Here is a 72,089-nt window from a genome sequence, read left to right on the forward strand (position 1 = left end):
GTTTCCATACAAAAAATTTTTTTAAAATTTAAATTTATTTTTAATTGGAGGATAATAGCTTTACAATGTTGTGTTGGTTTCTGCTATACAGAAACATGCATCAGCTATAAGGATACATATATCCCTTCCCTTGTGAGCCTCCCTCCCTCATCCCCGTATTCCACCCCTTTACGTCCTCACAGAGCGCTGAGCAGGCTCCCTGAATTATACGGCGGCTTCTCACTAGCTGTCTGTTTTACACATGGTACTGTGCATATCTCAATGCTGCTCTCTCACTTCATCCCACCTTCTCCTCCCCTTGCTGTGTCCACAGTCTGTTCCCCATGTCAGCTTCTCCACCGCTGCCGTGCAAATAAGTTCATCAGTAGCATTTTTCTAGATTCCACATATATGTGTTACTATACGATATTTGTTTTTCTCTTGCCAACTTAGCCACTCTGTGTAACAGGCTCTAGGATCATCTACCTCACTACAGCTGACTCAAATTCATTCCTTTTTATGGCTGAGTAATATTCCATTGTACGCATATGCCACAACTTCTTTATCCATTCATCTGTCAATGGACATCTTGGTTGACTCCATGTCCTGATGATGGTAAATAGTGCTGCAATGAACACTGGGGTGAAAAAACGAACACTGGGGTACATGTGTCATTTTGAATTATGGTTTTCTCAGGGTATATGCCCAGTAGTGGGATTACTGGGTCATGTGGTAATGTTGTTCCCAGTTTTTTAGGGAATCTCTTTACTGTCTTCCATAGTAGCTGTGTCAACTTACATTCCCACCAACAGTGCTAGAGGGTTAAGAGGGTTCCTTTTTCTCCACATTCTCTTCAGCATTTGTTGTTTGTAGACTTTTTTATGATGACCATTCTGACCAGTGTGAGGTGATATCTCATTGTAGTTTTGATTTGCATTTCTCTATAATGAGAGATATTGAGTATCTTTTCATGTGCTTTTTGGCCATCTGTATGTCTTCTTTGGAGCAATGTCTTTTTAGGTCTTCCACCAATGTTTTTGATTGGGTTGTTTTTCTGATATTGAGCTGCATGAGCTGCTTGTATATTTTGGAGATTAATCCTTTGTCAGCTGCTTCACTTGCAAATATTTTCTCCCATTATGGGGACTGTCTTTTTGTTTTGTTTATGGTTTCCAAGGCTGTGTAAAAGCTTTTAAGTTAATTAAGTCCCACTTGTTTATTTTTTAGTTTTCATTACTCTAGGAGGTGGATCAAAAAAATATTGCTGCAATTTATAGAGTGTTCTGCCTGTTTTCCTCTAAGACCTTTATAGTATCCAGCCTTACATTTAGGACTTTAATCCATTTTGAGTCTATTTTTGTGTATGATGTTAGATGTTGCATGTGTGCTAGGTCGCTTCAGTCGTGTCTGACTCTTTTCAGTGCCATGGACTGTAGCCCACCAGGCTCCTCTGTCTGTGGAATTCTCCAGACAAGAAAACTGGAGTGGGTTGCCATTTCCTTCACCAGGGATCTTCTCAATCCAGGGATTGAACCTGCGTCTCTTTTGTCTCCTGTATTGGCAGGCAGGTTCTTTCTACTAGCACCACCTGAGAAGCTAGAGAATATGATCTAATTTCTTTATTTTACATGTAGCTGTTCAGTTTTTCCAGCATACTTATTGAAGAGGCCATCTTTTCTCCAATTGTATATTCTTGCCTCCTTTGTCATAGATTAATTGACTATAGGTGCATGCATTTATTTCTAGACTTTCTATTCTGTTCCATTGATCTATGTTTCCATTTTTGCACCAGTACCAAACTGTTTTGATTACTGTGACTTTGTAGGATAGTCTGAAGCCAGGGAACCAGATTCCTCCAGCTCTATTTTATCCTTTCTTAGGATTGCTTTGGCTCTTTGGGATCTTTCATGTTTCCATGCAAATTAAAAAAAAAAATTTTTTTTTCTAGTTCTGTGAAAAATGCTCTTGGTAATTTGATAGGAATTGCACTGAATCTGTAGACTGTCTTGGGTAGTATAGTTGTTTTCACAATATTGATTCTTCCAATCTAAGAACATGGTGTATCCATCTGTTTGTGTTATCTCCTATTTCTTTCATCAACATCTTTTTTTCAGAGTATAGGTCTTTTGCTTCCATAGGTAGATTTATTCCTAGATATTTTATTGTTTTTGATGCAGTGGCAAATGGGATTGTTTCCTTAATTTCTCTTTCTAATCTTTCATTGATAGTGTATAGAAATGCAAAAGATTTCTGTGTATTAATGTTGTATCCTGCAAGGATTTTCTATGTATAGTATCATGGTTATCAGCAAACAGTTACAGTTTTACTTCTTCTTTTCCAATTTGGATTCCTTTTATATCTTTTTCTTTCATGATTACTGTGGCTAGTGAACATTCCAAAACTATGGTTAAGAATGAAAAAGTTACTATAATGATTTAGTAAGTTTTGTCAGTGATGGGCATCTTCCATTTGGATATATTCATGATATACTTTTACCAGCTATTAATACTATTATTTTTTAGCAAGAGCAACAGTATGTATGTGCATTTAATACATATAAAAATACTACATTTCTTGCTTTTAAAACATATAAAAGTTATTTACTTCATCTTTCTCTATTTTCATATTTATTTTATATTGTATATAATTTATTAGTGGAGAAGATATATACATATATGTATATAATTTATGGATAAATAAATATACATAGATTACAGTGCATGCCCCTGAAGTTTTTAATAATGGGAATGTATCGTCACAATATTTGGAGACCAGTGCTTTTCGAGTGTGAGTTTGGAATTTAGCAGACAGGTTTAAATAGGGCTCTGCCACTCACTGGTTGCATTCCCTTGATCTAAAAGGTCTTACTTTCTCACTGTATGTTGAGATAAGGCCCACAAAGCATTTAATAGAGTGTACCATGTAGTAAATATTCAATAAATATCATGAATGTTCAATAAACGTCAGTAGACATTATCATTGTGCCTAAGTATTTCCAAGTTCTCCAGTCTTCCAGGATCACCCTTTTCTTTAATATCACAATAAATAATTCCGCTCCTCCCATCTTGCTTAGTTATGAGAAGACAAGCAAATGCCCCTGAATTTCGGTAGGAGGTGCTTAAATTCTATTGGTGGTTACACTTCTCTGGTGGCTGCCTGATGTCTCTATCCTGGCTCAGTGGTCTGTCACCTGTCGTCTTTCATCCTATTCCTTCTCTACATGACTTTCAAGAGTGGGCATAATCTCCTTTCCAGCATTCCTTGAGACTCAAGGCTATTGTAAGATTTTCCTTAAGATTTGTGGATAACAAAGGGTAAATACAGTTTGCTATTGTTGTTGTTCAGTTGCTGAGTTGTGTCCGACTCTTTGTGACTCCATGGACTGCAGCATGCCAGGCTTCCCTGTCCATCACTATCTCTGAGTTTGCTCAGATTCATTGTCCATTAATTCAGTGATGCTGTCTAACTATCTCATCCTCTGCCACCCTCTTCTCCATTTGCCTTCAATTCTTCCCAGCATCAGAGTCTTTTTCAATGAGTCGGCTCTTTGAATCAGGTTGTGAAAGTATTCGAACTTCAGCATCAGTCCTTCTAATAAATAGTCAGGGTTGATTTACTTTAGGATTAACTGGTTTGATCTCCTTGCAGTCCAAAGTTCTTTCAAGAGTCTTGTCCAGCACCACAGTTCAAAGAAATGCAGTTTACCCTGTATTTACCTTGTCTTAATAAGGGAATCAACCTAAAATTTTGATATCACACAATGTCCTTCTGAAGATCATGGACTGCTGTCCACTGTTGGGAATCTCTTATTGATTCTGTGTGGATTTGGGCCTGGTCTGTCTCCCTGTCGTCAGCACTAAGAACTTTTGAAAACCTTCTGCCTTCTTAGCTCTTCCTTCAATCTCTGCCCCAGTTTCTCAGACCACTGCAGGCTACCGTGTCATGCCAATGCCTTAAGCATAGCAGTACCCTGAGCTTTAAACTCCTCCAGGGTGCTATTCACACAGATGTGTGAGTAATATTTCCTGGAGTTACAACAGTACGGTAGCCCTGAGCCTTTTCATCATGAGTGGAGGTGGTGAAAAAGCTTCACTTTCAAAATCAAGACTCTTTTAACATATCTTCATAAAATTAAAAAAAAAAAAATTACCATAGATCTCTCTTTTTTACTAAACAATTAAATCAGCGTTTGAATCTACTGTTTTTCTTTTCTGACTTCAAAGTGATCAGATTGAGTTCTGAGGTAGGGCTCAAGGTCAGAATTTTTTTGTACTTCCCTTGTGAGTCTTTATAATGGAGCTGGACACTATATAATTTATTACCCCTACTTTCTTTCTAAATCAAGCACTAGATGTCTATTTTTCCCCCCTCTTTCAACCACCACCACTACAAATAGCAAGAAAGCTATCATCACCATCACCACCATCATGACCTACATGACCACCTTGGCCATGAGCATCACTCTCTCCACTACCACATCACTGTCACTTTCTCCATCACCAACATCATGGTCAGCATCAACATGAAGGACTGCCATCCCCTCCCCAATGATCATAGTCACTACCACCATAGCCATCACTACCGATTTGACTTTTCTGAGACCCTGTGGCAATTCTATCAAAAGCCATCAAAGCTCTTTAGAGGTCTTTATTTTATCTATAGGTATGTCTTTGAGCTTCCAGCATTTGTTTTGCTTTTGTTTGTTTATTTCTCTTTTGCTCACTTTTGCTCATGAGATACCCTCTTCCATTTCTGGAGAGTAGACCAGAATAAAACCAATGTCCCAGTCCTAATCTCTTACAGATCAGACACTGAGGCCTCTTCAGACTTGGGGCTGGTCCTGAGCCTTGTCAAACATGTATGGTCATAGTGGTAGAATATAGTTTCTGTCCTTTCCATCTTGTTGTCTCCCATTGTCTCCAGAGAACTTCCCTGGGCTATTTCTTGGCTCTAGGGAACCCCACCACCACCCAGACAACTCTAATTTTTGAAAAAAGGGGGACGAGTTATTATGTGATCTCTTGCCTTTAGGGATGTCTTCAGGTGCTTGGCCATCCTATGACCAAAAATCCCAAGTCAGAAAAGTTTTCCATCCACTTGGTACCGTAGTAAGGGACTGACCACCTGCCATAGTGGGTCTGGTTTGTTTCTCATCTATTCATGATCTAATGGGAGGTTTCTCATAGAACATCAACGACTGGATTTCCTTTCAACTGGGGTGTCTATCAGTGCAATGATGGGCACCTTCTAGTAGTGGCCTCATGATCCACTGCCCCCAAAGTGGAAAACAGGCCTTTATAAGTAATGTTGGTCATGAGGGCATAGCCTTCTTAAAGATTTTCAGTCTTCTTTGTGCATTGAACATGGTCTAATATAGGATAGAGAGGGAAAAAATATTAATAAGTAATAATAATGCATTCTCTGTAATTAGCACAGCTACAGTAGGAGTTAGAAACAAAAATTTGATACAGTACCTGGACATCTCAAGTAAGAAATCAAATAAACTAACTTTGGTTCAATTACATTGAGTGAGAAGTGCTAGACAGCATAGGTGACCTGAGGCTAGGATAAGGTTTTATTATATCATAGCTATTCTCATTCACTTACACATCGTCTGTGGCTGTCTTTGTTCTACAATGGCAGGGTTCAATAGCTGTGAGATTCTGTGTGATCCACCAAGTCTAAAATATTTATTATCAGGCTCTTTATACAAAAAAAAGTTTGGCAACCCTTGCTCTGAATAATGGAGAAGGCAATGGCGACCCACTCCACTACTCTTGCCTGGAAAATCCCAGGGACGGGGGAGCCTGGTGAGCTGCAGTCCATGGGGTGGCTAACAGTCAGCCATGACTGAGCAACTTCACTTTCACTTTTCACTTTCATGCATTGGAGAAGGAACTGGCAACCCACTCCAGTGTTCTTGCCTAGAGAATCCCAGGGACGGGGGGAGCCTGGTGGGCTGCCATCTATGGGATCGCACAGAGTCAGACACGACTGAAGCAACGCAGCAGCAACAGCTCTAAATAATATTTTTTCTTAGAAATAGTTTTTCTTTGTGTCATAGAGTGAAGGCTCAACTCTACTTAAGGCATTAGATGTAGAGAGTAGTTGAAGCAGGGCTTCTATATATCCTGCTAGATCCACGGTGTTTGGTCCTATTAATAGACAAGAGTGGCCTTCTGCCATTCAACCTTTAGTCCAGTTTACTGTATTGGAGATTAGTCAAGACCTTGGCTGATAATGATCTCTTTGCTTTGCTTCCTTTGGGCAAATACCTTCTCAGAGACCTTGTGGGAAGGTGAATTGATAGATCCAAAGCAGAACGGGTCACGCTCATGATGGGGTATTCCTGAGTTTCTCAGTCAGATACTACCTGTTAGTACCTTAATTGGGTTTGGAAGATCCCCTGGAGGAGGGTATGGCAACCTAGTCCAGTATTCTTGCCTGGAGAATTCTATGGACAGAAAAACCTGGCAGGCTACAGTCAACAGGGTCGCGAAGAGTTGGACACAACTAAAGTGACTTAGCACACATTCATGATACGTTTGTGTGCATGAATGGAGAAAGCTAACTGAGTTAGCTGCTGGTAATAAGACAATTTAAGTTTGTCATCTCCAAGCAGTTTTATCTCCCTAACCCTAACCCTAACCCTGCCACAAATTCAAGGCCTATGTTGTCTCAGCACATCCTGAGGTTCAGTTCAGTTAAGTCACTCAGTCGTGTCCAACTCTGCAACCCCATGGATTGCAGCACGCCAGGCTTCCCTGTCCATCACCAGATCCCAGAGCTTGCTCAAACTCATGTCCATCGAGTCGGTGATGCCATCCAACCATCTCATCCTCTGTCATCCCCTTCTCCTCCCACCTTCAATCTCTCCCAGCATCAGGGTCTTTTCAAATGAGTCAGTTCTTCGCATGAGGTGGCCAAAGTATTGGAGTTTCAGCTTCAGTATCAGTCCTTCTAATGATTATTCAGGACTGATTTCCTTTAGGATGGACTGGTTGGATATCCTCGCAGTCCAAGGGACTCTCAAGAGTCTCCTCCAACACCACAGTTCAAAAGCATCAATTCTTCTGTGCTCAGCTTTCTTTATAGTCCAACTCTCACATACATACATGACTACTGGAAAAAACATAGCTTTGACTAGACAGACCTTTGTTGATGAAGGAACATCTCTGCTTTTAAATATGCTGTCTAGGTTGGTCATAGATTTTCTTCCAAGGAGCAAGTGTCTTTTAATTTCATGGCTGCAGTCACCATCTGCAGTGATTTTGGAGCCCCCCAAAATAGTCTGTCACTGTCTCCATTTTTTCCCCATCTATTTGCCATGAAGTGATGGGACCGGATGCCATAATCTTAGTGTTTTGAATGTTGAGTTTTAAGCCAACTTTTTCACTCTCATCTTTCACTTTCATCAAGGGGCTCTTTATTTCTTCTTTGCTTTCTGCCATAAGTGTGGTATCATCTACATATCTGAGGCTATTGATATTTCTCCCAGCAATCTTGATTCCAGCTTGTGCTTCATTCAGCCCAGCACTTCGCATGATGTGCTCTGCATATAAGTTCAATAAGCAGGGTGACAATATACAGCCTTGATGTACTCCTTTTCCTATTTGGAACCAGTCTGTTGTTCATGTCTGGTTCTAACTGTTGCTTCTTGACCTGCATACAGATTTCTCGGGAGGCAGGTCAGGTAGTCTGGTATTCCCATCTCTTGAAGCATTTTCCACAGTTTATTGTGATCCACACAGTCAAAGGCTTTGGCATATTCAATAAAGCAGTAGATGTTTTTCTGGAACTCTTTTGCTTTTTCAATGACCCAATGGATGTTGGCAATTTGAACTCTGGTTCCTCTGCCTTTTCTAAATCCAGCTTGAACATCTGAAAGTTCACGTATTGTTGAAGCCTGGCTTGGAGAGTTTTGAGCATTACTTTACTAGCATGTGAGATGAGTGCAATTGTGCGGTGGTTTGAACATTCTTTGGCATTGCCTTTCTTTGGGATTGAATGAAAACTGAACTTTTCCAGTCCTGTGGCCACTGCTGAATTTTCCCGATTTGCTGGCATATTGACTGCAGCGCTTTCACAGCATACTCTTTTAGGGTTTGAAATAGCTCAACTGGAATTCCATCACCTCCACCAGCTTTGTTTGTAGTAATGTTTCCTAAGGCCCACTTGACTTCACACTCTAGGATATCTGGCTCTAGGTGAGTGACTACACCATTGTGGTTGTCTGGGTCATTAAGACCTTTCTGTACAGTTCTTCTGTGTATTCTTGTCACCTCTTCTTAATATCTTCTGTTTCTGTTAGGTCCATACTGTTTCTGTCCTTTATTGTGCCCATCTGTGCATGAAATGTTCCCTTGGTATCTCTAATTTTCTTGAAGAGATCTCTAATCTTTCCCATTCAATTGTTTTCCTCTATTTCTTTGCACTGATCACCAAGGAAGGCTTTCTTATTTCTCCTTGCTATTCTTTGGAACTCTGCATTCAAATGGGTATATTTTCCTATTTTCCTTTGCCTTTTGCTTCTCTTCTTTTCTTTTCTCAGCTATTTGTAAAGCTTCCTCAGACAATCATTTTGCCTTTTTGCATTTCTTTTTCTTGGGGATAGTTTTGATCACCACATCCTATACAATGTTACGAACCTCCATTCATAGTTCTTCAGGCACTCTATCAGATCTAATCCCTTGAATCTGTTTGTCACTTCCACTGTATAATCATAAAGGATTTGATTTAGGTCATACCTGAAAGGCCTAGTGGTTTTCCCTACTTTCTTATATTTAAGTCTGAATTTTTCAATAAGGAGTTCACAGTCTGAGCCACAGTCAGCTCCAGGTCTTGTTTAGGCTGACTGTATAGAGCTTCTTCATCTTCGGCTGCAAAGGTATAATCAGTGTGATTTCAGTATTGACCATCTGGCGATATCCATGTGTAGAGTGTCTTTTGTGTTGTTGGAAGAGGGTGTTTGCCATGACCAGTGCATTCTTTTGGCAAAACTGTTACCCTTTGCCCTGCTTCATTTTGTACTCCAAGGCCAAATTTGCCTGTTACTCCAGGTATCTCTTGACTTCCTACTTTTGCATTCCAATCCCCTATAATGAAAAGGACATCTTTTTCTGGTGTTAGTTCTAGAAGGTCTTGTAGGTCTGAAAGTTTCTGAAGAACCTTTCAGCTTCTTCAGCATTAGTGGTTGGGGCATAGACTTGGTTTACTACGATATTGAATGGTTTGCCTTGGAAATGAACCGAGATCATTCTATCATTTTTGAGATTGCATCTAAGTACTGCATTTCAGACTCTTTTGTTGAGTATGAGGGCTATTCCATTTCTTCTAAGGGATTCTTGCCCACAGTAGAGAGTGGTAGATACAATGGTCATCTGAATTAAATTTACCCATTCTCATCCATTTCAGGTCACTGAATCTTAAAATGTCAATGTTCACTCTTGCCATCTCCTGTTTGACCACTTCCAATTTACCTTGATTCATGGATCTAACATTCCAGGTTCCTATGTAGTATTGTTGTTTACAGCACTGGAGTTTACTTTCATCACCAGATACATCCACAACTGGGCATCATTTCTTTTGTACTCAGCCTCTTCATTCCTTCTGGGGCTGTTTCTCTGTGCTGCTCCAGGAGCATATTGGACACCTACCGACCTGGGGTGCTCACCTTTCAGTGGACCACCAGCCACTGGACCACCAGGGAAGTCCCCTGCCTCACTCACTCAAGAATCCTTGACTACATTGGGCTTCTAGAATAATCCAGAATCATCTCCCCATCCCAAGGCCTTAAATCATGTCTGCAACGCCTTGTTTGCCATATACCCTATGAACAGGTTCCTGGAATTAGGACTTGGATGTTTTTGGGGCCATTGTCCAGCCTACCATGATACTACTTCTGTGTTACTCCCACCGGCTAAAATGTGATAGTATACCACAAGCCAGGCACTGTGCTGATTTACATTCTGTATCTCAGTCAACAAGCAAACACTAAGATTGGGTAACTTTCTTAGACAGGCTTGTGACTAAGCCACTGCTCTCTATGACAGTAATTCATTGCAAAATTGAGTAACAATGATTCACAAAATCTGCATTCCCACTCCGATCTAGCACTGACTTATATATGCCTACAAGTTAATTATAAATGAGACTACCAACTTTTTTTTTTTAGAAAATGTATTCATATGGGTAGAAATTTACATTTAGAAGAAATTCAGCTGCATTACAAGTCGTTGGAACTAAAGCTAGTAGTTACTGCATTCAGTTGGCTTAGGTCAGTGAGAGTAATTCTCATTAGATTTATGGTTGCTACTCTGAAGTAGAATAGTTTATTTCACTCAGCTTAGAAATTATGATTTAAACCCGTAACCAAGATACTTTGAAATGCAAACCTTCAGGTAGGACCTTTGTCAGAAAGGTATGGGTTAATGCCCCAAATCCATCACTGCTGCTCAAAAAAAATTTATAAACTGGTGGTTGCATAAGGAATTGAATTCCAAGCTAATAAGCTTGGAAGAGTCCCACAGTCTCATATAGTTGGATAGCATCTCTTGAGTGTACTCTTGCCACTCAGACCTGTTAAATACTGTCCTTAATGTGCTGTGAAATACAGAAGTGCAGCTGATGTATGTAGACAGAAGGCCCAACCAATGACAATTTGGCACCTAAAACTTCTTTTATAAAGGTTAGAGGCTTCTGAGCACTGTGTCGAGCCTCTGAGCTGACTTGATTCAGGCTAAATTTTAGGGTTGGATGTAATTAAGGAGATAAACATAGCTATAAAACTTGAATATAGAAATAGTCCAGCCCAGTTTCCAGCCTATTGGCTGGAAACTTTAGCAGCATGTAGGAATTATTGTAAGGAGTCCATAAATACACATGGGCCCTAAATGTTGTTTAGAAACTAAGTATATCCTACACATAAAATGTAGATATGGTTGTCACGTTAATATGAATTTGCTTTAAAAGATCACTGGATTCATAAGAGCTTTTGGTCATTTTCATCTTATTAATTAGGTACTTGAGCACAATTAGGACTTCCCTGGTGGCTGACAGCAAAGCATCTGCCTACAACGGCCACAATCCCTGGGTCAGGAAGATCCCCTGGAGAAGGAAATGGCAATGCACTCCAGTATTCTTGCCTGGAAAATCCCATGGCTATAGAAGCCTGGTAGGCTATAGTCCATGGGGTCACAAAGAGTCAGACACAATTGAGCGACTTCACTTTAAGTACAATTAAGCCCATAAAATTCTAACATCATCAAAGTGGGTGGCTATCTCTGCTCTGGTTTGGAGAATTTAGCAGTGTTCTAACACACAAATCTTCCACATTTATATAAGATTAAAGCCTTAAAAGAGCTGCCATCTGAAAGTTCTAGTCAGGCATTAGTCACCCAAAACATATGCTGAACAGTGGATAAAGCAATAAAAGAAAACCAGCTAATAATGCTGATGAAACTCTTCAATAGCACCTTTTTTCTGCCTATGATGATGATAGCTTCTAAGCAAGCTAAGGAAAAGTAGTCTTATTAATTTATTTTGCCTGCAATAAGAGTAGGGATAGTGAAGTCGCTCAGTTGTGTCCGACTCTGCGACCCCGTGGACTGTAGCCCACCAGGCTCCTCCATCCATGGGATTCTCCAGGCAAGAGTACTGGAGTGGGTTGCCATTTCTTTCTCAATAAGAGTACCTAAGTCAATAAACTAAATGAGCCTTTTTAAAACCTGACACTATCATTGCTAAGGAAAACGCTTCTGGCTTTTTCAGTACTGAAGTATAGTTGATTTACAATGTTGTGTAATTTCTGCTGTACAACAAAGTGACACATACACATCTATACATTCTTTTTTAAATATTCTTTTCCATTATGGTTTATCCCAGGAGATTGGAAAGTGTCCTGTACTATACAGTAGGACCTTGTTGATATATATACATCCTGTATATACTAGCGTGCATCTACTAACCCCAAACTCTCGGTCCATCGCTCTTCCTTCTCCCCTCCTCCTTGGCATGTCTATTTTCTGTGTCTGTGAGTCGTATGGCACAAATGAGTTTTTCATTTGTGCCATATTTTAGATTCCACATTAAACGATATCATATGGTATTTTTGACTTAATATGATAAATGCTGGTGCATCGATGTTGCTGCAAATGACAGTATTTCATTCTCTCTTATGGCTGAGTAGTATTCCCGTGTGTGTGTATACACACACCCCACATCACCTTGATCCATCCGTCTGTCACTGGACATGTAAGTTGTCTCTGTGTTTTGGCTATTGTGAACAGTGCTGCTATGAACGTAGGGGTGCCATGTTTCTTTTTGAATTGCTTTTGTCTGGATATGTGCCCAGGAGTGGGATTGCTGGATCACATGCTAACTCTATTTTTAGTTTTCTGAGGAACCTCCATACTGCTTCTGGTTTTTAATTTGTAAATAAACATTTTTGGTTTGTATAGCATTTTATAAAAACTGGATTGTAAAGTCTCAAAGAACATTCTTATCATTTGTAGTCCTGGAAAGAAAACCTACTACACATGAGATGAGAATGAGATGAGAAAACTGACTACACAAACCACTTACCTTCCTTAATTAATGGAAACCCCTCTGATTTAAAACGACCATATGGGACTGTTTGGGCATCATTTTTAAAAGTCATTTTCAGACCTAGTATAATAAAAATTTTTCCCCAAAGATCAATATTTCAGGCCCTAATGATTATGTTTGTATCCAGACCATTTACTAAAGGAGGTTTATTGCAAAAAGGTGGAGTTGGGCTTTAGAATTTATAAATACAAAGGGCCCAATATTTATTAACCTTGCACATGTAAACTTTCTCGTCCACAGAAATGTATGACACTGGAATATCTTGGTTTGCAGACTCCCCCTAAAAATCTTAACCATAGTTCCAGCTTTCTAAAATGGTATAAATTACAGTGGTGCCAGGAAGGAGACAGATTTGCTGAATCCCTTTCAGTGTTTTAAATCCATGGAATCATTACAAAATTTGGTCTGACTCCACAGGTCTTTGCTTAGTTAAAACATACAATACTATACATGAATTTAAAAATCACACTGGAGAGAAAGTACATCAAAGAGGCTTATCTTTACCAGTCAGGTCACTTTAGGTTAGCTGAAAGCAGCTAAGGTGCTTGAGGGGCTTCCCTGGGGGCTCAGTGGTAAAGACTCCGCCTGCCAATGCAGGAGACCCACTCAGGTTTGATCCCTGGGTAGGGAAGATCCCCTGGAGAAGGAAATGACAACCTGCTCCAGTATTCTTGTCTGGAGAATTCCATGGACAGAGGAGACTTTTGGGCTACAGTTAATGAAGTCGCAGAAGAGTCGGACACAACTGAGCGACCAAACACCAGCAGCAAGGTGCTTGAGAGCAGATGAAATTTTTACACTTCCTTTTTATATTTCCTTTAACACCTGCTGAAGGGGACAACCTGGTAATATATATGTTTTTTACTATTGCTGTTTGCTGATATAAAACTTATCTCTTTCCCTCAAGCGTTTACCTGAAAAATATTTACTATTCTCTTGTGATTTAAGTCAATTGCCAGATAATGCACTTTTTTTGCTGATTCTCAGAGCACAAGTGTTTAGGCAGCATTTCTGGTTAGGTCTGTTCACTCAGTCATTCAATCACACATTCATTCACGCAACCGACCAGCATTTACAGATCATAATGCAGCTGTCTTAAAGAGAACCAAAACAACAAAGTTTTTAAAGAATTACCAGAACTTTTATTTTTGCTTTAGTTTTATTAAAAAAATAAATATGTCATAAAGCTTTTTTTTTTTTCCTTTAGGGAGAAAAAAAAGGAACAAGTTTCATAAAACCAAATAAGCAACAGTAAGATGTCTTAACTTGAAAAAGATTGGGAATTACTGGTTTACAAGTTACAACTGAATGAAAGGGCAACTATACCAGCCTCAGCTGGCTATTTCATGCCAATGGCAGCAAACAAAAAGATCAACGAGGGCAAAATAAATAACTGTGTGGAAGCCCTGGTAAGTGCTTAAACAGGCCAAGTCACTGAGACATCAGGATAGATAGATCTTGCTTAGAACAACACAGAAGTTCCTGAAGAGTTGTGTATAAATGAAATAACTGCAAACATACGAGGAGAGCTTGGAGTCTGAAAGAATTCCATAGTGAATTCTTTCGTGAACAACCACTTCCACTTTTGTAAATCCAGGTCTGTTTGCTTTGCTTAAGGCAAAGTACACTGAGCGGCTACCTCTCGGCTCAGGTAGCGGCCCGGTCTCCTAACACTGCTCCCGCCTGGCCACTGGCACAATTTCCAAGTCTGTGTTTCTGTGAAGTAGTGTAAGATACAGAGTTGACCGGGGAACCCAGCTACATCTGGCGAAGCAGGCAGAGGGGTGGGGGTCCACGTTTAACAATATTTCCATGTCAACAAATACTTTTTTGAGATCTACTTTGTGCAAAGTACAGTAATAAACTCTAACCAATTCAGTTACAGATGTATTCTTTCTCTAAAACCTTCAGTCAGGGTCTACGTCTAGAACCCTAAAAGTAATACTTTTAATTCTCAAGACTGGCTTTAACCAAATCAGGTGCCCAACTCCTTCAAACTGGGGTGGATGATAATGAGAGACTGAGTTTTCTAAGGCTGAAGTTTAACATAAGAACCACATTTTATATAACTAGTTAATGAAAAATTTTGCTGGTGACAAATTTTTCAAATGGTTCCTTTTTCCTCTTACTTTCTCTAAACAGAACTGAGTTCTCAGGCAAACTCTGCAGAACAGTTAAAGTCATTGATGCTCTGTGGTTGGGTGACATATTTCAGTCCTACTGATAGAAACAGAAATTTCTTTCCACCCACCAGAATGCCATCAACTCATCCTACACCACAGCAGCAGTGCTTTGGACAGAGTAAATATGGTGCTACTAGTTCCAGTCAGTTTTAATCTTTGTAAATGAACTGGATCCTCACATTTGCTCACAGCCTCCATTTGGCCAAACTTCTACCAGGCTTAAGCCACATTTAGCTAGGCTGTCTGTTTCTTTATAAAAGCGCTTCTAATAACATTGCGGCCTATGATGTACAGGTGTGAGTGAAAAGAGTGTGCAATCCTAGTCTTTCCCACACTGAGCACGCGAACAACAATTAGTAAGTAATTAAAGAATAAGTGGTCATTTTAAAACTTGTGTTTTTCTTAAAAAATTTTTTTTCACTTTCTAGCACTTAAAAAAATGGTCTTAAAACTGCCCTATTTCCAATGCTGTTCCCTACTCTGCCCACCCATCCAAAACCTGCTACAAATGCTGGATTGAGTTTGTACAAATAATTTAGCAGTACCAAGATTTTTCAAATGGAAACAGTGTTACTGACTTCTTCATATTGGATAACAAAATAAGGGTAACTCTGGTCGTCATTAAAAATGACAAAAATCTGAGGCTCAAAGAAATTATCGACACAAGAGTCATACAGGTCACTGGTGACGCTGCCGGGGTTGACAGGAGGGGGCCTTCTCATGCCGTGACTGCCCATAGTGTATCTGCCAGTTAGCACTTTAGCCAGAAACATGAAATGGACTCCTTTGGAGGACTTCTTAGAAAAGTTATGAGAGTAGCTTGCCTTCTTTGCAAAGTAACTGCCCTGTCCAAACATTGTAGCATGCTTTCCACAGACTCGAGGGTCAAAGTTGTGCTTGCAGATCCCATCTACCACATCCTGGGATGTTCCATGAAATAAATGTCTCTCATTTATTATTCTGTCACGGCCAAACATTTTCCGGTTCATATATTCCTTTTTCCTAAAGCAAAAAGTAGACAGGGAATTCAAAAAAAGGAAGGTATAGATGAGTTTAATAAGCATGATGTTCTCTTTATGGTTTCAATGGGGAGGAAATGTTAACGTAGCCATCAAGGGCAAAAATATCATCAAAGATCATACTGCAAGTTTAAACTTCTCTTTTGCACAGCAGACAAAAGCCCTTTCCCTCTCTGCTCCACCAACCATTTGTTCACTTGCTCTTTCATTTCAAATCTAGCTCTCATAGCTTACCTTCTCAGGGTGACTTCCTTACCTAATTCCACCAACCTGAAAGTCTCTCAATTCTGAGGTTCCTCAAATCTACCAGCAAGCTCCCCCACACCGAATTACATTAATTTGTGGCTGACTTGAAATACAGCATCATAAAGTGATCAATAACAAGGCCTCTGGTGCTAGCCTGCCTGGGTTCAAATTCCAGCACCATATCTTATTAGCTGTATGACCTGTGGCAAGTTACCGAACTTTTCTGTGACTCAGTTTTCTTTCTGTAAAATGCAGACTATAATAATCCTACTTGGAAGGTCTGTTATGAGAATTATGAGTTAATATATGAAAAAATGAGACATTAAGTTCTATATGCAAGTCTTTACTATTATGTTCTGCATTTATCATTAACTACATCAAGAAAACCTCTTTTGAACTTTTCATATTGCTGACTCACCTTTTATATTTCTCCCAAAGAAACTGATTTTGGACTCTCAATATTTGCAAAATTCTATATTTAAACTCAGGCACAGTCTTATGAAAAAGATTATAGATGATTCGGTAACTTTTGTCCTCTGCAGAAACAGGCACTTGAATGAAGTCCTGAGAAGGATGCATATAAACCCAAGTTTCAGGGTAAAAGTTTGCTGAGGTGACCCCATCTGGGCAGATGATCTGTGATGAGGAGGTTGCTTCAAGAGGTGGAGGAGCCTGTGTGGGAACACCACCAAGTGTCCTGGAAGGGAGAGGGAGGAATGTCCATGTAAACCTCAGCATAAGTCCAACTCACATTACAGTGCTCTAACACTATAATCTGAATAGCTTAAATGAATGTCTAAAAACAACTGGCCTATACTCCAATATAAAAGTTTAAAAAATTATAGAAAATGCTATCAATTAAAGGAAAGAAAAAACCTTAGCGTGAACACTGTACAGATAACCTATTATTAGTTCCCCCCCGGCTTCCTTATGGAGAAAACTCTGGAATGTACTGCTGCAAGGCAAGCAAGCAAGCACCAATTTATAAATATCTTTCCTTTCTGAGTCCTGGATTCCTCTTTTGCCTATATAGTTACACTCCATTTCAAGGTAACAACAATTTGTATGTGTTCCTCAAACTTTGTTGTACTAAGCAGAAAACATATCACTACTAAAGGCTACTTAGATGGGGAAGCATAGTGAATGGAGACAGTGAGGCAGGTGGGTAAGAGGGAGCTTACAGGGAGATGACAGAAAATATTTTTTTTTTAAAATGTCTTTTTATAAAAATAAACAGATCATGGGTTTGGTATCAAAAGAAAAGTTGACATTTGGCATTTTCTTCAGTTTTAAATATCACATATAACAACAAAACCATCAATATAATTCAAATTTTATAGCTTTAGATGTGCTTAAGATAGAGCTAATTACCTTAAGCCCTAGATACCAGAATATCCTTGAACCGTAAGTTTAGGTCTGTTACTCTAAAGGATGAGTTTAGACAAGCAGTTACTTATTCCTGCCTGATTACATGATTTAAATCCTATTTCTTGGCCGTTTTCAAAATATAGCAAAAGGAAATAAGCAGAGATAAAGGGAATCCTAACCCTGACACTCAGATTCAGGGCAAAGAAAGCCTGCCAGTTGTCTTCTGGAGCATTTTCACAAAGACCTGACAGACTCCTCCAGAGCCTTCCTTGCCTGGTACATTTTTCTGAAGAGAGGCCCCACTGCTTTAATCAAATTCTGACAGGTATGTAACTCCTTAAAAAGCCGTCACTATTCTAGAGGAATGTCAGGAAACACAGACTATAATCTCCTTATTTTTAGCTGTTCCCTCTATTTCTGCTCTGTGAAGAGTCTAAGTCCTAACCCACCAGGTTTACCAGTATTGTTAGGGGTTGATGTTACCAACAGAGGTTTCTGGGTTGAAGGAGGAAGGTAAGATTCTCCCAACCACTCTGCCCAAAATAGGTTACAGGCTGTCACAGCTGTACTGAAAACCTGGCACTGACAACAGAAGAGACGGTTCCTCTTCCTTCTGCTACCATTCCTGCCTGGAAATCAGTTCACAAAATGAAAGCTTCATATACAGCTCATGGGTATTCCAATGGACACATTGCAAGCTTCCTACATACCTATCCTTCTCTAGGGAGCCAGAGTCAGTCAAAGGCTATGGAGCATATACTCAAGGACCTCTGAAGAATGAATTCTCCTAATCTAAGGTCACCGTTTATCACTCTCCTTCCTTCCTCTGGCCATTCTGAAAAACATTTCCTAACTTCAGTGATGAAGTAAAAATTAATTTTGTCCTTTTTGGGAGGGGTCCCTAATGTCCTGGAGCTAATGCCTGATGATCTGAGGTGGAGCTGCTATAATAATCATAAAAATAAGGTGCACAATAAATGTAATGTGCTTGAATCATCCAGAAACCTTCCTCTAACCCCTAGTCTGTGGAAAAACTGTCTTCCATGGAACCCGTCCCTGGTGCCAGAAAGGCTGAGGAGCGCTACTCTGTGGGTCTCAGGCCTTATCAAGACCATGAGGTGACTGCACAGGACAGATGTCCTGTCAGTTGAAATGGACTTCCGAACTTTGAAAGCTGGTATTTGTGTGTTTAGCTCAAGTATTCCAAGAATATTCAAGAGTAAGATTTTTACTAGCCCTATTAAAAACCAGCAAGCACATGGAAAAAAATTTAACTGAGAAACATCAGCTAAACTTGACTGTGGTAATAATTCTGCAATATATATAAAGTCATTATGCTGTGCACTTTCAACTTATACAGTGTTTTATGTCAATTATGTTAATAAAACTGGAAGGGGGAAAAGGCAGGGAAACCCTTTAAAAAGAGCCAGCTTTGCAGGAAATTCACTCCCACCTCCCTACTCTAGCATTCCCAATTCTTAGGTATCTCTGATACGCTGATAGTTACAGCCTTTTTGACACCCATGATTTTCTTGGAAGCTTTGCACTTACTAACACTTCAAAACAAAACTTTCAAAAAAAAAAAAAAACCACACACAAAACTTTCTTCCTGACTAAGACCATGGTCTCTCTAAAATCCACTTCTGAAATCTGACTTTTGGAATTGGTCCTTCTCCTTTCTCTCCCCTCTAGGCCAGCCCCGGACTCTAGAGCAGACAGGAACTCGATGGCTGCATGCACCATCACACCCTGGTGAACTTGCTGCTACTCTACTCTTTTCCTGTTGAAATGTCTGCATGATCTGTTTGATTTGCTAAGCTCTACTTTTTACCTGATGATTACTGTTCCAGATAAGAAGACTAAAATAGGAAAGTTTGAAAAGGAAAAGAGTGACTTTCTTTGCCAAAAATAGGAAGGCCATATTTGTGGTATTAACTCTACTACTGCTCACAGCAGTTTTACAGCTCATACTTCTACAAAACAAGCCTAAGTTTAAAAAAAGGTGAAGGGAAGGGCATTCCATAATTGCTAGTCTTAGGATCGAAACAAATCAATTTTCACTCTTCTGTAAAACTCTCCCCACATCGCAGCACTGAACGAGCATTCCTCCTCTCACACAGAAGCCGCATCGTGCTTGACTGGCCCAGCACGCCAGGCTGCGGGTCTCCCTGATGAGCCCCACTGTCTCACAGTCTGTTCCTAGCTGCCCGGCGCTGGCACTGTCTCAGCTGTGCTAGCGCAATTACAGAACGGCGTTTTTACTAGTTTCTAAAAAAAGAAGAAGAAAAAAAAAAACCACAGGGTAAAATTTTCACACCTAAACTAAGAAGAAAGCACATGTTTACCTCAAGTTTAGAAACATATATTTCTTAAATCTGCCTTACTAACAAACTGCTTTTAGGTACTGAGCATTTCAAGGATTTTTGTTTAAATTTTGTTTTTAATGTTTCCATCGCAATCTCAGAATTAGAATCATTAAGACTACCATAATGATATGCAAAAAACACACTTTGGACTTGAAATAAACTACTAGTAAGAATATAAGATGCCAACCACTATTACCCTAGATCTCCCCAGTTCATAAAACCAAGTAAACCTAGCTGTATTTTAAAAATCAAGCTCTAAATATGATCTATCTGACTAGAGTAGATAATGATTTCCCTAGAGACACTACCTCTCGGAGATGGCCTTGCTAATGGCAACGTGCCCCAGCTTTAGCCATCAATGGAGATGTGCCAGTAGGCTCTCCAGAGGAAAAAAAAAATGGCACTGGGGGAACTGGAAGGAGAGCTCCCCTTTAATTCAGAAGTTTGAGCTCAGTCTCAAACCTAAAAGTATGACAGGTACTTTTAATGAGTGTTACAGGAAAATGGGCCTTACTGAGCAAATGAGAATGCAAATTGCTTGAAAAGGTGAATTCGCTCCATGCAAGTTCACTGAAGGGAGATGAATGGAGAACACTACCTTGAGGGACAATCTCTACTTGCCAAGGCAGTTTATGGGCTAGAAAATAGTCCCATAACTTGGAAGGGTATCTCAATCTTCCATGAAAGAGGCAAATGCAAACACTGACTTAATCTAGATAGAACTACTTTTAGTTGTGGAAAAATGTTTACTTTGCTTTCTAGTCCAAAAAAATGCAAGAGGATGCTCACTCTTTTAGTGCTGGGTTAATTACAGCTCATCTGAACTCTATTTTTGAAAGAATTAAACCTAAAGAATAACTCAATTTTACATTTTAGATAATCAAGTTAGTCTTTTAAAGTCTTTTGGGCATTTAAAAGTTGTACGTTTACATAAAATGGAGGGTGAGAATTTCTGCTGGACACATACTGTAAATATGGAAGCAGTATAAAACAGGAACGGAAAAGGGGTCTCCTTTTTATTTCTCTTCTGAAGAATGAGTTGTGGAGAATGTAGTGGTTGTTCCACATCATAAATCGGACTTCTTTCAAACCTCGAGAGTTGGCTTCTTCAATCAATCGAATAACAGACTATGGAGGAGGAAACAGAAGGTAAAGAAAAATCAGCAAGTTAAAAAAGCAATAGACAGTCACTATAAGATAGGAAACATGTTAATGTAACAAAAGGTAAAAATAGTTAACTTTGCTATTAACATCAGAAGAGCACCAAAAAGTACAGTGAATCAAATTACTTCGTGTTATATGCAGGAATTTTATTTTTTTCTAAGATGCAGAACAGAAAGATGCTTCCATGGATTTCCCACCTTATGAAACGTGAAAGGTTAGTCTATCCTAATTAGAGGCCTTATAAATGTCCTGGAGATTTTATTGTTTCTATTCCTTAAGAGAGTTTCAGAAGAGGATTAAAGATGGTAGTACATACTGCTCACATAAATCAATTACATTCCAAACCCAAGAAACCTCTCAAGAGGAAAAACACAGGGACAGTCCAACTACATTGGACTATCCAAATATACTTTAAACAGCCTCTTATTCTCTTCGGGAGATACCAGATACTAGTGACTACTTAAGAATAAGAAATTTTAACTCAATATTGTGTTTTATACTAATTAACATATTAGGTTGTTTTCTTTTGCTATTTCCTTATCTAAGGTAGATAAGTCAGTTCTCCCTTTTTGTAATGCTGGAAATGAATTTAATCAATTAAAGAAGTCAGATCTCTGGAATGTGAAATTAATCTTTAAATCCATTTTGGGGCAATTAATTGTGACTCAGAATTCTCATTCAGAGGCAAAGTAAACTACCATCATTTTAAAACCTCACTGTGTAATTGATGAACTATTCTTACCATCTCAGACTAAGGATACCTATGCACTTGTGATATAATTTTAAATGACTGATTTGCTTGACCACAGTTCAATAAACATTTTCAAGTACTTCTTCCAGGGGCATAAGGGCAATTGTTTTCCCCAGTCTTCTAAAATGCTAATAGTTTAACACATGATCCAATCACCAGGAGCCAGATATAGTCAAAAGTTACACTAGTGCTCATCTCATTAAAATTACTCCAAAGTTGGCACTGAGTCTGAGTACTTATCACAGTAAATACTTGGTCCCTATTGTAATAAGACACCGGGAAAAGCATTTTCTCTCTGATAACAATGGTATTCCATTTACGGGCTCCAGGAAATTAATGGGAAAAAAATACATTTCCAGAAAAATCAAGAGAGAAAAGTATTATTCATTGTCAACAAGGCAATATCCAAAAGCTCTTTGGTTTGTGGTTCTATCTAGCCATCATCAGAAAGGAACAGTGAAAGACAAAAAAATTTAAATGCACTTTTTGGAAAAATACTCTGTAAATACCTCAGGATACTCCCTCCATCCAAAGTGGTCCCTACAGAAGAATTTCCAGACTGTGTGGTAAATAGAGTTGACATTGCTAGAGGGTGGTGTGGACAGCCTTCGTAGTTGGTCAAATTCAGCTGTTTCATACACATTCATGGCATTCAAATCTGCCCAAAATTCTTGTCCTCTAAAAAGACCCAAGAAAAAATGAACTGTTAATATCAGTATATTTGCAAAACAGAAATACCGAAACATAGCATATGACATTACAAATATCTAGTATAGTATATTGTAGAATTTTCAAAGCTTGTTTTGTTTGCAGTAAAAAGATATCATTGTGAGTGGTTTCCCCATTTCCTTTATGTCTTTTCTTAACAAGACCAAAATGTCCAAGCCATGGAGCAGGAATTGATTCTATCCTACAGCATTACTGGCCTGAACCAATCAACATAGTCCTGGCTCTTCCCACCACAGGAGGATAAGCCAAACCTGGTCTCAACCAATTAGGGGGTCAGCTCTAGGATGAAGCTGACATGGAAAGCAGAGAGAGAAAAGAAACTTCTCTTGAAGCCTGTCTTTTTTTCAGAGGCATCACAACAGGAATATACAATATTGCCTGATGAAAGATAGGAAAAACTAAATGACCTCAGATGAGACAAGTACTGCTAATCTACCTAACATCAATATCATCTTTTATCCTGTGGGTGGAAAATAAAAAAGGTTGACAAAATATGATGAGAAAAAATAGACTGGATTATCATAACGTTCAGCATGAGAATAGTTCTGTCATTTTGATATATGGTCTGCTGCTGCTGCATCCATACTTTATTGGGGAGGGGGAGTTCCCACTATATAAATCAGAATCACTTAAATTTATAAAGGGTGGTACAAAAAATTTGTGTTTCTTTTTTAATGGGACTTCATCTACTGTTTGACTCATCTGAACCATTAATGGCAAAATGTTCATTTTTCTTTTTGTATATATTTCAAAATTTCCCTAAGAAAATATAACATCACAGCTATAAGCAGAGTGACTAAGTTTTTAAATGCATTATTTTATTCTTTCCACCACAGATTTCTAAACGAATGTCTTTAACACACATCCAGATACTCCAGATCCAGTGGCACTCACAACTGGCTCATATGAAATCCAGGTGTTTGGACAGATATTCCCAATAACTGACATGCTTTCTTGTAATTAGGATTTTGAAAAGGGTATGAATTTTGACCTATGGGTTTTGTTGGTTACTGTGAAACTCCAGACTCTGCTCTTGGAACACTTGTTTCAAGGACTGTTAAATAGGTACTCTGCGCAAAAAAACATTCTGTGGTCAAGTCTGAAAAAGTTGTCTACACAGAGTTAAACAATTTACTTACTGCAGCTACTCCTCTGTCCCTTAAATATGTGAAGGTAGAGACTGAAGTATCAATACCATGGTGAGGGCTAGAAAGTACTCTTCCAAACCTATGACAATACTCTCCCTTTTACCATGAATACCTATTAACATCTCTCACTAAACACCGCTGGCAAATGTGAGGGAGAGAAAATATTTTCTACCCTCCACCCCAATGTTCATAATTTGTGAATTAGCTTCTCTTTGGGAAAAAAACAAACCAAAACCAAAAACTCAAAGTCATATACCAACTGATGTGGCCATGGAGCACATAACTTGTAAAAAGCAGTTATGTTCCTTTAAAAATTCCTAAAGAGCTTCCCCAAACCCTAATTTCTTGCTTAATTTCAAGTGAGGATTAGAATGCCTAATTTCATCCTAACTAGCAGAATGTAGTCTTAAAAGGAACATATAATTTTCAGTGTGAAATGCGAAGACAATAAAATGCAGTTTATATCATATTTGAACACTACTTTGTTTAAAATTATTTATGGTAAATAGGAATACGTAATCCAGAATTTAAAAAAAATGTTTCTGGGAAATTCTACAAAAAAGAAAAACACTGAAAACTGGAACTCCTATACTGAAATTAAACTTCACATCAAGTTACTTTAAACAATTTTCCCTTAATTTTAGGAGACTCTGATGTTATCGAGTGGAGAGATATTAACCTCTTTCTTCCTCTTAAGATCACTTCCAGTTTCTAAACAGATTTTCCTGCTTTAAGTTTATTTCCCAGTAACTATTCCCAATTATGAGTCAACAAATCCTCAGTATTTTCTTTATGGAATTCTTAGTATTGCAGTTAATATGTTAACATACATTATACTATAAACAGCCAATGCTTTTTGCCGTCCAGATTTTATTCTGGACATCTCTCTAGCAATTTCTGTTTACGCCTATATTATTAAGACTTCATAATGATTTGCATGAGAAAGACATCTAAAACTGCAGCTTTTGCTACATTCTCTGAGCACTTCAGTCTTTTGGGCATTATGAAATTTCTATGACAAATCCTAATTTACTACAATCAACTGTTCTGTGGATTGATGTATCAAAATACTATTTTAGCTCTACTTGATTTTCAATATGCTTTTCTAGAGTTGACAGGGACAAAATAACAAATTTGAAAAACATTAAATTATCTTTTTATAAGATTAATTTTACCACCTGCTCTCCCTTAAACAGGGAATGCTTAAAAAATCCAAAGCCAAGAGTTTTTATTCTCTTCAATCTGCATCAGTATAAAATTCATCCAACACGAAAGCCAAATGTTCAACATTCACCACTCTTATCAAACCATTGTTTTGTATTATCAGAAACCAGTTATGAGTCGTGTGTATGGAAATGGTGATGGTGGGCTGTTTTAGGGAATACACAAAGAATCAAACAGATGTAGTCCCTGGCTTCAAGACAGAAAAAACTAACAAAATCTATCACCAAAGAAGCAGTACATCTGCCTATCTAACACAAGTACATTCTGGGAATGAGAAGACAAAGCAAAGGCGTGCAGCATTATGGGAGAGGTGGTGCCTACTGCTCCAGGAATGGATAAAGGTAAAGAAAATAACACGCTTTACAGTATCAATCCAAGATAGCTTTCTGTAAGAGAAAGAATTTTAGCAACAGTTTAATAGGAAATAGGGATTCCTCGGTAGTTCAGACAGTAAAGAATCTGCCTACAATGCAGGAAACCTGGGTTCGATCCCTAGGTTGGGAAGATCCCCTGGAGACAGGAATGACAATCCACTCCAGTATTCTTGCCTAAAGAATCCCAAGGACAGAGGAGCCCGGTAGGCTATAGTCGACAGGATCAGAGTCAGACATGACTAAGTAACCTAACACTTCAACAGGAAATAATTACCAGAAAGTGAAGGTTATATGGAAGAAAAAAGTTCTTCAAGCGTTTTGCTTGAAGGGTAGGGACAGGGAATAACAGGGCCAACGTTGGAAAAGGAAACCTTCTCAACAGGGATACGTAAGAGATAAGAAAATGTGAACAGCATACTACAAGGCACAGTGCGAGATGTCAGGCTAAGGAGGCAAGTCTAGGGTCTCAGAGCCTTAAATAAAGGTTGGAATTTAGACTGTTGAGCAGATGGAGGTAAAAGGTCAAAGTGGTCAATACAGGATGTGTATTAACTGAGCAACAGAGACAGTGCTAGAGATGGGGCTGGAGAGAGGAGAGACAGGGCTTCCTAAAAGCAGGATGCAGTCATCCTGGCAGAAGGGAACCCTGTCTGACTTAAAGACAGCCTGACTGAGGGATGGCCAGAGAAGAGTGAGAATGGGAGGCAGCCACTGAGCAGTATGCTTTAGATTTAGTTAAATGTATCATGTGGCTGAATCAATCCATCTGGACTCACCCAAAATAAAACTTTATCACAACAAATTAGAAAAAAAAAAACAAAAACCATTGTGAGCCAATGGCTGAATTTTGCTTTAATGGGAAGAAGGAGAGTGGACTATAGAAATATTAACAATTCTGTGTCAACATGCTTCACCAAACACACCAGCACACATACCAATCTAAGAATTTTGCAAAATTAAAAATTCTGAAGAGAACACCCATTCTCATAATTTCGATGCTTACTAACAATGACTCTCTTTCCACTCAACAAATATCTTGACATACCAACATTTCCAACATATATTATCAACACACAGAGTACCAACACCCATACCATCATTTGTTCTAGAATGTGTATGTCAGATACTAAAAAGTACAAAGGGCCTGCAATATAAATGATAGAATGTAATGTAATGGAAACCAAAACTATTAAATAAATAGTTGCTGAATAAAACAGAAATTAGGACACAATCTCTTTGTTGGATAAATAGTTCTTGGGATTATGCATTTGGGAGCTCAGGAGAATGTAACCATTTTAGGCAATTTCTCTATTTACAAATTGTTCAAAACCAAGAAAGAAATGTGACAACAAACGTAATCATAAGTGGACACAATGATTAAGTGCTGGGCTATGGCCAGGCTAAGAAGATGAAAATGGTAAAATGCCCAAAAGTCAGTGGGGAAAGACAAGCAAGCCCTGTGGCGCAGTGTGAAGTGTGGCACAGAGGTGGTCTGGGAGCAATCCAGAGGCCTCACTGCTGGGAAAAGGGTCACGAAGGTGGTCAAGGGACGTGTCCCAGAGTAGGTGAAACACGAGCCAAGTCTGGCCAGCCAGCAGGCAGACCATGAGAGGCAGGACACCACATGCAGAGTGACTGACACGTGCAGAAGCCAACCAAGCGCCGCTCAAGCAATCCAGAGCAAGCAGCACATGCAGTTCATGTGGGAGGTCAGGGTGTCTGTGTGTGTGAGCAGGATGATAACAGATAAGCCTGAACTGAACAGGTTGGCTGGGGCCAGATAATGAAGAGCTTTGTGTGCTGGGTTAAGAGGTTAGGACTTGATTCTGTGGGCTACAGGAATCACCGGTGGATTTCAACAAGGGTCAGATTTGCCTTTTATAAAGGTCACTCCAACAGCAGTGGTAGGAAGGGCAGATTTGTTTATCTTGGTAGAGAGAGGTGGGGGAGGGGTGGAGATAGGCACTTATTTGCTAAATATTTATTAGCATGTTTATTATAAATATTTATTATTCTATACTTAGCCATCTATAACTACTAACGTGCAAATGAGACAAATTATGGCAGAGAACTGAGGAGGCAACAATGGGGACGATTTGAGAGTATTTAAGAGTTAGGCTAACTGCATGGAGGGGCTGAAAGGAGTGGAAGGAGTCCAGGATGTGTCCCACGTTTCAGATCTGGTGACTGGATTAATGGTGCCATTAAATGAGACTAGAATCACAGAAGATGGAACACATTTAAGTAGGAAGATGATGCAAATAAGATATAGAACTCAGACTTTAGTAAACGTCAGGTAAGTCAAGTTTTCTGGACCTTACTCTGTACAGTTTTAACTAGATGAGTTAGACTTCGGAATCTTGGCTTCCTGCCTATAAAAGTTAACTGGTTTCTACAAGGATAAACCTGTGACCTCAAACTAATCAACACCCACCCTAATCAGCTGGATTAACCAGACACAATTATTTATTACTATGATATAAAGGGAAAATGTCGCCCCCAGCTGAAGGTCACGATGAGAGAAGAATAAAGATCAAATGCAGTATCGAGAGTTATTTAGGCTTCTTCTGCTACAGACTTGAGACAGGCATGACAGATGGGGTATGTTTGCTGCTGCTAAAGAAATTTCACAGGCGCACGAAATATAGCTGGCTTTTGATACCTGGCTTTGATGTTTCCAGGAACTCATTTAGCAGTGCTGGAATATCTGGCAGCTTATAGATTCCTTCAAATATGTTACAAGGTGATGAGAATCAAAGCCATGGCATATATAATACCAAAATACACTGTGAAAGCAGTTTAGTTATTAAACTTCAGAGGACTATGTACTCTTTCTGCTTTAGAAGCATAATAACTGTCATTTATTCTGTCACTAATTAAGATTTTTGCTAACACTGACTTGAATACATAGCAGGAAGTTATTTGGGAAGGCAATAAAAATGATCTATCTTTGTATGTTGCCTACATACAAAGCAACATCTTTCACTGTTTACCAGAGGTTAAATTTCTCTACTTCTACACTATGACTTTGGGTCCTGGTAACAACTGGGTTTTCCCCCTTGGTATCCAGAAGTAGTTGTAAATACAGACATACCTACAAATCAGAACTCAGAGTTTTGTTTTGCTTTTATTTTAATGTTACTTTGTGTATGACCCTCAGTAGTTATAAGCAAGCTAAGAATCAAATGTTGACTTGCAATTAAATCTGCCCACCTCTAAGGAGACCCTGACTTATTCAAGGCAGGATTGCTGAGACTTAGAGCACCCTGTAAAACAATTAACATTAAACCTGGATGATATATTTACCTCAAAAGATTTTGGGGTAGGTAAAAATATTCCCCACTTTAAGATTCAATGGGGCTTCGAGTGTCCAGGGATCAACTTTCTTAGAGCAAACTTCTAGCTGTGTGTGCTGCACTCTTGGTCCCTCCTAGGACATCTTGGAAACAGGTGAATGAGGAGGCAGTAAGTTAATGAGTGGATTTATCTGTGTGCTAAACCACATGCTTGATTTACAAATTGTCAGACATCTAATCTGTGGTGTTAAAGTGATTCTAGAAGTGAACACAGTGAAATAAAAATGAGAGGATAAGAAATAGGAGAAAAAAGCCAGGCAGGTAGGTTGTCTCTATGAAAGGATACCTTGTTTTTTAAGTTTTTATAATTCTATATTATCCAAAAGCATGTGGGGAACTAAACAGACACCTAAGAGTTTATTCTCAAAGAACTCTGTACTAGGACATGGCCCAGATCTGAGTACACCTAAGTGTTTCCTAAATCCCTAACAAATCATAAGTCCTCTCTACCTCAGGCAACCCCTGAAAGCAAATTACAATAGCTACCTGAGGAAGAGAACCTACTAAAACACTGTTATGTTGGGCTTTTTTGTTTTAATTACAAAACTATCAGTTCAAAGCAAATAATGCAGAAGAACTTTTTAATAATATGTGGATAAGCCTAAAATCTTTCATAAATAAAAATTATATTCTGAGATCAGAAGATCTCGCAGCTATCTATTTATGGAGGCATGGGCCTAAATTTCACACCCTGAAGACATCAAAAATGTCATATAGCCTTAACTTTTATCCCAGTTCAGTCACATATCCTGAGACTCTCAGAAGGTAACTTAAGTGAGACATCTCAACCATGGCCTGAAGAGGAAGTGAAACAATTTCTATAAGAACAGCTGGGATAGGAAACATATAGCACATTGAAAAGAAATGTATCATGTCTTATACTACCTTAAATTATGTAGTTATTGCTTTTTATGAAGATTAGTAAATATCCCCTTGTCAAGTGAAATATTTTTAAAACAGAGAGGTTTTTAATCTCAAAGTAGAAAACAAAAAATGTCTGCCATGTACTCAACTGATTAAGTTCTGTGGCTAGGAAATCTGACAATAAAGTAGGCTGAATTATATTTACTTATAAAACTTTTCTACATAATTATAAAATCAATTGTATGCAAACTGATTAAAAATAATTGTTTTCAAATAACGTCAACTTAGTACTTGTTTACTCATCAATGAAACACTAATTATAAATAATCATAAAATTTATCTCCTAGTAGCCCCTAGTAAGGTACAGTTTGTTAGCTTATTTCTGAATTGACTTTCAAATTTATAAATAACTCCTTTAAAGAAAGGTTTTTTATTTAAAATTTTGCATATAGCTGATTCACTTTGTTGTGTAGCAGAAATTAACACAATACTGTAAAACATTTAAACTCCAATAAAAAAATAAAATTTTGCCTTTTCCCCCAGTTAGTACAGACAAACTAATTGATAAATGACCAAAGTAAAAATTAATTTTTAGCAACAAATTAATTGTGGAACACTTTACGTAAGTGGCATTATTTACTGATGAGTGGCAGCATCTGGACGATCCTAACATCAGAAAGCAAAGTTCCTTCTGTTTCACATCCTCTGCCCTCCATTCAAGGATGTCTTTCTTTTATTACCTTGGAAGGCAAATTTAGTATTTCTCCTGTGCTTATTTTTATTCTTGCAATGCCTGGAAATGAAAGAGCGAAGCCAGGTGACAGTCAGAAACCAAAGACCAACCGCAGCAGGAAATTATTTAGAGTAGTTTGTGCCATTTGCCCTCCCTACGCCCAGATCAGCTGCAGGAACTGTGAAGATCACAGGGTTCAGGCAAGATTCTGAAAGTTCACTGCAAGCAAAGTTCACTCTTGGATCCTACCCCTGCCATTCTTCACTGACTATTCAGTGCTGGTAAAAAGTCAGAGCAAAGAAAATCACACACACTTTATGGCTATATGTCAAATGAGAAGGTAACAGTTTAAGAAGCTCTTAATCCAAAAAGGGGAAAAAATTAATGAAGAGAAATTCCTGTAAATGTGGCTTAAACTATTTTCTAATCATTATGAGAAGTGCTAGGTTTCAACATAAGACTATTCACAAATCCTTCCTTATGCTCAGAGGCAACAGCACCAAAACAAATGATATCTATTTGCATACAGAATACAAACTTCCCAAACTCTTTCTCAGACAACTTAAGTCACAAGGGATTCTAATGCACTCCTTACACATTTTGTGGTACACACATTCACAAATCACTGGTTTCTGTAGAACATGAAACCGAACAGTTGCTCTAACATTCTCACTCTCATAACATGCTTATCCTTTCATTGTGATGACCATGCAAAGATTCTTTACTGGTCAAGTGGGTGTTACCAGTAAGTAAACAGCACGGAGCAGAGAAGACCGAGGAGACAGACATATTTTGCTGTGTGGTCACAGCAAACAGGAGGGCTTAGTTAACTCCCTTCTGCGCTTGTCTTAGCAACAGCAATTGGCTAGGTCAGCAAGGCAAACTGGAATTTTCATAATCAGAAGTTTATTAATATAATCAACTTTCTAAAATGAGCTCCTGCTCACAGAATTAGTCATATTTATTTAGCACAACACTACAATACTATTTTTTGCGCAAATCAAATATAAATCAAACTACCAAGCTCAATAAGTGGAATTTATTTTTACATAAAATCCTTCATTTTTGAAGATCTCAAAATATATCTCAGAAACTATCCCTTATAACTTCAAATCCTCCTATTAACAAGGAATTAATCTACATTAGAAATTTGAGGCTTTCAGCTAATGTGTTGGGGATTGGGCTGGATTATGTTTAACACTTACAGGGATTTTAAATAGAGGCGAGTTTGTGCAGCATGATCCCTGGTCCCTAGAAAGCACTGCCATAAATAATCTATGAATATAAAAATAACATTTTGTTTTGTTACGGGAGTCCCTTCATATCTAAAACCATTGACTTGTTTGCTCCTAGAAATGGTGAACTTTAATTAGAAATATTTTATTCTTCTGTACAGTTTCTGCTGACGGTGTTGCAAAGTGCAGTTCACCTCAAGATCTTAAGCTATTACCTACGGATTTCAAGCCCAGAGTGAAACACAAAATGGCTCAACCTTCAGCACTCTGGTATCTTCCAAAGATACAACCGTCATTCATATTCACTTCCTTTTAGCTTAATATTCTCAGATTTATTTAAAAGAGAAACTCTACTGCACTTACAAAGGGAGTTTCTTATAAAACTTACCAATGTCCAATCTGAACCAGCCTTACAAAAAGTTTTTCCAGAAAAACCAAGAATCATCTTGTAACTCAAAAATAAGCTTTCCTTTCGCAAGAAGGCAAGTGCAACTAACAGGATACTGGTAATTATCAAAGGGTACTGACCTAGGTTAAGAGGATCTCAGGTCCTAATTTTAAATGTGAAAAAAGTTATTTTTTTGACAAAGGATGTAGAATCTGGTGGTCTCAAATCAGGGGATAAGATACAAGAGGCCACAGGAAAACAGTCACAATCTTACATGGTTGCATTTTATTCAAATTCCCTAAGTAGGCAAGGTTTGTAAGGGTTACCTACTGCTTCACACCTTTTAGAAATAGTCCCCAAACCCAATATGAAACTAAGAATCACTAAGATCAAAGATGCACCCAGAAGAAATTTATGAATTTACCTTTGCTTTATGGTAGAATGCAAAGCTAGAATCTAGAAATTCTAGTCTAACAATAGGGAGTAGTTTTACAGGAACAGAGTAATCACTCAAAAGTTGCATTTTCTGCACGTTCACATATGCAGAATGAAGTTTTAAATGTTGAATGGAATTATTTTTTCTATTTACAATAAAAAGTAAAAGCTTTAGAGTCAACTCAACGAGAAAATGTATAATGTATCATGCAATTATTTTTAGGAACTATCAGATAACCTCGTAACTTATTTCCCCAACTGTCTGATTTAAAAGTTACACATCTTTGCTCTCTACAAGATCCATTTTCTTAACCATGAATATATCAGGAATAGACTGACCCCAACCTGAAGCCAGGTGACAGCTGCTTCAAAAAGTCTAATCTGCTTACTGACAAAACCAGAAAGGGAATAAATGAATGATTGCTATTGATTCCCATGAAGGCTCTACACAGACCCAGTAACTTCCCTGGATTAGTATAGACAGAAGCCAATTAGCTTTATTTCATATGTAAATAGCATCATAAAGAGGTACAGAAAATAATTCATTGGATTGCTTTCTCCTTAAACACTAGGCACACATTTTGAAAGTCACTTCAAACACAGTTCTTGCTTATGGAGCTCTCTCTTTCTCTTCGGCAGGAATTTTTTAAATAAATTAAAACTCATCCAGCTGTGTATATTCAAGAAATACCAAAAAGTCACAAGGCATAGTAAGTTTCAGCTGTTCTCCTCTCTCTGTGTTATCAATAACACATAATGAGTTAGTTCATACATCATCACAGCTGTGCAGGCCAGAGCTAACTTGGCTAATTTAACTATTCCAGTAGAGTTCAGTCAGGAGCTTGGTCTACTTTAGATAATCCACTCTGCAAGTCATATAGAAAAGAACAGCATGTGCTCTTCATTATCACTAATAAGCAATTCTCCTTCTTTCACGCAGTTCCTGTGAAGTCTTCTAATGGTACTGTCCCTTGGACAGTTTTTTAAAAAACAGAAACAAACTTCTAAGAGCAATGAGCAATCAAAATCACTCAAAACTAATGAACTACAGCTATGACAACACTCTAGGCTTAAGCCCCAAAACTTCTTTTATCAATAAGTTTTAATTCTAAAGAAGAGAAAAGAACACTATCTTCTGACAAAAATTAACCATGGAGTCAGTGTTTGCAACTTTCTTCTTCATCCTTCCCTTTTTCAGGAAATTCAGAATTAGAAATAAGTCACTGGTCATATTTCCACCTATAGGTTACCTCCAAAATAAGGTCAGCACAGTGCCTCTTCCTTATGGGTGATAATAACTATGAGACTATTCTGGCACACTTAAAAATGAATGTAATGTGAAAACTAATGGCGATCTCAGTTGCTAAGGGGAGATTTGCACATTCTTTACAATGGTATTCTGCAGTTAGCGAGACCCCTTTAAAAGCGCTTAGTCCTGCCATTTAGTTACCATTTTCTACTCAGGATGAACGCCTAAACTGTCAGAGACTATGTTTTCTTAACGGAAAACACAACATTCGATGTTGTTTTCTTAACTGTGTATTTGGATTTGAAAATTCTCCAAAGCTCATCCTGTGTGCAAAAGAAGCCTCAGCATCTAAATATGGGGAGTTCATACATAGAACCAGTTTTCAGTTGATGTTGCAGATGTACAAAAGCAGTGAGAAAGCAAAGTAGAATAATATAATTTGGAGTGAAGGCAAAATTGGAAAAGAATAGTTACAATAATTTCATTATAATGAACCAAATAAGCACTTTTATTACTGAAATCCCATTTTTATACGTGTTTTTAGTAGCTAAGCATCTTGACTAATAGTTGGAAGGTACCTGTGAACTTATCTAGCTCAACTTTCCTTCCATTCACTCTTAAGAATAAAATGAACACTGCACATCTCATTTGAGTTAAGTTAAATGTTAAATCCATTTGCAAAAACCAAAGAATTTCATCTACACAGTTTGAAACTATGAACTCTTATCTTTGCTAGAGACGCAGAACTATGAACTTTCCCCAAGTTCCACACAATGAACTATTATGGGTATAGTATATAATAATGATTTACCAAGTCATATAAACTGAGGAAAACAAGTGGGATAAACAACTGCCATTCATTATTCCTGAATCCAGAGACTGCCAGGTTCGGCTTGGGCATATACACAGCTGAACACACACTTCCTGGTTATGTGCAATCTGCACAGATAGACCAGCTTTACAGGCCTGACCACAGAGATTAATAGCTTTAGCCAAATAATGTGGTAACCATGTGAACCTGGGCTGCTCCAGCTTGTTTGTGAATCTCTCAGCAAGGCTCAACATGCCGTTATCTGCATCTTGTTGCCAGGAAACACAACATCGCTTTGGAATACAAGGAAAACCAGGTTGCAGTGACCACAGGTCAACTTCCCAAAAACCCAATTTTTGACACTTGGCTATCTACAATCTTACATTTCTTACTGTAGTCCACGGTGAACTTCACTTTACTAGTAATTAACAATACTTTTGGCTATTTTTATCAGGGCAGGACCACTTACCACCAGTAACAATACAGTGCCAGCAATAGTAACTATAATGATAATTCTCTCAAACTTTTCCTCTCAAGTGTCAAATAAATATTTACTTCCTTAAAACTGGGTTGGAAATCAAGCACTCACTGCAACTACTTTATAACTGATCCAACAATGAATGCATATGGGCTTTCCTCTATGTCTATTTTTCAGCAAAGAAAGTTTACCAAAGGATAAAATACTCAATATGGTGTAACTCTATGGCTGATTCATATCAATGTATGACAAAACCCACTGAAATGTTGTGAAGTAATTAGCCTCCAACTAATAAAAAAAAAAAAAAAATTATATGACACCAAAAAAAAAACAAAGTAAAAAAAAAAAATACTCAATATGCTGCTGTCCTAAGAGTTCCTGGATTTTCTGGGATCAAAATACCTGTCTTGTCTTGCTCATAGTAAGAGAACATAATGTGTTGGACAATAATCCTGCTAGTTTCTTCTCAACCAATTCAAACAGACAGAAACTTAATGTACCAAGATGCTCAAGTACTCAGCAGACTGGAAATCTGCTTCATAAGAGTGAAGTGGGAGGCCACTGTTATGCACAGTTTTGCAATCTGGAGATGGAAGGATTAGAGTGGCTTTGAGAGTATATAAAATTAATTACCCTTGACATACCAATTAGAATTGCTAGCTCATAGGCAACAGAGATTTTGGACAATACCTTATTAAAAAGATTTTTAAGGCAAAATGGAAAACATTTTTCTCTCTTCCAATGCTGGCTTAAAAAAATAAGTCAAAAGTAGTCAGCTTTATTACAGGATCTAATTCTGTAATATTCTGCTACCCAAGCAGGACAGGATCTTGAGTGCATTATATTATCAAGAGAATACATTTATGATCAGGAAAACTATATTCTTGATATAAGCTTTACTTTTATCCCAAGAGGTCTTCTACATAATAATGCCTCTAAACTTCGGCTTTATATTGCTTCTCATCTTGCTCCACAGGTAGCTTTTGAAACACAAGATGCAAAATTCCAGTCTCATGATAATAAAATTGCTAAAAAGACAGACAGGTCTGTGTACTGAAATATTCAAAGAAAACCACTTACCTAATACTAAATGGGAGCAAGAGAAGTTAAACAAAGGCCAGCTTACTGTGATACCAACAATGCTCTGGCACTGTTAGAACACGGAAGGTTAACATCAAAACTAACAGAATTGGACAACATGGAAATAGTTCACTACCACCATTTGCCTTCAGACTCTCCAGACACAAGTCGTATAACTTATTAGTGAACAAAACTGACTCTCCACAAAGTTCTTCTGAACTTTTGAGTTAGGACAGTTAGCTTGTTGTAAGTCCCTTTATATTACAGGAGAAACAATTTAGGAATACAAAGATCAGTGCTTATTATACAACCATTTTTGCACTAGCAACTTTACATGTAGCAACTATTATTTCTCTATTTCCAAGTTCATTAAAGAATGCAGATGTGGGAATTTCAGTTCCCCTATCAGTGAATAATGCTTGGATATCCATACTAAAAGAATCAATTTATTTATTGAGTTGGCCAGAAAGGTCATTTGGGTTTTTCTATACAATCTTTTTTCCAAATGGTCAACCCAATATAGGTCTTGCCTACAAAAAACATGAGGATAACTGCTTTTATGCAAATGACAAATAAATATGTCCATTGGCATAGATTTTCCCTTCACTCACTGTTAAAAGACTCTTTCAGGTTTAAAAAAATACTGAGTTGTGGAACAGTTTATCTGGAAGATAAATAGAATAATAAAATTAATGGTAAAAAGCTTTAAGGAAACTAAAAAAGAAACTTGACATGTTTGGGCATAATTCAGAAGTTTGGGAGGGTCTCAGAATCATTCACAGAAAAATTTTTTGAACTATTCAAAATGAAAAGAGGGTCATGAAAATCTTCAACTACCACTACTTTCTTTTAAAAATATAGCAACTTCTGAGTGTGCAAAACTTTAAAATTAGATAAATTAAGCATTCATAATTTATAAGATTCACCACAGATTTTCTTTCAAAAGGAAGCTCTCCTGTCTGATAAAATAGTATTTGATTCACAGTATTCAATGTATATGCAAGTTCTCAGTCACACACATATTGCGCAGAGTGACATCTGAATTGTTCAAATCATAAAACCTTCATTGTTTGGTTAGATAAATAGCCTGCATTCAACTGCCATGAAAAATCAGGATAGCACATAGCCAAAAGAACAAAAGTAGAAAAAGAGGATAAAACCTGTTAGGTTACTACTAAAAGAAACCACCCTACTAAGCCTTTAGCCTTTTTACCTTCTATGATTTAACAATAACTTTAGAGTAGTTATGAATACATACCCATACTTCATTCTCATTCTATCATTTTCTGGGTTACAGTAAAATCTTTCCAAGTGCTCCTGGGAGTCATTGGATACACTCTGCCACTTTTGCGTAGTTGTCCTCTTGATCTGCCAGTGATATGGCAAGATCGTGTGGTGCTTCAAACAATCCCTGCCATAAATACAAGTGCCTTGCAAAAAGTCCATGCAAATTTCAATTCCGTTCTCTTGGTGAGTGTGGTACTGTAGCTGGTTCACCAGCTCAAACACAAGATCAAGGGAGGCCTCCTCACTTTTGTCCTGAAAGAGCTCGGTACTCAACTTGTCACTGGTGTCCAAAATGTACTGGATTGTAAAACTGTTGTCTTGGAAAACCCCTGGAACATAATCCATGACTTTGTCTATGCAGTCAGGACTAGCAGGAACATCACTTGAAACTGGGTGCAAAAGGTCAGTCTGGAAGTGCCCTGCTGTAGAATCTGCCACTGTCCCACTGATGGTTTCTGGTGGAAAGTTATGATCCTGGATTGGAACCACCTGCTCTGGAGCATCAGTGGGAGGATGGGCTTCTGGCATCTGGCCCCCAACATTTGTCCCATCAGGAATCAGGACAGACATACTGTTTTCAGTAGGTGGACACGATGTATTTATTTCCAAGGATTTCTTCACCAGAGGTTCATGTAAGCTGCTCTCTTCTGCACTCTGGTTTCTAGATCTAAAAACCCCATCAAGTGAGCCAGATTCTAACAAAGTGTTTAATATTGGCCTCAAAGACCTCAAGGTTCCAGTTCCCAACCTCTTCTGATCTTTTTTCTTAAAACAAGTCTTCAATGGAGTGATCTTCTCAGAGAGTCTCACTGGGCATGAAAATTCATCAGGAGAAGGAGGCTGCACTACACAATCTGGCTCAGGTTCGGTGGTTTCCACTTCCATGATGTGGATTAGCTCCAATTGCTCCTCAGTCTAAAAATCCTACAAGAAAAGGAAAGAAGGTCATTTCCAAGCTGACAACAACAGAATCCTTTTCATTCATCATTATGTTTTGTTTTAGTCTCTAAGTTCCTGAAATCCTTTCTCCTATACTATATTTCATCTTTACAGGTCACTTTTTAATTTTGTTGAAAATCAAGGCTCCAAAGGAGCCAAGGTTATTCAAAAGCCCACAAACAGGTAAAGATGAAAGAGACAGCATCTTCTCCACTAGGCTCCTGACATTTATTTGTGGACTTAATATAAAATGATTTGTAATTCTGCTGGGATATGAATTTTTACAGTTTAAGTCTAGGATGGAGTGGAGAGAGGGGTAGAAATACGTGCATCTATGACAGTGGGGAAACCACATCTCTATTGCTTTGTGGTTCTCTTCACAGTTGTTTATGTATCTCCTGTCTCATAAGGTGACAAAAACTGTAAAAAAAAAAAAAAGTTTGTCAAATGCAGGAAAAACTGCAAATTAACTGTGAGTGAATTTGCGGTATGAGGCTATACTCAGGAAGCAGGCTCTCAACTGAAATATTATATGGGAGAAAACCAGGAACCTGTTGAAGCACGTCTAGATGCAGAAAGTTCCAATATATTCCCCAAGGATGTTAAGGGTCTACTTTTGCAATCCCCAAAACATTACCACTAGTAGCGGAAGAATACCAGGGTTTATTTAGCAACAGAAGCTATATCAGCAACAACCACTGCACACTGTTTTAGAAACCAAACACAACTTCCTAATACAGAAAGGGGCCTCCCTGTCTTCAGAAAAGCTACATATGTGAATTAAAAAAATAGACAAATGAAGGCACAGAAAAATAACACAAGAAAACAAAACAGCAAATTTCAGGTTCCTAATGAACTACACAGGGACTTAAAAAGTGCTTTCTTTGAAGAACCAGACCCATTGAAAAAAACTAGAACTTAAAAAGCAAAGAAAACTTTGCAAAATGATGAATGGTGTCTCCTCTACAATCTAGCATTCATTAACTAATTCTGAAAATATTTACTGAGTATTATGCCAGGTGGAAAAAGGGTGGTGATGAGCAATTAATCCTCTTCTCCCTTATCCAATAGACTGAAAGAAATGTTTGCTGCAAGGGCTCATGATTTCACCAAGTATGCATCCAGGGTACAGTGCCTAGCACACTGCACACAGTGGGTGCTCCATGATATTTTCTAGCTGAATTATTGGAGAAAAAGCACCAATTAAATGGCAAGTTCCATGAGCCTTTATGGGTCAAGAAAAGCAACAAAAGGAAAAAAATTGAGTCCCCAGAAAAAAGAATACAAGATCTAATTGGAGGGATTTAGAAGTCTACATGTGTAAAAAGTGCATAATAAATCAAACTCGGAAAAATTAAACACAGTATATAACGAGGCGTTAATGCACACGGCAAGTACAAAAGAAAAGGTAGAAAAAAGAGTTCAGTGTGAGCTGGCATTGTTAGGGAAAGCTTCACGAAGAAGGAGGGACTTGACATAAGACATAAATCAACTGGAAGGCAGCCAAGCCAGGCGTTATTATTCATCATTTGGTGCTCTTGCCTTAAGGCACAATTGGCACAGATTGTGGTATTCCCTCTCCACAGCAAACCGGCCTGTGCCTTCCCCCACGCACGCACTTACACACACACACACACACACTAACCACTCCTATCACACCCAATCAAGGCAAAACAGACACGAAACCCAGTTCATTTATACGAGGGCACACACACGCCACAACTTTTCCTATTTTTGCCCTCTGTCCAACTCAGAAATAAAACCGAGAAACAGGCAGAGAACTGGAGGAGTGGCTGGAGTGAGGAAGTCACTAGAACCTAGTTCCTCAATTAGTTTGCATAACAGAAAAAAAAATAAAGATTGGAAGGACACTTCCTCCAGTCCCTCTGCCAGCGACCTACAGCTTCACCATTCACCTCACGATGCCCCCGGGTGATGCCCCGGTTCTCAGGCATTCTGCACCCCACCACCGTCGGGGAAACCGCCCCGATCCCAACTCAGGACTCCGTCTGGGCGTAGAACGACGCTCGGATCCCGGCCGGGGGTCCGAGGGACGCCTCCTGCCGGCCGCGGCGGTTTGCGCAGCTCGGCGCTCGGGATCGCACGAACTGTTCCCGGCGCAGCCGATTCGCAGCCAGATCCCGGGTGCTCCCGAGGATCCCACCCCCTCCTGCTCCTATACCCCCGGGCCAGCCTCCTCCCACCCACCCAGCGACCCCCCGCCCCGGCTGCCCTCCCCCTTTCAGAAGCCACTAGCGGCGCCTTAATTTCTTTCTTTCCTCGACCGACCTTCCCGAAAAGATTGTCCTGCGAGGCTCGGAGGACCGACCTGAGCAGAGCCGAGGAAACGCAGAGGGCGTTTCTCGGGCTGGCGGGGAGGAAGGCGAGGACTTTAAAGTTAATCTGAAAACAGCTTGCAAACTTCTGGGCTGCAGCCGTAACGCGGGTCTGCCGGAAGGCTCCCCTCAGCCGCCTCGCTCTCCCCCGCGCAGCGCGCCTCAGAACGCCAGGGGTCTGCCCGGCAGGGGCGACCGCATAGACGCGCCCCCGAGCCTCCCTTACTTAGTAGAAACGCGGAGCCGCCGGCGGCCTCGACTAAACCCAGTGTCTTACTCCAATTTATACACCTGCCAGAGACCCGAAGTGACTAGAAGTGTAAATCAATGCCATCCTAATATTGACTGGATCCAAGTGAATTCGGTACAAAAAGGTAGTCTAAACACCAATCACCCCAGATCGGTGAAAGCAGGCAGCAAGGCCGGCACCCCTTTCCGCGACCACCATCCCAGCGAGGGTTCCTCACCGGCCCCTCAGAACCGAGTCCTTTACCTGAAACGGGCTGTCTGAGAGAACGGACCACAGGCGCAGAGCCGGACGACGCTGGGTCGCAGGCAGTGTTCGCGCCGCCGGCTGGGCGCGGAGGGTGGGCTCCGGCGTCTAGGAGTCATAGGCTCGAGAAGCGGCGAGCGGCACTCGGGCCATTCTGCCGCGGGGAGCGCAGAGAGCCGCGACTGCACTCCCGAACCAGCTCGCTCGCCTGTCACCTCGAGCTCTGCTTTAAAGTGGCTTCCGGTCGCCTCCTCTCAGCAGCCCTGTCGCGGAGGCGGAGCCTGAGCGGCAGGGGGTGGGGTGGGGTGAGGGGACCGGGAGCTCAGTGGGTGCCGGGAAGGCGGCCCGCCCCGCGTGCGCGTGCGCGCGCGCTCGCGAGGAGGCGCGCGCGAGGTGTGCGTGCGGGGCCGCGTGCTCCCTGGAGGAGGCGTGTCCTCTCGCCGCTGCTGTGGCCTGGAGGGTCCGCGTCTACACGCGTCTAGGGTCGAGCAGCTGTGAGGGGGGGAGGCGCGCGCCGCGTGGGTGGGGCGAGCTCCACCTGCCTGCGGACAGATGGAGGGTCACTTTGTTCGGAGGAAACCCGAGGGAGGATGTGAAACAGAACAACCCGTTTTTGTGCGGTTGGCTTTGTTTATTTGCCTCCTCACCAGAGGCCTCCTGCCGCTGAAGCCGCCGACCCCGAGAGGAGGTTATCGGCTGCTATGGCTGCTGCGGCCAGACGAGGTCGCCCGCCCCGTTCCGGACGGGCGGGCCCGCACAGCACCGGGGCGAGCGCTTGCCCGACCTGGTTGCAGGCATACGGGTTTCACGGGAAACATTCGCAGCATTGCAGAAAGGAAACTTTGTTTTGGGGTGTTGAGGTATAGGCACGTTTATGTGTGTTTTAAAGGATACAAACACCGTGATGACTTGTCTTTTCATTCAACAAATATTTTTCGAGTGCGGATTGCATGCTGAGGGCGAAGTGGAGGCTTAGACTACAGTCCTGATCAGCCCAGACACCTTCCCTGTCCTCATGGAGCTTTCGTAGCACCATGTACTTGCCTCTAAAATATTTGGCGTATATCCCGAATTTGCAATATTTTCTGGATTGTAAAACATCCTGGATGGTGAATCAATCTATTGAATATTTCTTCAGCGGTGGAGGAAGAAGCACTATTCATATAATCACCACTATATACGGAGAAAGTAGGCCCTGGTCAAAATCAAGGAAAATTAATCATGACTGTATCCCCATTAGCTGGTAGAAAACGAACACAGCTTCCGAAGAGTTGCTCTCCTGTGACCTGAAATCTAAAGTGACTTAATTCCTTAGCTTGGAGCCATTATGGGCTGAAAAAGTCAGTATTAATATAACCTTATCAAGCTTGTTAAAAAATAAGAAGGGATAATAATAAATATTATGGTTCCAAGCCTTACTTAAACTGTTCTAAACCAAACTGAGTGACACACCAGCAAAGAAAAGATTAAGGGTACTATCTCCCCTAGCACCCTGGGTTTCCTAGGTGGCTCAATGGCAAAGAATCTGTCTGCCAATACAGGAGATACGCGTTCTAACCCCTGAGTAAGGAAGATCTCCTGGAGAAAGAAATGGCAGCCCACTCCAGTATTCTTGCCTGGGAAGTCCCATAGACAGAGGGGCCTGGCAGGCTACAGTCAATGGGGTCCTAAAGAGTCAGAAACGACATAGTGACAATGTGCTCCCCCAGCAGGCCTATTTCATATGGCATCAAGGCAGGGTCTTTAAGGTGAAAATGTTATAGACAGGATTCAGAAGCTACTAAGTAAAAGACAAGAATTTCCAAGCTTTAAAGATTGTACTGAGGGACTTACCAGGTGGTCCAGTGGTTTAAAGTCTGCCTGCCAATGCAGGGGACGAAGAAGGAAATGGCAACCCACTCCACTATTCTTGCCTGGAGAATCCCAGGGACAGAGGAGCCTGGTGGGCTGCCGTCTATGGAGTTGCACAGAGTTGGGCACGACTGAAGTGACTTAGCAGCAGCAGCAATACAGGGGACACAGATTAGATCCCTGGTTTGGAAAGATCCCACATGCAGGGGGGGCAGCTAAGCCTATGTGCCACATCTACTGGACCGGGTCTCTAGAGCCCCTGAGCTGCAACTAGGAGACTGCAAGCCACAGATACTGAAGGCCACACAGCTAGAGCCCCTGTGCTCCACGAGAAATGTCACCGTAGTGACAAGCCTGCACACCGCAATGAAGAGGAGCCCCCTCTCCCTGCAACGCGACAAAGCCCGTGTGCAGCAACAAAGATTCAGCACAGCCAAAAATGAATACATTTTTTTAAATTGTATTGAGACAAATCTTGATCTGTGCCTACTCATATATGGAGTTTCCCAGAATCAAGTATCTGAGTTTAAATCTGCCAGTCTACTGTTTGTTTTCTGTTTGTCTCATCTGTTCTATGTTCTTTCCTTTCATGCCTTTTGGAGTATTTTAGATCCTAGTCTCTCTCAACAATTAGGTTACTTGTTATATATTCTGTATTCTTTTAGTAGTGTTTCAGTTATTTATTGCTGTGAACAAATGACCCCAAAACTTATGACTTAAAACAACAACTCTTATTTGCTTATGATTCTGGATTCTCTGGCTGAAGAATTCAGTCAGGGCATAGTGCAGATAGTTCATCTCTGCTTCACCGTATCTGGAAGCTCAGTTGGGGTGGCTCAGATGGCTGGGGCCTGGTTCAGGGAGGGCCATGTGTCTGTTCTGGCTCTTGGCTGACTTCCCTGGTTTTTTTCCTACAAGAATTCTTCATGTGACTAACTTGGGCTTCCTCACAACATGGAAACTTCTCGGGTTTCCAAGAGGGAACATTTTAAGGGGACAAGTCTCAGTGCACAAGCCTTTGGTTGAATCATGCTTAGTAATGTACTGTCAGCCAAAGCAAATCACACAGCCAAGTTCAGAGTGTACATGGGAGGGGACAGCTGGAGGCTGGGAATATTGGGAGATACTTAGAATAAAAGCAGATCACCTTAATCCAATCAAGGATTAATAATCAAAAGTTACTTCCAGGGTGTAGCCCTTTGGAATTCCAGCTTGTTGTTTACCCACCACTCCCCACTTACTCCCTTTGAGGCAACAGAGAGCCCTAACTAGTTCTCAACCTCTCCACTACTGTTTTCAGAGTGTCAATTGGCTCAAAGGGGAAAATGGCACCAAAGTCTGGACCCACCACTCTTGGATCTAGGCTCCTTGTACTGCTAAAATTTTACTGCTTCGAAAATGTATCTCCTCCACAACGTCTGCCTCAGATGTGATCCCTGGAATATAATGCAGTAATAAGATCTTCCTGACAGAACCAGAAGCTGACAGATTAACTAAGGGCATGGAGTCTTTGCTGTAGCCAACAGGATTTGAGATGCTCTATGGCCCAGTGACCACTGTGTCTCTGTCTTCCCTTTTCTGAATAGGAGTTTTAACAACATCATGTTCCTTATCAGTTCAGTTCAGTTCAGTTGCTCAGTCGTGTCCGACTCTTTGAGACCCCATGAATTGCAGCACGCCAGGCTTCCCTGTCCATCACCAGCTCCTGGAGTTTACCCAAAATCATGTAATCATGTCCATTGAGTCAGTGATGCCATCTAACCATCTCATCCTCTGTTGTCCCCTTCTCCTCTTGCCTTCAATCTTTCCTAGCATCAGGGTCTTTTCAAATGAGTCAGCTCTTCGCATCAGGTGGCCAAAATATTGGAGTTTCAGCTTCAACATCAGTCCTTTCAATGAACACCCAGGATTGATTTCCTTTAGGATGGACTGGTTGGATATCCTTGCAGTCCAAGGGACTCTTAAGAGTCTTCTCCAACACCACAGTTCAAAAGCATCAATTCGTCGGCGCTCAGATTTCTTTATAGTCCAACTTTCACATCCATATATGACTACTGGAAAAATCATAGCCTTGACTAGACGGACCTTTGTTGACAAAGTAATGTCTCTGCCTCTTAATATGCTGTCTAGGTTGGTCATAACTTTCCTTCCAAGGAGTAAGCGTCTTTTAATTTCATGGCTGCAATCACCATCTGCAGTGATTTTGGAGCCCCCCAAAATAAAGTCAGCCACCGTTTCCACTGTTTCCCCATCTATTTGCCCTGAAGTGATGGGACCGGATGCCATGATCTTAGTTTTCTGAATGTTGAGCTTTAAGCCAACTTTTTCACTCTCACCGTTACTTAATTACTTACATCATTACATTACTTAATAGGCAGATAACTTTTTTAAAAACTGATGCTAGTACGTGAAGATACACATTGCTACTGCAGAGTAGCCCACATCATTAGGATTTCTGAATCTTGTACTCTAAGCTCATTGTGGAAACCTTGGGATTTCTTTTTTCTCTTAGGGCAGGATTGAGTATTCCTTATATGAGAAGAAAGGAAAGACATTGCTTGTTACCCCTTTTTTAATAGAAAGATTCTGATACTTTTTTTTTGAGAAAGGCTAGCAATGTGCCTAGCCTCAAAATGCATTTCCCTAGATCCTGTACACATGTAGGTGGCCATGGGATATGGTTCTAGACGTAGAGTGATGATTTCTAAAAGAAAGTTTTTTTTTTTCCTAATATGCTGCTGCTGCTGACGCTGAGTTGCTTCAGTGTCTCCGACTCTGTGCGACCCATAGACGGCAGCCCACCAGGCTCCTCTGTCCCTGGGATTCTCCAGGCAAGAACACTGGAGTGGGTTTTCCTAACATAAAGATACCCCAATTCTTTACTTCCTTTTTATTTCTTCCTCATAGAATACTAACATGAAGATAGAACTGGAACCTCATGACAATAATGAAGGTGAACATGATGTGGAAAATAAAAAGATGGTATCTACAAGCTAAGGATCATGGAGCAGAATTATAGGAGGAGCTGGGTCATTCTTGGCATCTTAAAGCTGCTACAGCAGTCCTAGAGTGGCTACCCCTGGACTCATTGTTATATCTGAAAAATAAACCCCCAGTTTGGTTAAACTGTTTTCTGTTACATGTAGCTAAACATATTCTTGGCTAAAGCAGAAACTGCCATAAGTTATCTTCTAAGTCTTCCTGCTTGCAGGCTCTACCAATTGGACAGCAACGGCATGACCTAGAATGTCAGAAACATAAGAACTGTCACAAAGCAATATTTCTACTCCTATAGCATTTCCTGCCAATTCCAGATATGTCAAATTATATACATGTTGTATAGTATATATATAACATTTTATGATACATGTTTATTAAATAAAAAAAATAGAAAGCAGAGAGAAGACATAAGACTACCCATAGGTGAAACTTCCCAAGTGCCATTTTAACACTTTGCTATAGTTGTTGTTGTTTAGTCACTAAAACATATCTGACTCTTTGCAACCCCATGGACTGCAACCTGCCAGGCTCCTCTGTCCATGGGATTTCCCAGGCAAGAGTATTGGAATTGGTTGCCATTTCCTTCTCCAGGGGATAGTCCCAACTCAGGGATCAAACCCTCATCTTTTGCATTGGCAGGCAAATTCTTTACCACTGAGCTACCAGGGAAGCCCCTTGTTATAGTTATTCTGTCTTATCTTATTCAAAGGTTTTTCGTTATAACATTACAGTATATTCATATTTTACCTAACATCACACTTATTATAAGCAGTTTTCCCATGTGGAAACAAATAGCTTTTAAACAAACAGCTGTTTAACATTCCAAGTAACTAAGTTTTACTTAACTGGTTTCTTGTCACTGAAATTAACTCACTTAAAAAAAGATCACTTATTCACTGAGTACTACATTCAAGTCACTAGATTAAATATTAGAAGTACATGTATATGAAGAAGTGCCTATTTGAATGCTCTTCAAAACTACAAGACACAAACATACATGCAACATATATGGCAGATGTGTGTGCATACTTTCCATATGTGGCCCTAAGTCATCTGTTTTTAAATATGCTTATAGGGTTGAAATATTCCAATTTCTTTTCCATGTACTCCTTTTCCCCTGGAGGAGGAAATGGCAACCCACTCCAGTATTCTTCCCTGGAATATTCCATGAACAGAGGAGTCTGGCAGGCTACAGCCCATGGGGTCACAAGGAGTCAGACACAACTAAGCAAGCACATACGTACTCCTTTTATTGCTAATTCCCATGACTCCTTTCTGCTGGATTTACTTTAGCATGACTGATCAGTTCAGTATAGTACTTCCAATGAACGATTTATTCATGTAAAAGCTGAGATTACTTGAAACTTCAAGTGACTGAAGATCTCCTGTTTTCATTTTTATTAACAGAATGCATGCTGTAAAGTATTAATATCTCTTTCTTGCTTTCTGTTTTCACAATTGTTAGTAATAGTTAATTCCCCAGCAACCTTCTGGTAGAAAGACAATCATTTCTGGTTACCAGTCCAAGAAGGAAACAGTGACTAGCATGACTCAGAACGCACAATGAAGACCTGAGATTTGAAAACAGAGGGCTTGGCTCTCAGCAGTTTTGTTCTGAGAACACAGCCAATTTGCATAAATGGCAGGTTGACAATTCCTTATCTTTGAGTGCTAAGTCCAAGCTGTAATTTTTTCTGGCTGTGTATATAAGGACAGCTTATTCTCTACCTCAAAGTGCGTGTATGCGATATATTCAAAGTGAAAGAAAAGTCATACTATTTTTATGCAACTGAATTACTGATGTTTTAAAACATGAAATCTATTGGTGAAAACCCTATCTTGATGTTGTTACTAATGGGCCACTCTTGGAATTTATCTGAAGGAAGATTTCCTATTTTTTTGAGAGGCAGTTCTCTACTCTTAGATCCTAGAGTAAGAAAAGATTCTGGCTGAAATTTATTTACCTCAGGTGGATCTTAAATATAGTGTTGGTGGGAGAAGATTGGAAAATGCTACTAGACAATATGTCACAGCAACTAAAAGTAGAGAATTTCATCAGCAGGAATGAAGGGTGAATTAATTTAAAGCTCAGAGGTAGGATGGCTTAGAGCTTGACATGAACATGTTTTGATAAATGTAAACTTAAGATTCATATTTTCAAAAAGTGATAGAATGTTCACTTTGCAGACCATTTCCAAGTTTTAAAAATATTTCTCATTTATAATCTCCTTTTATCTTGAAACTTAACATTTTTTCTCTACCTCTGATGAGGCAACAAGATACTTCTGTCTGGGAAAAATGAAGGCTTACTGGAAAATGACACAGAGAAAATAGGATGAATTCTAAAATGCGTATGCCAGATCACAATCTATTGTGTTTATCCAAATTTTATTTGTAAAGTGCCTAATAATCTATAGGCCTGTTCATTTTTAAAAAAATAATTTTATTTATTTATGACTATGCTGGGTCTTTGTTGCTGCTCTCAGGCTTTTCTCTAGTTGTGGCAAGCAGGGGCTTCTGCAGCTGAGGTGTGTGGGCTTCTCATTGCAGTGACTTCTCCTGTTGCAGGGCACAGGCTTTGGGGAGCGCAGGCTCCAGCAGTTTGCAGCCCATGGGCTCAGTAGCTGTGATTCCCAGGCTCTTGAGCACAGGTTCAATGGTTGTGGTGCACAGGCTTAGTTGCTTATTAGACTGTTCTTATCTTCACAGAATCCATGACAGCCAGGTGTAATCTTTAATCCTCTTCATTTTAGACCTGTGGTTAATTCATGCAGCACTCAATCAAAGTGCTGTCCGATCTAACTGGTTTTGGTCTGTATTAAATGATTCCTTCAGAGAAGTCCCACATTTTTTCCAGGCCATTCATTCAGTTTATTCAATTCACGTCTATTGGGTGTGTACATACCAAGTACTAGTTATGCAATAATGACTAAGATAAGTCCCACTTTCTGTTGATTGTTTGTGAACTGACCACCCAGAACACCTGGAAAAGTCAGCTACAGATTGCCCAGCCCCACCCTAGACCTCTTGAAATCAAAATGTCAGAAGGCAGAGGATTCTGCACTTTCAAAATGTTCTAGACACTGCTGCTTTAAGAGTTCAGAGTTTAAAACACTCTGGGGTTGGAGGAAGGGGGAATGTCTGGGGTGGAGGGGTGGACTTGGGGAGGTATGTAGTGCTAGGAGGGAAGGGAGACTTGGCGGGTATGGCCACAAAGGAAAACAAATAAATACATTATAGTGTGGTGGGTGCTTTAATAAAATTATATATGCAAAGTGCTAAGAATATATAGTGAGGAAGAATTAAGCTGAACTACATAGCATCAGAGAATTACTAAGATTTCTAGAATTATTGTATCTAGTATTATTGATATTATTTCTTAGAATGTTAAGCAACTCAGTTGTTTATACTTGAGGTACACCTAAATTTAATAGGGAAAAAGTTTATATTTTAAAAAAGTGAATTCCCAAGTAACTAAAGATCCCCAAGTAATCTTGAAAATTATATGCAGGTATCATCTGAGTTAACAGCATTTCAGCTGTGTGAATTTATCCTAGCGATATAATTAGGGTGTATGCACAGGTTTGATAACAACGTTATTCCCTGTAGTGAATAAATTGTGACCAAGTGTTCATTTTCATCAAGTCCCAGAATCAGTTCTCCATGGACAACCTCCCTGTTCCCACTTTTGTATTGTCATAAGACATTCTGGACTATAAATAGTTTCTATTTCTTTTCAGGCCCTGCAAAGCCTGTACTCTGTCTATACTAAATGTTTTCCAGTGACAAAAACAGAATTTAGGAATTTAATTCATCATTAGCCCTGGCCAGTCACACTGGGCAGGATTGTGTACAGAACATAAATTTTCCCACTAATGTCCAAGCTCAGTGCGTTGATTTTGGTAGACTGGACATGCTAGCCATTCACTGAAAAGAGATGGCCCTAAAGTCCACCTGCCTTTCATCTCTGACTCCTCTAGGCATATAGCACCTAGACCATAGGTTTTCAACTTGGCCTGAGAATCACTTCAGCCACTTATTATGTATGTGTGTGTGTGTGTACACATATACCTATGTATAAACATATCTGTTTATATATATAAAGAATATATATATTCTTTACATAAGACCAATCAAACCAGAATCTCTTTGCTGGGACTTGTGCACTGAACATAGACCGTCTTAGCTTTTCCTCTCTAATTCACAGGAGAACATTTAACATTCAGTTCAGTCCAGTCACTCAGTCGTGTCCAACTCTTTGAGACCCCACGGACTGCAGCACGCCAGGCCTCCCTGTCCATTACCAACTCCCAGAGCTTGCTCAAACTCAAGTCCATCGAGTCGGTGATGCCATCCAACCATCTCATCCTCTGTCATCTCCTTCTCCTTCTGCCTTCAATCTTTCCCAGCATCAGGGTCTTTTCCAATGAGTCAGTTCTTCGAATCAGGTGGCCAAAATATTAGAGTTTCAGCTTTAGCATCAGTCCTTCCAATGAATATTCAGGACTGATTTTCTTTAAGATTGACTGGTTTGATCTCCTTGCAGTCCAAGGGACTCTCAAGAATCTTCTCCAACACCACAGTTCAAAAGCATCAATACTTCAGTGCTCAGCCTTTTTTATAGTCCAACTCTCACATCCATACATGACTACTGGAAAAGCCATAGTTTTGACTAGATGGACGTTTGTTAGCTAAGTAATGTCTCTGCTTTTTAACATGCTGTCTAGGTTGGTCATGACTTTTCTTCCAAGGAGCAAGCATTTTTTAATTTCATGGCTGCAGTCACCATTTACAGTGATTTTGGAGCCAAAAAAGATAGTCTTTCACTGTTTCCCCATCTATTTGCCATGAAGTGATGGGACCAGATGCCATGATCTTAGTTTTTTGAATGTTGAGTTTAAGCCAGGTTTTTCACTCTCTTCTTTTACTTTCATCAAGAAGCTCTTTTGTTCTTTGCTTTCTGCCATAAGGTTGGTGTCATCTCTATATCTGAGGTTATTGATATTTCTCCTGGCAATCTTGATTTCAGGTTGTGCTTCATGCAGCCTGGCATTTCACATGATGTACTCTGTGTATAAGTTAAATAAGCAGGGTGACAATATATAGCCTTGCCATACTCCTTTCCCAATTTGGAACCAGTCTATCGTTCCATGTCTGGTTCTTTTTTTTTTTCATGTCTGGTTCTAACTGTTGCTTCTTGACCTGCATACAGATTTCTCAGGAGGCAGATAAGGTGGTCTGGTATTCCCGTCTCTTTAAGAATTTTCCACAATTTGTTGTGATCCACACAGTCAAAGGCTTTGGCATAGTCAACAAAGCAGATGTTTTTCTGGAACTCTCTTGCTTTTTCTATGATCCAACGGATTCAACATTTATCATTAGCATGTACTTAATGACCTACTCCCTCATTCCTTCAACACATTTACTGAATATTTTTTCTCTAAGCATTTCTAAGTGCTAGGGATACTAGCACTTGAGAATAGAAAAAATGCTCAATTCCTGTCAATATTCTAACAGGAGGAGACAGACAGATGGTATCAGGTAGTGATGAGTGCTATAAAAATAAGACATGGTAACAGTTTGGAAGCTCCCCTGGAAAAGGGAATGGCTACCCACTCCAGTATTCTTGCCTGGAGAATTCTATGGATAGAGGAACTGGCAGGCTATAGTCCACAGGGCCCAAAAGAGTCAGACATGACTCTTAGTCATGTTAGTCAGAGTGACTAACACTTTCACATTTTTTTTTCAAGGGTAGACAAGCCACATAATGCATCAAATAAGGACACATTGAGAGTAATTATTTATAATTATGTCAAGAGAATGCAAATGAAACCAGAACTGTCCTGGATAAAGATATATAGTCACTCTGGGTAAGATGTTAAAAAACATAGTTTGGGTAAGTAATGAGGGGCTTTTAAAAAATGACGTGCCATTCAGAAAGGCATGTCCTTCAAGAGAAACATCTATGCAGAAGCCTCAGGAAGACACAGTCTCTAGCCATGAGGATATTAGGGAAAGAGCATTTCAGGTAGGTGGAATAGCATCTGAGGTAGAGGCAAGCTTGGCATGTTAGGAAAAAAAAATCTATAAATCTAAGCTAATTTCCAGTTCTTATTACCTAACTTTGTTAATGAAGGCCCCATTTGGGGAAGCTAAGAAATTAATTTGAGTCTGAAGAAACAATTGACATTTGTATGGGTTCTCTGGGTTTAGAGGAAGAAAAATAGCCAAGTCAAGTCAAGCATATTACAATATGAAAAACAAACAAATTTATTAAAAAAAAAAAAAATTAAGGGACTTCCTTAGTGGTCCAGTGGCTAAGACTCCACATTCCCAATGCAGGGGGTTTGGGGTTTGATTCCTGGTCAGGGAACTAGATACCACATACCACATACCACAACTAAGGGTTCAAATGCCACAACTAAAGATCCTGTATGCCGCAACTAAGACTCAGTGCAGCAGCCAAATAAATAAATATTAAAAAAAAAAAAAATTGGCACAGGTGCATACAAGTTTCTAGCAATGTAAGGCAAAGTCTGGTTTTAAAACAAAAACCTATAGTATCAATTAGAGTTCCCATTATTTATTGACTTCTTGCCTACAAACTTAAAAAGCAACTGTCTTTTATTTTCAAATGCAAAGCAGATGGAAATTTACCAGGGAAATCTATATTAAACAAAAGAAAATATTTGCAACATTATTAACTGAATTCTTTTGACTCCTTCACCTACCTGAGACTCTGACTTTTATTTTTCACTTTCTGAAGACTTCACTTAATTGGAAATCAAGGCTCTGAATTGGTTATTTCTCCATCAGTATGTTTACATTGAAACGAAGGAAACCTTTTGGTTTCAGAGTTATGTAAAGTCATCAAAAAACATCAAAATGTTTCTTTGGTTAAAAAGAATCTTCTGCAGACGTGAAATCAATGTGACCGTAAGAGAAAAGGAAACCGAAACTGTTTATCAGGCTTCAAAGTTAAAAGTCAGGAAATTGTAACAGCATCAACAAAATCCTGTACGTGGACCCCTTGGTTAAAAAAACAAGTGGGCTAATTGCATATGTAAGTGACCTAGAAAAGGAGTGTTGATTGACAATTAATTTTATTCATTCTTCTATTTTGTTGAATGCCTGCCACAAATAGTTGCTGGGCGTGCAGTGGTGAGCAGAACAGACATGATTCCTGACTTCATATAGGATATGGAAGATGACAGATATTACTTAAATAATCACTCAAATCAATCTAAAATTACAAACTTTACTAAATGCTTTGAAGAACAGCAGGGTGTCATCACTGAGACCTACCTAGGCTGAGGGAGCCAGGGAAGACTTCATCAGTGAAGAAACATTTGACTGAGCTCTGATGATTAAGGAAGCATTAACTAGCTCAGAGCGAGGTGGGTGGGAGAAATGAACAGCGGTCAGGAGATGGGAACTGCAAGTGCAAAGCCAGAATTGTGAAGGTGTGGCATGCAAAGAGAGCAAGTATGTCTAGAAAGAAGAAAGTGAGAAGAGTGGCTAGAGATGTAGGGATTTGGACCTTTAGGCTTGATTAAGAATTGGGCAGAAAAATAGGCAGTCACTTCAGTGTTTAAGTTAGAAAAATGATGTGACCATAGTTTATTTCTAAAAGTCAGCTCTGGGGTCAGGAGAACTTCTACTTCCAGTAATAGATTATGTAATTCAGGCTAGCCTTCTTACCCAGACAACCCTAAAAGTTGGCAAAAAAACTTTTTAAAATTATTCGAAGATCTAACATAAAGAATTATGGTAATTAGACCTGAGAGAAGACTCAGGGGTGAGCAGAACATTTCAAGCCACTTTTCCCAAAGAGGTGGCTGAGAAGCGGAAGAGAATTTTGACAGCCTAGCAGGGATTGGGGTATAAAAACTGAAGTTCAGGGAAGGTCAAGAGGAGAGACGCCAGGTTTGGGGTTGGGACCCAAAGGACTACATGGGGAGTGAGGGTAAACCAGAAATAGACCAGCCCTCCTAGCTTCAAATCCTCTCAGGTTCTGCAATTGGATTAAAATGATCTAGGATTGCTAGTGGCCTTAACCTCTTGCCAGAAGCAAACATAAATCCTCCTTGGAGAAAGATAATATTATTGTAGGCCTCAAACTATTTTTACAATTATCTAAATGCAATATCTGGCACTCAATTAAAAGCAACCAGATAAGCATTCCAAACTAATGGGATATGTCAAAGGACACAGAAGCCAAATTAAAGTTTCTCCTACTGGCCAAAACAGGGCAATTTTAATTCTAAAAATAATGATGGCAATTCATTATAATATATTGAATGAAAAAGAATCCATGAGTCAATCAAAATACTAAAAAAGAAAAAAGAAAAAAAAAGGCAGGGAGTGGAGGCAGGGTGCAGGGGAGGAGGGAAAGCTCTTCTTTGCAGAAGGGTTCCAGGTAATAAATGTAGATAGATTGACAGGATTAGAAAATCGTCATTTCATAACAACTAATATAATAATTGACAAGGAAAGATCATCAATGGATGTTAACATTACTGGGTGAAAGGTTGGAAAATAAAACATTCACATAGTCTCCAAGTATCTCCTTGTACATTGATTAAAAGAAAAAGTGAAAGTGTTAATGGCTCAATTGTGTCCAACTCTTTTTGACTACATGGACTGTAACCCACTAGGCTCCTCTGTCCATGGAATTCTCCAGACAGGAATGCTCGAGTGGATTGCCATTCCCTTCTCTGGGGGACCTTTCTGACCTAGGGATCAAACTTCAGTCTCCTGCATTGCAGGCAGATTCTTTACTTTCTGAGCCATCAGGGAAGCCCAAACATTACTCATTAATAGCTAAAGGAAAGATGGGATTTCCCTGATGGTCCTGTGGTTAAGAATCTGGCTTGCAATGCAGAAGATGGGTTCTAAACTTGGGTTCCCTTGTTGGGAAACTAAGATTCCTCATGCCTCAGAGCAGCACACTCCACAACTATAGAGTCCGCACAAGGCAACAAAAGATCCCACATGACGTGACTAAGACCTGATGCAGCCAAATAAGTATTTTTTAAAAATAAGGAAAGAAGTAATCTGACCATTAAAGAAATCACACACCAGCTTAACCCAATGGTCAAACTTAAAATGACTGCTAACAGACATTATAAGCCTTCTGATATGATGAACAAAAGAAGACAAACCATCATCTATGTAGTATTCTTGTCAAATATTTTGAACTTTGATTACAGCTTAAGGCATGTGTTTGGAGTTTCAGATGAATGAGACCTTAAGATAAAACTTTGTCTTCTCTGAATTCAAGTTTATAAATAGTTCTTGAGATAAGCCATCCATGAAAATTATAAGAATTATTTTGTTTGCTAAGCATAAAACAGCAATATCACAAAGATCTTCTGCAAATGCCCACCTGATCATCTAAGACTCTAGCTCTCTCCTATATGAACTTATCAATAAAAAGTGTTAACACTCTGAAAGCAGTGCTTTAACGAAGACAGAGTTTGATATGGAAATCTCTAGTTCACCTACTGAGCTATATGGCAATTTAACTGAACAAAAAATTAGAGATTCTATTATGCCTTGGCAACTGGCTGGGCACTGTACATACTTCTCAAAAGGCAAACTCTCCTTTGGGAGATGTGTCTTTTTTAAACTGCTGGTAGTCATTTCAAGTTTAGTGAAAGAGTTTTCAGTCTTTTCTGGAGAGTGCATTTTGACTGGAATGTGCAGGCATTTGAGCACCCAAGGGGTTAAAAGAGGAACTGCCCCAGAAACAATAGAATGAAGGAAGTGCTTGATGGAATTTCAGTCCTTCTTAAGAATGTGTGGGAGGGTTGAAGGAGCTAGTTGTAGAAGAGTTTGGTTTTGTTTTTTGGAGAGAAGAGGATTGGTTTGCTACTTGGTTAAGGAGAAAGAAAGGAATATAAGGAAGAGAAGGACATTACAGAAATGTCAGCATACCTTCCCATAGCTACCAGGGCCCTGTTTGGGAAGTGGGAGTAGGGTAGGTGGAATAAACACTTTCTAGAACATAAATGTCTTAATCTAAGCATGAGAGAATAATCACACAAATTCCAATAATGGGACACTCTGCAGAACTCATTAAAGAATAGCAGTGTTATAAGAGGAAAAGAAAACAAAAGCAGCAGAACTATTCTAAGTTAAAGGAAAATAAAGGCCATGTCTGAGCTTTATATAGACATTGGATACTAAAAAATGCTGCAAAGAATATTATTCAGACAGTTGGGAAAATTTGAATATGTAATGAATATTAGATATGTTATTAATATCAAACTTCTTGAGAGTGGTAAGAGAGGTATTGTGATTATGTAGAAGAATGTCCTTGTTCTTAAGAGACAGAGACACATGTTGAAATATTTAGGGGATGAAGCATCATGACATCTGTAATTTCAAATAGCTCAGGAAAAATAAAAAGGATACATATATGCAGTCCTCATTTTGCCTGGTAGTGCAAAATTAAAAAATGAGCATTAAAAAAAAAACAAAACTGGTGGCATAGTGGATAAAAATCCACTGGCCAATGCAAGGGTATATGCGTGTGATCCCTGGTCCAGGGTTATTCCACATGCTTAGAGCAATTAAGCCCATGTGCCATGACTACTGAAGGCCACGTACCCTAAAACCTGGGCTCTGCCACAGAAGAAGCCACTGCAATGAGAGTAGCCCTTGCTCACTGCAACTAGAGAACGCCTACACAGTGCTACCAAAAATAAATAATTTTTTTTAAGTGACTGTGTAAAATGAAACTGTGCAAAATTATTTTTAATGATCAGTGGGGGAAATTATCACTGTTCTATGACCTTTAAGCAGTTATATCAAAACACTATGAACGCTTATGTTCAGTTATAAATGTAGGAAAAGGGAAAATTAGTAAAACTAATTTTTGTTTAGTATGCTGTCTTTCAGTTGCTAAGTCGTGTCTGACTCTGCAACGCCATGACCTGCAGCACACCAGGCTCCTCTGTCCACCGCTATCTCCCAGAGTTTGCTCAAATTCATATCCACTGAGCTGGTGATATCTAACCATCTTATCCTCTACTGCCCCCTTCTTTTGCCTTCAATCTTTCCCAGCATCAGGGTCTTTTCCAATGAGATGGCTCTTTGCATCAGGTGGCCAAAGTATTGGAGCTTCAGCTTCAGTATCAGTCCTTACAATGAATATTTAGGGTTGATTTCCTTTAGGATTGACTGATTTGATCTCCTTGCAGTCAAGAGATTCTCAAGAGTCTTCTCCAACACCACAGTTCAAAAGCATCAATTCTTTGGCACTCAGTCTTCTTTATGGACCAACTCTCATTATCCATACATGATTACTGGAAAAACCATAGTTTAGACTATACAGACCTTTGTTGGCAAAGTGATGTCTCTACTTTTTAATACGCCATCTATGTTTGTCACAGCCTTCCTCCCAAGGGGCAAGCATCTTTTAGTTTCATGGCTGCAGTTACCATCCACAGTGATTTGAGAGCCCAAGAAAATAAAATCTGTCACTGCTTCCACTTTTTCCCCTTCTATCTGCCATGAAGTGGTACTGTAATTTAAAACACTAGAAATATTGAGGATTAAAGTATTTTATTTCTTCATAAAAAACTGAAGAGTAGTTTGAACAGTTCTTCTGATCATGTAACTATATAGAATCTTCTCTCTGCCTTTCAAATTGTCATACTTCTAAGTTTGAGTCAGTTTGCCACCTTTCATCTCTTTCACTTACAATGTTGTGAAATATCTCCAAACGCTCCTATAATGTGAAGTTTTTGATAATGTCACTTCCCTGGGCCATCATCATCCTTTTCATCACAACCACTTTCCTCATTAATCTTGATAGATTTGCCTTCACTAAGTTCCTCTGGCTGCATTTCCAGAGTGTATCTAATGGTAGCAGTGTCAATATTCCCAGTTAAGTCTGGCATAACTCCATTTATGTTTGATTTGAATTTTACTTTCAGCATTATTACTTTTAATTTCTTTCCCGCATTTTCATCTTTTTTGGTCAATACCCTTTTTATAAAATGTCATGTGAATCTATCACTGAGAGGCAAGGAGGCCATACAATTGTATGCTTTGCTATCTCTATATGAACTGAGTAACAGATATGTAGTGACCATTCTAACAGATTTGAAAGATGTGTCGTGATTGGTCACTGTCACTGGTCATTACAAACATCTGTTAATTATGTAGCTATTTGAAGACTGAAGCTCTGGCAGTGAAGTTTGTACTTTACACAATTACAGTTAGTATACCATGGTAATTGAAATTTGAATCATGCCATTGTGTAACTGCCTCTCTCTGTAGGTGTACACCTATTTATGTACAATAAAAGGTATATAGGTACCCATTGCACTATTCTGGCAGCTTTCTGTAATTTCAAATTTGCCATAATAAAAATTGGAGCAAGACAGGGGAAAAGAAGCAGGTCCTGGAGGAAACAATGAGATAAAAAAAATGTAGAGAAACAATAGGCAACAAAAAACAGACCAACAGGGAATCCAGAGAATAGAAAAGGCTGTGGAATTAGACTGCTTTGGTTTGAATCCCACTTTTTCCATCAGCTGCATGATCTTGGACAAGTTATGTACTCTCTGAATTGATTTCCTCTTAAAAAACTGGAGATAAAAAATGCTACCTACTTCACATGGTAATATGATGACTAAATAAGTTGTATATGGACTTCCCAGTTGGTCCAGTGGTTAAGAATCTGCCTGCCAATGCAGGGGGACACAGGTTCGATCCGTGGTCTGGGAAGAATCCACATGTTTTGGATCAACTGGGCCTGTGTGCTGCGACTACCACGCCTGTGCACCCTAGAGCCTGGCCGTGGCAACAAGAGATGCCACCTCATTGAGAAGCCGGCACACAGGAAGTAGAGAAAGCCCAGAGTGAAGGGACAGTGAAGTCGCTCAGTCGTGCCCAACTCTTTGTGACCCCATGGACTGTAGCCTACCAGGCTCCTCCGTCCAGAGAATTTTCCAGGCAAGAGTACTGGAGTGGGTTGCCATTTCCAGAGAAAGCCCAAGTGCAGTAATAAAGACCCAGTGCAGCCAAAAATAAAGAAATACTTAAATTTTAAAAAATAAATAAATGGGCTACAAATATAAAGTACTTAGCACAATAGTGATACACAGTAATTACTTTATAAGTGTAAGCTATTGCAGGTTTGTTAATCTAGGGGAGACTTTAATATATTCAGATACCATAGGAATCCAGATTGAAGAAGGGATAACGGATATGGTTCCTAAGAAGGTGAGAGGGAATGAGATCTGAAGAAGAAACAGAGGCATTTGGTCGTGGACCAAAGTGTGAATATCTCTATTTTAACAGGAGGGACAGAAAATACCACGGGTGCCCACGTAAGTTGGGTGGTAAATATGCTAGGGAGAAGGTGTTACAGTATAATGACTTCTGTTTTCTCTAAGAAATAGAAGGTAAGGTATTTTCTGAGAGTGAGCACCAAGGCAGGAGTTTAGAGACGGAGGAGAGTGGAGAAGATCTGAAATGGCCCTTGCAGAGAGTAAGAAAGCCAGCTGGCCAGAGAAATATAACAGCATCGTTGGCAGTGAGGGCCCAGAGCTCAGTTCAGTTCAGTTGCTCAGTCATGTCCGACTCTTCGCGATGCCATGGACCACAGCACGCCAGGCCTCCCTGTCCATCACCAATTCCCGAAGTTAAGGAGACAAGGGAATTTCAGGTATTGGCAAGAGGATTACTGAAAGTACAAACCATGAAATCTAACCTCGGATGGAGGGAGGCAGGACAAGTCCTGTGGTGAAAGTGAAGGGAACCATGGATTAAGGAAAGGTCCCCTTAAGATCAAGGAATGGTCCCAGTGAAAATTGTTTAACAAACAAACTAGCCATTTCCTAAATTAGGGAGCAGTGCTCTGTGTAAACAGGATGTTCAGTAGGGGCTCTTTCTGTTTTCCTTTTGGCTGAAGCCCTAAAGACCGAGAAGAAAACAATAGGTGCTATAATGAGGGGCTATATCACCAATGCAGGACTTGTAAAGAGGGGTCAAACTGGTTTTGTGACCTTAAATCCACTCAACTGGAGTATGTATAAGCACAGGGGTTGAAAAATTGGGAGACATTTTCTTTTAAGAATTGGAATACCTTGGCTTTTTCTTCTCCCCTCTCCTAGGTGAAGGGAATGGTTCTCCTCTTTTCTCAAACCAAGTGAGAGAGATAATTTAAGAAAGCACCTGAAGAGCTTCCAACATGCCTCCTTCAGTTTGAAGAGTGTAAGGACTGGTAAGAGAAGCTCTGGCCAAATGGGAGGTGGTGGGGGCCGTTGGGCTACACGGGAGCCCGTCTCCCAGCGGTGGGCCAGGGGTGGGGGAGTATTGCTCCTGGGCCAGATGTGGGCCTGTGGGAAGAGGCCGTCTGGAGCTATCTCATTTCAAGATGGGCTAGAGGGGATGGCCACCAGATGGCCTGGGGCTGAGGAAGGGATTGTAGGAAGCCGGTAGGAGGCAGGAGCCATTGCTTTCACACTTTAGTGTGATACTGCTGAGGAGGTCCACAGTGTGGCTGTAGGAGGGGCTGGCTTGAAAGGCCTGGAGTAGAAGGTCACTGAGGGTGAAGAGGTCAAGATAGGAAGGTCTGGTGTCAGCTGAGTCTTCTTTGTGGATGATGACGCAGCCACGATGCTGGCAAAGATTGGGGTAGAAAGACTGCAAGCCATATACGCCCAAGGCCAGAGGTTCTCAGACTTGAGGGCACCATTTAGAAGATACAGAGGCAGGCTTATTGAAATAAGATAGAGACTGGATATCTGTATATTTTTACCAAGTTCCCAGGTGAGCTGGAATATCCAGCAGAGTCTGAGAACCACTGCCCAAAATTTAGTGCAAAGAACAGAAGATTGTTCAGTACATAACAGTTTCTACCAGAAGAAAGGAAGAGAGGGCAATTTACCCAAATAACAGAGGCCCTCAGAAGCAATTTTTTGTTAAAAAAGGGTAGGGAAGTAGTGGTCTGTAAACATTAGCCTTCCAATGCATTACCCATAACTATCACTTTTCTTTCCTTCTCCCTTCCCTCTCTCTGCCTTCCTTCCTATGAACATGAGCATTATGGGATGAATTGTGTCTCCTCAAAAAAAGAAAAAAAAAAAAAGGGTTGAAGTCTTTATCCCTTGTAACTTAGGCTATGAACTTAATTGGAAATAGGGCCACAAAAATTTGGAAATATATATAATTAGTTAAGATGAGCTCATACTGGAGAAGGGTGGGCCCTAATTCAATATAATAGTGTCCTTGAAAGACACAGCCACAGGCAGACACAGAACGCACACAGTGATGAAGGCAGAGACTACTTACGCAGCTATAAACCAACAAATGCCAAAGGTCACTAGCCAACCACCGGAAGCTAGAAAGAAGCAAAGAAGACTTCCTCTGCAGGTTTCAGAAGAGAGCAGGGCCCTGCTGACATCTTCATTTGGCGCTCCTAGCCTTCAAAACTGGGAGACAGTACATCTCTGTTATTTTAAGCCACCCATTTGTGGTACTTTGTTATGATCGCCCTAGGACACTACTACAATAATGAATACAATGAGATAGTCCTTTCTTGATGCACCATAAATCATCTATCTCTATTACATCATGCCCATTTTGTGTCCCTGTCTCCTTTTCATTGAACTTCCCTTGTAGCTCTGTGAGTAAAGAATCTGCCTGTGTTGCAGGAAACCCAGGTTCAATTCCTGTGTTGGGAGATCCCCTGGAGAAGGAAATGGCAACCCACATCAGTATTCTTGCCTCGGAAATCACATGGATAGAGGAGCCTGGCAGGCTAGAGTCCACAGAATTGCAAGCGTCAGACATGACGGAGTGACACCATCACCACCACCACAGTCTCTCTCAGGACACTGAGAACTCATGTGTAAGTCAAAGGATGTCCTAAGAACAAGAAAAAGTTCACTACTTGACCTGCTTAAGCTGAAATACAATACACTTTGTGTTCTTGATGAAACAGTCAGCCCCCACACTGGCTTCTGCACTTAGTATTGACAAATGAGTCAGTTCATGTAAGACAGGTAGCTTATTTGAGTAGGTGGGTGTTAAAGTTATTTTGAAAAAAGGAAAAGAAGCCTGTAAAATATACCTGCATGCAACTCTCACAGGAAAGAGTTCCCATGAGGAATATTAAAACACAGTCTAAACCAAAGTGTTGAGAGACGTTTCAGCAATCATACATAATGGGCTCCACTTCCAAAAATCCTCCCACTTCCTCTAATTTTCATAGCTATTCTCTCCTTCCCAACACTGAAAGAAAGTCTTGGGTCACTGACTGGCTCGAGGGGCCACACTCACTGACTAAACGAAGAGGAAGAGCCTGGTTTATTTAGCAAAGACTACAGAAACCAAGCAGAAGTGAGGGTACCACTTAGAGCAGGAACAGGGAGAGACGCATTCAGCTATCTCCAGCCTCCCGTGATCATGCCTCTGACATGTCAGATCAACATGTATCTTGTGGCCCAAATGCTACTTCTAGAAATTTCACTTATAGAAAAAAAAAAAAAAAATGAAGGGTCACAGAAGGGACTAGGGTGGCTTATGGATTCTAGGGAGAGGAAGGAGCCAGTGGTTACTCGCTGAGTTCAACGGTAGTCTCCCAAGACTTATGTCTAGAAGAGAAATAAGATGCTAAGTCTCCTATTTTACATCAGACCTTGAACATGGAGTGTATAAGGGGACAGGGTATGTTAAAACGGCATCTGGGCCAGAGATGCCTGCTCCCCAGCTTTAGCTGCACATACATGGTTCCAAAGTTCCCTCTCAAGTCATAATTTAGCCTTATGTATGATATTTTCAGAGAAGGCAATGGCAACCCACTCCGGTACTCTTGCCTGGGAAATCCCATGGATGGAGGAGCCTGGTAGGCTGCAGTCCATGGGGTCACGTAGAGTCGGACACGACTGAGCGACTTCACTTTCACTTGTCACTTTCATGCATTAGAGAAGGAAGTGGCAACCCACTCCAGTGTTCTTGCCTGGAGAATCCCAGGGATGGTGGAGCCTGGTGGGCTGCCGTCTATGGGGTCGCAGAGTCGGACACGACTGAAGTGACTTAGCAGCAGCAGCAGCAGCATAATACTTTCACTTAGCTGTTCCACAGTTACCCAAAGCTCTCCACACCTAAAAACTTAGTTCATCTCCACCCCATCTCCCTTCCCCAAATCAGTCTCTTCCTCTTGAATTTCTTTTTTGTGTGCTCTCTGAATCTCCCCCGAGAGTTATCTGCTTGTACTCTCTCAAATTGCTCAGCTCTGTCATGCTCTCCAAACGACCTGGTTAAGGCCTCCAGTGACCTTGGTGTTGGCCAACCTAGTAGTAGCTTTATTCTCCTTACTCTCCGCCGTGGCTTTTGAGCTCCACACTTCTCAGCTGACCATTTTCTTCTCTTGACCTCTGGTACATTGTACCTCCTGGTTTCCTTTCTATTTCCTTTCTCCATTCCTTCTCTATCTTCTTACCCTCTCCTCTTCAATCTCTAAAATACAGAGTCCCACTAACATATTATTAAATACTATTAATATACACTGATCGACCATATATCCAGTAGGCTCTAGATGGCACAAATAATTACGTACTTGCCATTTCTCTCTCAATCTCTCTCAGGCATCTCAAACACAACATCAGTTCAGTTCAGTCCCTCAGTCGTGTCTGACTCTTTGCAACCCCATGAACCGCAGCATGCCAGGCCTCCCTGTCCGTCACCAATTCCTGGAGTTCACACAAACTCAGGCTCATTGAGTCGGTGATGCCATCCAACTATCTCATCCTCTGTCGTCCCCTTCTCCTGCCCTCAATCTTTCCCAGCATCAGGGTCTTTTCAAATGAGTCAGCTCCTCGCATCTGGTGGCCGAAATATTGGAGTTTCAGCTTCAACATCAGTCCTTTCAATGAATGCTCAGGACCGATCTCCTTTAGGATGGACTGGTTGGATCTCCTTGCCCACCATAGCCCCAGTCAAACTCCTGATTCTCTTTCAAGGTCTCCCAGTTCAACCTGTCCTCCTCCAGTCTTCCCAACTCAGTCGATATATTTAATTTCATGTAATTATGCCAGCCGGAAGCCTCTCCCTTTCCCTTGTCCCCTACATCTAATCCATATGTAAGCTCTATGGTTTCTACCTTCACAAAAAAATCTTAGATGACTTTCTCTATATTCCTCTTCTACCACTTTGGTCTAAGCTAACACCTAGCCTCAAGACTGACTTCTCTGACATATCTCTTACCATATTCACCCCAACCTGCATCTCTTCACCCAGTTAGAAAGTGAAATTTTAAGAACTTCTTACTACAACCTACAAGGCCACGCATGATGTGGCTTTCGCTAGCCTCTCCAGGCTCATCTCATTCTGTTCTCTCCTTCACCCACAGAGCTTAAAACCTCTTGTCCTTTCAGTTCCTGGGACCAGCCCAGCTCTTTCCCGCCTCAGGGCTTTTGCATAAACTGTTCCCTTTTCCTTGAACACTTTCAGCCTACTCCTTTTATGTGTATTACCTTTATCTAATTATACTTGACATTAGGTAAAATAATTGACACATATTAATAGTAGACTTTTAGTAAGTATTTCCTGATTGAGGACAACAAATAGATCTGACTAGAAAAGTCTACCAACAATCCATTGGCCAATAAGTAGGACAAGGGGAAAGCACTTACTCTATGCCATAAAATACCTGTTAGGAAAATAGAATGAATTTCATAAGGATATAGGAGACTGGTGCTTCTTTTCCTTAAGGATTCTAAAATCTCATTGAACATGTAAGGAAGTAACGAAAGTATTAAAAGAACAATGTTTAGCTAGTACGAGACACTTTAAATTATTTCAGAAAAAGGTAGGGTGTAAATCACAAATAAATAATACTAAAGCAGCAGCAGTGCAGGAAGATGTTCAGTTCAGTTCAGTTCAGTTCAGTCACTCAGTCGTGTCCAACTCTTTGCGACCCCATAAACCGCAGCACGCCAGGCCTCCCTGTCCAAAACCAACTCCCGGAGTCCACCCAAGCTCATGCCCATTGAGTCGGTGATGCCATCCAACCATCTCATCCTCTGTCGTCCCCTTCTCCTCCTGTCCTCAATCTTTCCCAGCATCAGCTCTTTGAATCAGGTGGCCAAAGTATTGGAGTTTCAGCTTCAACATCAGTCCTTCCAATGAACCCCCAGAACTGATCTCTTTTAGGATGGATTGGTTGGATCTCCTTGCAGTCCAAGGGACTCTCGATTGCCAAACGATTAGCATAGATTTGTGGTTCCCAACATTTTCGTCACTACATCTGTGCTTCATTATGCTTTTCCTTTGTTATTTAAAAAAAAAGTGTCTAATAAGCTCATTACACTTACATATGCAATAATATGCTTTTCCACTTTTAATCATATGTAATTCCTTAGTTAGACATACATAATCCCTAAATGGGGCTTCCCAGGTGGTGCTAGTGATAAAGAACCCACTGGCCACTGCAGGAGATATAAGAGATGCAGGTTTGATCCCTGGTTTGGGAAGATCCCCTGGAGGAAGGCATGGCAACCCACTCCAGCATTCTTGCTTGGAGAATCCCATAGACAGAGGAACCTGGAAGCCTATGGTCCATAGGGTCACAAAGAGTTGGACATGACTGAAGCAACTTGGCACACACACTATCCCTAATCAGAGCACTTAATCAGCATGCTATAAAAAAATGCAAGCCAAAAGTAGAGCCAGGTAGCTTTTATTACTGAATAAATTTTCACTAGACTTTTTGAAATATTTAAAATAGCTTGCAAAACTCCTTTTAGGTATTCCTTTCAAAACTTTAGCCTGTGTGTTTTGTTAAGAAATTAATACACATTGGATTGAAAAGCTGTGGTATATATACACAATGGAATATTACTAACCTATAGAAAGGAACACATCTGACTCAGTACGAATGAGGTAGATGAAGCTGGAGCTTATGTACCGAGTGAAGTAAGTCAAAAAGAGACAAATACTGTATATTAATGCATATATATGGAATCTAGAAATATGATACGGAGAGCCTACGTGCAGGACAGCAAAAGAGACACAGACATAAAGAACAGACTTTTGGATTCAGTGGGAGAAGGTGAGGGTGGAATGATTTGAGAGAATAACATTGAAATATGTACAATATCATATGTGAAATAGATAACCAGAGTGAGTTTGGTGTATGACCATGCAGGGCACCCAAAGCCAGTGCTCTGTGACAACCTGGAGGGATAAAGTGGGGAGGGAAATGGGATGGGGAATCAGGATGGAGGGGACACATGTATCAGTTCAGTTCAGTTCAGGTCAGTCGCTCAGTCGTGGCCGACTCTTTGCGACCCCATGAATCGCAGCACTTCAGGCCTCCCTGTCCATCACCAACTCCCACAGTTTACTCAAACTCATGTCCATCGAGTCGGTGATGCCATCCAGCCATCTCATCCTCTGTCGTCCCCTTCTCCTCCTGCCCCCAACCCCTCCCAGCATCAGGGTCTTTTCCAATGACTCAACTCTTCGCATGAGGTGGCCAAAGTACTGGAGTTTCAGCTTCAGCATCAGTCCTTCCAATGAACACCCAGGAATGATCCTCTTTAGGATGGACTGGCTGGATCTCCTTGCAGTCCAAGGAACTCTTAAGAGTCTTCTCTAACACCACAGTTCAAAAGCATCAATTTTTCGGTGCTCAGCTTTCTTCACAGTCCAACTCTCACGTCCATACATGACCAGTGGAAAAACCATAGACTTGACCAGACAGGCCTTTGTTGGCAAAGTAATGTCTCTGCCTTTTAATATGCTGTCTAGGTTGGTCATAACTTTCCTTCCAAGGAGTAAGCGTCTTTTAATTTCATGGCTGCAGTCACCATCTGCAGTGATTTTGGAGCCCAAAAAAATCAAGTCTGACACTGTTTCCACTGTCTCCCCATCTATTTCCCATGAGGTGATGGGACAAGATGCCATGGTATTGGTGTTTTGATTGTTGAGTTTTAAGCCAGCCTTTTCACTCTCCTCTTTCACTTTCATCAAGAGGCTTTTTAGTTCCTCTTCACTCTCTGCCATAAGGGTGGTGTCATCTGCATATCTGAGGTTATTGATATTTCTCCCAGCAATCTTGATTCCAGCTTGTGCTTCGTCCAGCCCAGCGTTTCTCATGATTTACTCTGCATATAAGTTAAATAAGCAGGGTGACAATATATAACCTTGACGTACTCCTTTTCCTATTTGGAACCAGTCTGTTGTTGCATGTCCAGATCTAACTGTTGCTTCCTGACCTGCATACAGGTTTGTCAAGAGGCAGGTCAGCTGGTCTGGTATTCCCATCTCTTGAAGCATTTTCCACAGTTTATTGTGATCCACACAGTCAAAGGCTTTGGCATAGTCAATAAAGAAGAAATAGATGTTTTTCTGGAACTCTCTTGCTTTTTTGATGATCCAGTGGATATTGGCAATTTGATCTCTGGTTCCTCGGCCTTTTCTAAAACCAGCTTGAACATCTGGAAGTTCTCGGTTCACATATTGCTGAAGCCTGGCTTGGAGAATTTTGAGCATTACTTTACTAGTGTGTGAGATGAGTGCAATTGTGTGGTAGTTTGAGCATTCTTTGGGATTGCCTTTCTTAGGGATTGGAATGAAAACTGACCTTTTCCAGTCCTGTGGCCACTGCTGAGTTTTCCAAATTTGCTGGCATATTGAGCACCACACTTTCACAGCATCATCTTTCAGGATTTGAAATAGCTCAACTGAAATTCAGTCACATCCACTAGCTTTGTTCATAGTGATGCTTTCTAAGGCCCACTTGACTTCACATTCCAGGATGTCTGGCTCTAGGTGAATGATCACACCATTGTGATTATCTAGGTCATGAAGATCTTTTTTACACAGTTCTTCTGTGTATTCTTGCCAGCTCTTCTTAATATCTTCTGCTTCTGTTAGGTCCATACCATTTCTGTCCTTTATTGAGCCCATCTTTGCCTGAAATGTTCCCTTGGTATCTCTAATTTTCTTGAAGAGATCTCTAGTCTTTCCCATTCTGTTGTTTTCCTCTATTTCTTTTCATTGCTCACTGAGGAAGGCTTTCTTATCTCTCCTTGCTATTCTTTGGAACTCTGCATTCAAATGGGAATATCTTTCCTTTTCTCCTTTGCTTTTCACTTCTCTTCTTTTCACAGCTATTTGTAAGGCCTCCTCAGACAACCAGTTTGCATTTTTGCTTTTCTTTTCCATTGGGATGGTCTTGATCCCTGTCTCCTGTACGATGTCATGAACCTCCGTCCATAGTTCATCAGACTCTCTATCAGATCTAGTCCCTTAAATCTATTTCTAGAAAGAAATAAGAACTCCCCAGGTCGGTAGGTGCCCAATATGCTACTGGAGATCAGTGGAGAAATAACTCCAGAAAGAATGAAGGGATGGAGCCAAAGCAAAAACAATACCCAGTTATGGATGTGACTGGTGACAGAAACAAGGTCCGATGCTGTAAAGAGCAATATTGCATAGGAACCTGGAATGTTAGGTCCATGAATCAAGGCAAATTGGAAGTGGTCGAACAGGAGATGGCAAAAGTGAATGTTGACATTCTAGGAATCAGCGAACTAAAATGGACTGGAATAGGTGAATTTAACTCAGATGACCATTATATCTACTACTGTGGGCAGGAATCCCTTAGAAGAAATGGAGTAGCCATCATGGTCAACAACAGAGTCCAAAATGCAGTACTTGGATGCAATCTCAAAAACGACAGAATGATCTCTGTTCGTTTCCAAGGCAAACCATTCAGTATCACGGTAATCCAAGCCTGTGCCCCAACCAGTAATGCTGAAGAAGCTGAAGTTGAATGGTTCTATGAAGACCTACAAGACCTTTTAGAACTAACACCCAAAGAAGATGTCCTTTTCATTATAGGGGACTGGAATGCAAAAGTAGGAAGTCAAGAAACACCTGGAGTAACAGGCAAATTTGGCCTTGGAGTACGGAATGAAGCAGGGCAAAGGCTAACAGTTCTGCCAAGAGAATGCACTGGTCATAGCAAACACCCTCTTCCAACAACACAAGAGAAGACTCTACACATGGACATCATCAGATGGTCAACACCGAAATTAGATTGATTATATTCTTTGCAGCCAAAGATGGAGAAGCTCTATATAGTCAGCAAAAACAAGACCAGGGCTGACTGTGGCCCAGATCATGAACTCCTTATTGCCGAATTCAGACTTAAACTGAAGAAAGTAGGGAAAACCACTAGCCCATTCAGGTATGACCTAATCAAATCCCTTATGACTATACAGTGGACACATGTATACCTATGGTCAATTCATATTAATATATGGTTTTTGCCATTAATATATGGCAAAACCCATCACAATATTTATATAGTTAAAATAAATTAAAAAAAAAAGAAAATAATACTCACTATACCTAGCGGTTTTCTCATAAAAGTTTCCCTGTGCTCTTTCCTGATTAGTAACTGTAAAGTGAATCAGATTTTTTGAGGGAGAGAAATTTATCATTGTGGTATTTTGATAATAAGGTAGTCACGGTTTAAATAGCCTATCAGCCCCCATTTACAGCAGACAGCAGAGCATTGCTCTACATCTTGGCAGACACCACCACAAAATCGAATATGCCTCTTCGTTTCTTCACTGTTTGCCATGAAACAGTAGATAGAGGAATGGAGAAAAAATAAATGAATCAGACTTTCCTTTTTAATGGAACTATTGGATATCTTTTAATTCTGTCTTTAGGCTAAGAAGTAATGCTATATGCTAGTTGAAACTAATTTGACCATTAAAACTGTTTTTCTTCTGTATTTGTAATTTTAATTATTTTAGACACCAGGACATGAATTCTGAAGTAATTTCCATCAAGAGGAGGAAGAACATGTAAGTATCCATAAACACTTCTCCATTCATGTGCTTTAGAAGTGTCTAAATAAACTGAATGATATTTTCAAGCTGTCATTTTGACATTTCCTAAAAACTGACCACTTCAACAAAATCAGTGTTTCTATAGAGGTGTTCAAGGTATACAAGCAAATCATGTTACAAAAGTTCTAAAGAGGAAGAATGCTAATCATAAAATCATTGAACAACTTAACATCAGAACTCAAGATATTTCAATCCATAATTTTGCTAACAGGTTTTTGCTGATTCTTCTATATTTTTATAGCTTTTGTGTGGGAAGCAAGCTGTAGTTTAGTGGTGGAAATTTTATGTTACTAGACAAACACTTGATAGATCAAGATTTTTAGTTCTTAATGCACCCTGTGATGGACCCAATCTCCACCTCTTTTTCTTCAAGATATTCATAGACATCCCCATCTTCCAACCTTAAAGGCCTTTACAATAAACATTTTACTCCACATTTTAACCACAGACAAAACAACTGTAGTGACTCTTCTGAGGTTATTTGTAGCCTTTGCAAAGCTAAAATCCAAAGCTGTGGGTTCTTTTTCATTAGGTATTTAAGTTTTTTTTTTTTTATTGTGGTAAGGTCCATAACAAAATATGCCATTTTAACCATGAAATTCAGAGGCACGTTAACTACACTCACAATATTGTACAACCATCACCAGTATTTATTTCTAAAACTTTTTCATTACTCTAAACAGAAGCTCTGTATCATTAGGTATATTTTATGTAATACATTGAATAAGTGCTTATTCATTAAATAAATAGTTCATCCACAAAAAAACATTTATTAAGTACCCACTATGCTTATCATCCCATGGTTGATACTGGAGATGAATAAGGAGCAATGGAAGAAAAACAAAAATGAACCAACGGAGGGAGTAAAAATATTTCATTTTTGAAATATTTGTGCCTTTCTATGGATGGTCATGTGACCAAGAAAACAATATTAATACTTGCTGTCTGATCTAAGCACATTCTGCATATTCATTCACTTAATTCCTATAACAATCCTGTGAGGTAGGTACTATCATCATCTTGATGCTACAGATGATGAAATGGAGGCTAAGGAAATTAAATAACTTAACCCAGTTTACATCTAATAAGAGCTGGAGCTAGGTTTCCAACCTAGGCTGACAAGTTCACCGTGTGTTCCCTTAGAGAAAAGTTAGATAGTTCTAACTTTTTGAAAAATAAGTATTGAGATATAATTTCCTTAAAATAAAATGCGCCTAATTTAAGTTATAGTTTAATAAGTTTAAACAAGTGTGCACAATCCTGCCACAATCATAGTCAAGAAACAGCACATTTTCATCACCCTAAAATGTTCCCTTGTACTCTTTTGCAGTCCATTTTTCCTAGATCCACAACCCCTAGTTTCAGGCAGCTACTAATGTGCTTTCCGTAACTACATTAGATTTCTCCTTCTTCTACTTTCATATAAATAGGATCACACAGCTTGTACTTACTCTTTTATGTCTAGTTTCTTTTGCTCAGCATACTATTTGAGATCATTGATACTGTTGCATGCATTACTAATTCCTTTCAATAACTGAGTAATATTCCACTGTATAGCTATAATTTATCATTTCATCCGTTGATAGGCATTTGGTTTATTTGCAGCTGTGACACAATGAATAAAACTGCTAAAAACATTCATATATAGATATATACACCCTTTCGTTTGTCTTGGGTAAATACTTATGAATGATATAGGTGGATTGTATGGTAAGTATATTCTTAACTCTTAAAAGAATCTGCCCAATTATTTTTCAGAGCTGTTGTAGCATTTTCTGTTTCCATTCATCAACAAGGTATGACAGCTCTAGGTGCTCAATATCCTTGCCAACAGTTGGTATTTTTGGTCTTTTTAATTTTAGCCTTTTAAATGAATAAGTTGTGGTGACTCATTGTGGTTTTACTTTGCACTTCCCTGAAGACTGAGGATATGAACCATCTTTTCATGGGTTTACTGGCCATTCATATATCTTCTTTTGTAAAGTCCAAATAATTTGCCCCTTGTTTTATTGGATTGTTTTATCTTTATACTACTGAGCTATACAAGTACTTCATATATTCTGGGTGCTAGTCTTTGATCTAATGTGTATTTTGCAAATATTTTTTTCCAATTTGTGGCTTGTCTGCTTTTGTTTAAGAGCAGAGGTTTTTCATTTCGATGGGTTCAATCCCCCCCCCCCATCTTTGTTTTAAGAAATCTTTGCCTTTCTTCTGAAGAAAGCTTCAGAAGACTTTCTCCCCATATTTTCTCATCCAATCTTTTACAATTAAGTATGGTGTTAGTTGCAGACTTTTGTAGATTTTTTTTAGCTCAGGTGTAAGAAGTTCCTTTCTACTCCTGATTTGCTGAGAGGTTGTCATAAATGAATCATTTATCAAATGATTTTCTGTATCTATTAAGATGATCATATTATATTATCCTTTATTTTGTTAATATGGAAAAGTGAAAGTGTTAGCTGCTCAGTCGTGTCCAACTTTTTGTGACCCATGGACTGTAGCCCAC

General features: G+C 39.8%; 1 protein-coding gene across 1 annotated transcript; it reads right to left on the reverse strand.

Moving 5' to 3' along the window:
* Nucleotides 1-13,704: 13,704 nt before the first annotated feature.
* Nucleotides 13,705-41,092, reverse strand: LOC122445006 (TCDD inducible poly(ADP-ribose) polymerase). The gene is made up of 6 exons (XM_043473930.1): nucleotides 40,842-41,092; nucleotides 37,045-37,997; nucleotides 22,192-22,360; nucleotides 20,735-20,895; nucleotides 16,452-16,730; nucleotides 13,705-15,770 (listed from the first exon to the last, which is right to left on the reverse strand). The coding sequence occupies exons 2-6, from the start codon at nucleotides 37,956-37,958 to the stop codon at nucleotides 15,323-15,325; spliced, it is 1,971 nt and encodes a 656-aa protein (XP_043329865.1). The 5' UTR covers nucleotides 37,959-37,997; nucleotides 40,842-41,092; the 3' UTR covers nucleotides 13,705-15,322.
* Between the last annotated feature and the right edge of the window lie 30,997 nt (nucleotides 41,093-72,089).

Source organism: Cervus canadensis, chromosome 7 (genome assembly GCF_019320065.1).
Source record: "Cervus canadensis isolate Bull #8, Minnesota chromosome 7, ASM1932006v1, whole genome shotgun sequence".
Classification (NCBI taxonomy): domain Eukaryota; kingdom Metazoa; phylum Chordata; class Mammalia; order Artiodactyla; family Cervidae; genus Cervus; species Cervus canadensis.

Bases quoted from the DNA above. Each gene is read 5' to 3' on its own strand.
- LOC122445006 (XM_043473930.1), bottom strand. From the start codon at position 37,958: ATGGAAGTGGAAACCACCGAACCTGAGCCAGATTGTGTAGTGCAGCCT. The intron at 20,896-22,191 runs GTATTTACAGAG...CCTCCTCCATAG, and splicing joins GATGGAGGGAGTATCCTGAG to TCTGTTATTCGATTGATTGA. The intron at 15,771-16,451 runs GTGAGTCAGCAA...TTTTTGCTTTAG, and splicing joins CTTTGGGAGAAATATAAAAG to GAAAAAGGAATATATGAACC.